The 72,089-nt window shown below is 36.4% G+C and overlaps 1 protein-coding gene across 4 annotated transcripts; it reads left to right on the forward strand.

The window, feature by feature from the left end:
• The first annotated feature begins 9,631 nt into the window (after positions 1-9,631).
• On the forward strand, positions 9,632-46,126 carry pxylp1 (2-phosphoxylose phosphatase 1). 4 transcript variants are annotated; one of them, XM_088913599.1, is made up of 6 exons: positions 9,632-9,735; positions 17,102-17,233; positions 31,800-31,961; positions 33,555-33,681; positions 41,380-41,519; positions 44,060-46,126. In XM_088913599.1, the coding sequence occupies exons 2-6, from the start codon at positions 17,143-17,145 to the stop codon at positions 44,989-44,991; spliced, it is 1,452 nt and encodes a 483-aa protein (XP_088769725.1). In that variant the 5' UTR covers positions 9,632-9,735; positions 17,102-17,142; the 3' UTR covers positions 44,992-46,126. The 4 variants fall into 4 exon arrangements, with proteins under 4 accessions (XP_088769725.1, XP_088769724.1, XP_088769727.1 ...); XM_088913598.1 differs by lacking the exon at positions 9,632-9,735 and adding an exon at positions 12,221-12,295 and having other exon boundaries at positions 44,060-45,949; XM_088913601.1 differs by lacking the exons at positions 9,632-9,735; positions 31,800-31,961 and adding an exon at positions 12,221-12,295 and having other exon boundaries at positions 44,060-45,949.
• The last annotated feature ends 25,963 nt before the right edge of the window (positions 46,127-72,089 follow it).

Genomic DNA, 72,089 nt, shown 5'->3' on the forward strand with positions numbered 1-72,089 from the left:
AAAAACTACTGCAACAATGATAGCTTTTTGACAGGATTTTAAATCTTCGGTGATATTGTTATCTGAATCAGGGAAGGTAATTACAAGGTTGAAACATAAAAGACATCTATATAACATTGACTAAAAAGAGACCAGAAAGACGGAGAGTGGTTTTGAAAGGGTCTCACAGTTTATTATGAGAAAATTTGGTTTACTAATTTGTGTGGCAGAATAAAATGCATATGCTACTTGGTTTTATAATTACAATTTAACAAGTGAAAGTCATGTGCAAAGTGTACTGATTTCATTAGTGCCCATTATGGAGGAATGGAAACGTTACTGCCAAGTGTAGTTCTTCAGTTTCTGACCCTAAGGATATTCTTGTTATGTTATGGTCTTTTTTATCTTGGTTTGAATCATACTTTTATCAGCTGAATGTGTGACAGAAAAGAAGCAATGGATCATTAAACATCATTATAATACAATTACTGTATATACCTATGTGTACAGAAACAATCTTTTTTCTGTGTAATTGAAGGAACTTGAAAGGTACTTGGCAAAAGCATTTCTCAAATAATTGGTATCAGTGAGGTTTATCATCTACACCCAAGTTGATTAAAGGCACTGTATGATTGACTCAGCTTTAAGAAACCTCGTAGGCACTCATCATTTTCCGCCACTCTTAATATCTGTGCCATGCCCTAACACGCTCTTCCTTACTGTCTGTTTCTCTTTATTTCTTTCCAGCTGAAGCAAAGAAAGAAATTTATTTGAATTAAACAGATGTTTTGCAGAATCTGCGTGCTGAAAAAAAGATGGTGGAAAAATGATATTTGAAACCTGAAGTAAATGCACAGAGCAAGGCCTCCTCTGTTATAATCTAACAGTAAATTCTCCACACATAGGTTATATATTTATATATTGCACATGGTTGCATTTGAATCTGCATCCTGCAGGTTTTGCATTTGATTTCACACAACAAAACTGTACTATAGATACATGAAAACATGAGACTGTTACGTTTGGATGCTAAGCTGGAGTTGCTTGCTAGCTGCACTGCTACACAGTCATATACTGTACTTGACACACTGAGATCAAAGGAGATGAGTGCCCATCTGTCAGATATGAGAATGTAGGCATATAGCACAGATTATGAATCAAGAGCTCAGCCTGTGCTGATTCAAGTACCTTCACCAGCTATAGAAAAAGCTTTGTCTGATTTCACCACAGTTTAATAAATACTGGTGCTACTACAGTACCTCCGCATTCACTCCCCAGGCATGTATGGGATGTTGTCCTATTTCAATATGCTTTGCTTAGAGCCTTTTACTTCTTGTATTCGTAATACCACAGGAGATGGTGGAAACATGGAGGGGGTATCATCGCAGGTAGGGGGAGTGTTGTATTGTATTGCTTTGTTCTTTTTTTGTTCTATTTTTGAAAATTGAAAACTAATGAAAACTATTAAAAAAACAGCTTATAAAAATAATAAAATTCACCTGATATACAGTACATTTCACATAATTTCATCTCAGGGCCCTGGTGACTCTAATGATTCCTGGTGCACAGTCTCGTCACGAGAAGCCCTAAATGGAATTGCATCCTTATTATCAACGGATGGGTGTGTATTATTGCTTATGTAATAATGAGAGCAGGAGCGTGTGACACAGGGGGATTTGTTCTGCATATCTGCATTTGATCAAAGTGAGTGAACAGCACTCCAGTTCTTTGAAGAAAGAAAGAACCTAACATTAGAAATACCCATAACTGGGCCTTAGTATAATCGTGCATCTGTCTACAGTTCTGTGCAAGTTGCAGGATCACCTTTACACCTACTTTGTCTGTGCAAGGAATGTATAATACCAGGTTAAAAGTTTCTGGCTTTTAACAATCTGTACTTCAGAAAGTACACTCTGTCAAAATAGCTTGTATATTAAAGAATATTTAACTCAGGTGTTCAACAAGACAGAACCTGGCAGTGTGCCTCAGGTTACTCCAAGACAAACTTGAGAATTAAACCATATTAGCATTGAAGAGGCAGAACTTTTACAGGTATTACAACACACGGCTCTAAGGCCAGATGGCATTTTACCAATTCAACAAGTAATAGGTTTATTCCATGCTGAAAAAAAGAAGAAAGAGAACACAACGTTTCGGCCGTGGAGCCTGACACCTGAAGAAGGCTCCATGGCCGAAACGTTGTGTTCTCTTTCTTCTTTTTTTCAGCATGGAATAAACCTATTACTTGTTCCTTTGCAGCCTACGCATGCTGACGCAGCTACCCACCTGAACATTTTACCAATTCTACTCAGAAAAAAAATAATACTATCTAAAATTAATCTAAGAGCTCCTCAAGACTGTGGTAACACCCATTGACTGGAACAATGCCTAGATACATCCATCAATAAAAAGGGCAACTAAATTAAGCCAAATTAATATAAGTACCTGTAGTACTTGTTGGGTGATTAAATCAATAATGAGAACAAAACTGAATGTGTAAAGCAATGAAGATACTTTATTTCTTTAAACAAGCAATATCTGTGAATTGGCTTCATTACTCTGCTCTCCTCCCCACTGATAGCTGATGTGTGGTGAGCGTTCTGGAGCACTATGGCTGCCGTCGCATCATCCAGGTGGGGCTGCACATTGGTGGTGGTGGAGGGGAGTCCCCATTACCTGTAAAGCGCTTTGAATGGATTGTCCAGAAAAGCACTATATAAATGTAAGCAATTATTATAATTAATTATATCAGTAATGGACAGAAACTGAGCATATGCTATAGTATAGCTTTTCAAAAAGATTTTCATAACATTCCTTATTAATTCTTAAATAAGTATATCTTCACATTACAAACTGGTTAAAAGAGTGATGCTATGGGGTGGAAGCTCTTTTGAGCTTTTCTGTCAGAGTGTAATTAATGCAATTAGTCAAGTACCACAAGGATCTGTATTAGGTCCTCGGTCAATGTTCCCTCTAAGCTGGGCGCGTGTGCGCGCGCACATAGGCTATGAAAACAGCACACTTAGGAAATTGAACTGCGCACAAAAAATGAAAAAAAAAATGATAATAAGAAAATAAACATGGTCGTCAATTGAAAAATGCTAAACTGACCATATGAGACGGGCTGCGAGAGGCCCAACTTGGCCGTATGCGTTATTATTGCTACTCGATCATCAACATCTATGCTCTTGTAGTCTCGTACCTCACTGCTCATGCTCGCTCGACACTCAGTCTCTATGACTGGGCTCGTTGAATCACTGTCCCAGTCCTTTGGATCTCTATGCTTCTGTGAGAATGACTAAATTAACAAAAAATAATTTCAGGTTTACAATTGTACATACACTCAATTTAGTGCGCACATGTTTTTGTCACTGGGGAAAAAATTTGCACAACTTGAAATTTTTGCGCAGACAGGCCATTAAAAATTAGAGGGAACATTGCTCCTCCCTTTCGTAACTTTTCTTTTGTTCTTAAATACGTGCAAAGTTGGCTCACCCGTCATTTACTCCATTAATAGGGTAGAACAGACTTTGCAAATTGGGCATTGTTAGTTAGAATTCAGCCTATTTATTCTTCTCACTGTGTTCAGGATCAGATAGCAGGAAGATCCTCATCTGATCCCTGGGTGGTGACCAGTAAATCATTTAAATGGAAGCACATGTGTAGGCTTTCTCTCGGAATCTTGTGATCTAGTTCTGGCATTCAGTATGAAATACAATAGATATAGCTAGTCTGATTAGACATGTTTGCAGGCACATTACATGCAGTAGTATCATACTGAGATACACATTATCGTATTAAATTATTCAGATTATCTGAAAAAAGTCAACGTATAAATAAACCTGATGAATTTCAGAAAGAAAAGAAAGACCTTAACTCACAGTAAGTTGTTTGATGTTATTTACCAGTTATTTAAATTTTCACGATTTGTCAAAATTGCTAACAACCAAAAGCAGTGTTCCTTTTTATTTTTTGTTTAAAATTCTTAGGATATACTAGTTTCCCAAAGACAGGTTTTTTAAGCACATTTACTGTGCATGAATACTTACACTCTTAAAAAACTTTTGAATAGACAAGAATTTGGCAAGATTCACTTAGTAGCTGGAATGGTATGTACAGTCATTCCGGTTTAAAGAATTATTTGACTGTATCATTCCCTTAATTTTTATAATTCAATTTCCCTGTCTTACAACTTCTCATGTGCCCATTATCATAACGTTGTTAAGATCCTGCTAGATTTAATAACATGACCATTTGTTCCTACAAAATATAATTATTTTGGTCATTATCTTTTTGAGGAAACTCAAAGCTGACCTTTCTATTACAAAAGTCTATAGAGCAAACTAAGACTTCAGAAAACAAGGCACAGCTTTCTTGTCCATGTACAACAAACCCACCCATGCACAACTTACACAATGAACGTGACTCTGTCTGAGCTGAATCTGAAACCTATTCTGAACCCTGAACTAAGACTGGTAGATGAACCTGAAAATGAGATTTGTCTTGACAGCTGGACAAACACAATTTGGTAAAGTAATTATCAAATACGTGCATAAATACTAGTGGTTCTTTGCAATTTATTTTAAAATAAATAAGAAACACCATCCTCCTAATTTTGAAATTGCCACACTTATGTCTACAGTTGCCTTAAAAAAAACTCAGTTTTTGTACCTCTGTGTTCAGTAAAGAATAAATATCACAAAGCTTTATGCACTACTGTATGTAAATTCACATTTATACAGTCTGTGTATAAAGTGCATCAGACTTTAATTTTCTTCAGCTGACCATCAATTTGGATTAAGTACAAATGAAATGTGGGCAAAGCAGATAAATAGCCTTCAGTGCATGTTTTCCACTGCTACCTATGATTTTTTATTCAGTGAAAAACAATTCAGAAAGGGAACATTTCTGCTTGACTGACTTAAGCATCGTTTGTCAACTCTTATGTAAACTCTCTTGATTAGACAAACATGTCAGTATTAAATGTTTCACTATTACATACTGTAGGGCATTAGATGAGCTGTTACAAAAGATTTTGTACCAGAAAGTTGAGAGATTACAGTCCTTTGATGTGTGAGGAGTGGGGTGTGCAGAATTCTCATCCTGCCTGTTCCTGGAAGACTATGAATTAGGTCGTAATTTGGCACGAGGTACAGAACCTGATAACTTTAAAAAATCAATTTGAGTAATGGTGTCATTATTCCAAAAATGCACAAGAGGGTAAGTAAATGATCAACTGATGCCTGCTTGTTTTCGATAAATTATTTGACCTTCATACCCACTGATATTTATAGCATTCTGGCCCCTCATGTTAAACATTGGCCACTGAGGTGTCTTTGCTAAAGGTATCCAAGCCTGCACCATCTGGGCCTGGTAGAAAAAACAAGCACTTGTCACACAACCATGACTGAAAGCAAAATGCCAAACAGCAAATAAACAAACATGTTCAACGTACAGTTCTTTTAATATCTGAATTTACACCAGCAAAGGAGCAGGCCATTATGTGAGTATGAACCAAAGCCCCATCCTACAATTCTCCGTTTTATAATTATGTTACATCGCTTGCAGACACTGACCTTGGTCAGGATTTATATTTGTGTTCTGAAACACATTATATTTAATACTTAGTGTGGAATTAACCTGCACTTTTGCATTCCACACACTGATGCAGCTCCCTATTCATCTTTCTTCATTTTCCACATTTCATTCAGAAATTAAATGGTTTATTTGCAGTTTGGTAAGTGTAACTGCTGGTTTAAATTACCAAGATACTAAAAAGAGGTTTAACTGAGAGACAGATGACTCTGCACTAATCAGTGTCCCATGATATTCACATATTCAAAGACTTTTTTCCTGTCCCTCATGACCACCGACTGAAAATTACCTTGACTGTAGGGGCACATTTTACAGCATGTTCATATGACTGACATGCCTTCAAATATTATTTCAAGAACGGATTATAAATCAGTGCAGATTCATTTACGAGATGTGGGAGCTCAGTAAAAGAAGTCCTGGTCTCTGTCTTCATTTCCTGAACTTCTATGTGGAGCTTTGGACTGTTTGTAAAAGTACTGTATACAGAAGCACAAAAGAACTGCAGCATTTACGCCTGGCGGATTTAATTAAATATTTTAAACCTAGTGGTGGCTAGACTGTTCTGCCACTCTTCTTGTGCAGATTCCCACAGATGGTATAGGATGATGGGAACAACACAACAACGTAACCGCTATTATAATGTCCGCACACTTTGTTTTCCTTCAGGTTTGTCGAGAGCAAAATGACATTCATGGGTGAAAAAAAACCCTGCCACTCTTTCTGTCACCATCTCAGATGTTTTCTGACCCACAGAATACGTTATGAATATGGTATGAACATGACATCTTTCAGCTGTCAAGCTTTCTGCTGCAGAATGACCTCTGGGAACAGAGATCATTTTTCTTTTCATGTATTGCATAAGTTATTTCTTCTGGGAGTTTTTTATGCTACTCCTAAAATTGGAAAAGGATTATGGAAATACCAACTGATCCGACAGAAGTGATAGCCTCTGTTTATTTTGGCTGATGCCTTTCAAGGCGTGGTCTGTCCCTCAAACAACTGGTTTGTCATTTTGGCAATTTTAACTCAATCCAAATACTAAACACTGAGTACCTGGCATTTTGTAAACTGAATTTTAGGCTCAGTATTTTGTTATCCCAATTAACAGTACACCACATACAATGGACAAGCTTCAGTGTTCATGTTAAAATTTAGTCAGGAAGTAAAATGTCTCATTTATTTTTTGTTTTTCTTGAATACTTTGCAAAATACTGTTAAAAACATATTGAAACTTTAAATGATCTGTTCTTTAAATATTTTGCCTCGGATGTTTAAGTGAAGGTGTTTATAGGAACAATCTGTCAGATCATAAGAAAGTCAAGTTTTGAATAAACATGACAAAATGTTCCTTTTAAGCGGCAGCTTTAATAATCAACATAGTTACAACGTGTATTCGTAACAACAGTAATTGAAAATAAATGTAGTTTTTATTTTGAACGCTAGATGACAGTATTTATCTTGAAAGCAACTCTATAGCGTTCCTCTGAAATGTGTTAAGACTCGTGAACAAAAATCAGTACAGTAATTAAAACGGTTATTGAAAAAAAACAAACATTTGAGCCAATTTATTCTTCAATTCAGAAAATGTATCTCATCATCTCATTATGGAAACTGCTGGATGGTCGCTACGGTGGATGAAGTCTTCGTCTTCTTTAATGACTTGAGCTGCCGTCTGTGTTGCGCTGTTAGTAGTTTTGTATCTTTTTATGTTTGAAATATTTTTTTTAATATATATATAGTCAGGTTTAAAGAACTCAATTCTGAGGAGAAGATCACGAGGGGACCTAATGCACGTATTCAAAATCTTCAATGGCACTTAACTCAAAAGGGTTGTGTGGAACAAAACCAACAACTGTGTTGTGGAAACTCGTACCCTGTCTTTATTCTTGAAAGGATGGAGGCAAAGATGAATTGAATGGCTTCATCTTGTTTGTTACCTTTTTATATCCTATTTTTTGTTTTTGCTTTGGAAGCATGGTGATGTGATGGTTTGTGCTACGGTACCTTTCTGACTTGATCAGCTGTTTAGTGGAACTGGCGTATAATGGCCACTATACCTCACTCATGACATATTTGACTAGTTGTATTTTCCAGAAGAGGAAGAAACAGGATCGAGATCAAAAGTGGCCACGTGATGGCGCTACAAATCTAGGAACAAGTTAAGGTTTATTCCATGCTTAAAAGAAAAGAGACACGTTGTATAATGTATAAAATGAATAAACCTTTACTTGTTCCTTTGCAGCCTACACATGCTGACGCAGCTACCTACTTGAACGTCTACAAATCTAGGTTCTGGTGTTCAACTACATGTACCATAAACTTGTGGATGACATGAGCCAGTAGGTAAATTAGTTGCCGACTGACTAGTAAGGCCTGTGTGTTAACTCTGTTTAAGGTTAAACCAATGGATTACTTCAGTAATGTGTGTGGGAACGTCTGTTGAATAGGCTAATGCGCCAATGGCAGGTTTTACAGCAATTCAAAACGTTAGATGTTTTCTCATCTCCTATATATATATACAGAGTATCTGAAGAAAGCTTAGCATTTCTAACATGTTCAGAACTGAACTTATTTCTGTAGTCTGATGATTTCTTTCAATTTGGGATGAACTGATTCCCAGTTTTCACTATGCTGACAAAAGATTAAGAAACTGGAAGCGCTCAATGGATTCACCAGCAACACATCGAGGATTCGAATTGATTAATCCACAAGATATTTGCATTCTAAAGCCTGAACTTAGAATTTGCAGGAACTTAGAATTTGATTTTCAAAGCGTTTTGCTCAAAGCTAAAATTTGCATGAGATGTTCTGAAGCAGCTAAATAAGCCTAATAGAAAAGCTAAAAACTCTCTGTAGCATACAGCAGGAACTTTGGAAGAGATTTGACATAGGCGACTTCAGAAAGGGACAGTCAAAGGTGCACTGAAACAACATCTTCTGATTCAAAGTAGAGAACATTTCCTTTTTTATACAAAACACTGAAAGTGTGAATACCCAGAATCAAACCCTGAAACTTGTGAAAGTAGAGTGTGCATGACACAAACTGGCATACAGGGAGTTTTCAAGTGATGGTTTGATGAGTTTATTACATCTATAAATAAGCCACAATGAGCCCACTGAGCACATTGTGTCAAATGGGCTCCGTTTTTGTTAGCTTTCTTGACTTATGTGTATTTTAGAACGATTATTTTTACTTATTTCATGCAAGTACACACAAGTCATCTACGAACACTGCATGAATAATATGAATTGAGACAGATACAGTGTATCTACTGTACAGTTTCTTGAGTAAAGTGACAAGTGAAAACTGTGGCAACGTTCTTCAAATGGATGTGAAAACCCTCAGCGTCCTATAACACTGTGTCTGTTCTTCGTCATAAAAAATACAACAAAATTGGAGATTTAATTATTTCACCGGTAAATCAGCAAATCCATATTACCATCAGCAAAGCGACGCTTCTATTGACTGTAAATCCTTAACTGTGAACAAGGAATGCACCTTTATATAATTATAGTCCATTACTCATTTGCAATTACAGTTGAAATTATGTCACATGAAAGTCCATCTTGAAAACATCTAGCAATTTGTCTGAGCAGAACAAGACATTTTTTTCATGTGCAGTTGCGGGCTGAATCTTCTACCTGCAGACGTCTTACAAATATCACTTACCATCTAGTTAATATACATGAAAATCATAGATCACCCCCCAACGCAGGATCGCTCTCTTATCGACTTGTTGCTATGGTACGGAACGTGGATACACACGTGACGTACTTTTTTTTATCTTCCAGCAACCTGGGTTTCTTACAGTTTGCTGAGTGCGCGACCCAAATGGAAATCTTACAGCTGGTGCATTGAATATCGCGGGTATTACATAAATTGGTCTAAACGAGCCTCACCTATCTGCCCGTTTTGCCCCGAAACAGAGCCACAGCACCTCCGCAAACAGCGTTGCCAAGCTTAATGAATACAGGACACAGGAGAGAAAATAGACGGAAGCGTTCGTAGGTTTAGCCTGAAGGCGGCGCGGCGAAGCCAGAAAAATTAGCCCTGACGCTTCACGTTGTGCCAGAACACAAAAAGCCGGGTGAAAAATAGAAGATAATTCACGTACGCCAGCAGCTATAAGTTCTTTTGCTATTTTGTTTGAAGCTGGCTAGGTAAGCGTTGGATTTCTTGTTCTTCTTTAGAGTTCTCCTGTTTTCCTCCTTATATGCAACGTTGCAAACGTGGGTTGGGCTTTTTTAGTCTACATGCATTACAATGTACTGCTCGGAAATGGCAGGGTCTTTTTGTCCTACTTGTATGTAGCCCACACAAAGGTATTGTGGCTGCGATTAAGAGACAAAAAAAGCAGGTGTGCTAATTTGAAATGGTATGCAAGTAGTTCTTTTTTTTTATTTATCTACGTTTCTGCCCTTGAGTTGCTTGGCACGGTGGAACAGTGTTTTAAACCCTGGGCTCGGAATAAATGCAATGCTGTGAAAACTTGAGTAGTTTAATCTCGTTACAGTGTTTCCACTAGAACAGGATGGGTCAGAAGGGACTGGAGGAAAGTTTCAGCGTGTGAGACTAACGCGTAGTTTGCACATTCCTTCTGTTAGTAATACAAATATAACTTGAGTGCGTAATTCTGCATTAAAGGGAGAAAACTCTTGTGGACAATAATGTACTATATTTCAGTGATGTGATCAAACAATTCCCGGAAGAACAAGAAAAAACTGAAGGCAATTTACAAGTCCGTTTTAGTTTCTTTCATTCTTATCTACGACCTCACACCTTCCTGGGTGAATCTGAGACGAACTAAAGTAATTTGATTTTAAGTAGGCTACAATCTATTTTGACGAGTGAATTTAGAGACCTTAGTACTCTCAATTAAAAGTACATATATCTGTTTGGCACACTTGAAGATCTCATTTAAATATTTTTCAAATAATTTTGGCATTGCAGTGTCATGAAAAAAGAGATTTTAACTAGTGGTCTGAATCTTTAGTAAACGTTTCTTCGTTGTTTTAAATGCCATGCATTTCGATGATTCTTGCAAAACAAAGGTGAATGACCAGCTGACAGTAAGCTTCGCAAAGATTTAATGAAATGGTAGGCGACAAACATCTGCAACTTCAAAATTCGTAATCAACTGTTACTCTTAATATAGGGTAGTAACACGTAGTACAGTACTTACTGTACTTGCAATTGAATAGCCGACTGAGAAAGAATGGTGTCATTAGTGTTTATTCTAAAATGACGAAGAATAATAGAACTAGCCATTGCATGAATGCAAAATATCATGCAAAAGCTTGTCTTTTTGCATGTGAGAGGAATTTTGAACTGTGTAGCACGCGGTTCCTCCACTCGTTGGAAAATATAATGGAGACACTTGATTTTGGACCGTGACTTACTGTGGCACACCGTGTTTCTGCGTCAAATCGAAAAATGCAAGCAAGAGAACCTCAAGACTGCAGGAATGGCTGCAGTCCTTGTTTGTGCTTGCGGTTGAAGAGCAAGCTGTGGCGAAAAACGGAATTTGTAAGATAGGTTGTAACATAAGGGTTTGCTTCCCTATGCGGGTAATTGATTTGAGTTAAAGCGGCATCACTACTAGTTTGAGATATTGTACTGTATGTGCAATAGCGTTTTCTTCACCCTTCACGGGTGCGATGTACCTTGTTTTAATTTAATTTTCTGGCGGGGGGTCGGAACTTTGAGAATATAAAACTACTATCCATCTGGCGTCGCCCCGTAGACAGCATTGGTGTTTCTGTGCCGGATACAGTGCTGACAGGATGGGGTGTAGAGGAACAAGAACGACCCATCTCGTCCGCGCCAATCAAAGGTCACTTAAGGACCAACCGCATTCACTGTTTTCGCATGGAAAAATCTTTCAAGACGCTCTTTGACGGCATCCAAATAAAAAAAAAAGAAAATGAAATCTGCAGAAGAGCCACTTTATAGTTCTTCCCCCTCTGATGACCACAAAATTATGTATTTAAAGAAAGAAGCAGGTTTTAGGTTTACAGTAAGGAGTCACTGTCACCATCTTTCCTGTTTACTTTGTTGTAATTTTAACTACATGCTGAATTCAGGAGACGTGTTTTGCTCTGAAGCAGTATGTAAGGGTCTTACCCTTTGACCCAATGCTTGGGTGTAATCCTTTAGTTTGCCATTGCTGTGGAGTACACAAAATGTTACATGTATAAAGTTTTTGTTCTTCTTATGAACCATGTAACCTTGGTTTGTGCATTGACATATATTTGTATACACTTGCATTATTGTATCATAGACTGTATAGTAAACATGCTATTTGCCCTGTTATGTGCATATGTGTATGCTTCCTGTGTCTTAGGAAATATGTGTGTTCATTAATTAATTGAAGAGAATTAAATGCTGTCAAAGGCAGATCTGCTGTGTTGGAACTATTTTTTGTTAATTGTAGAAGAAATCTGCTTAACAAGCTTGTCATGAGAAGCTAAAGGAAATGCTGAAAGCACACGATGACAAATAATTCAGATAACACATTGCACACTAAGTAAATATTAAATCTGAATTACTAGGTCACATTGTATGTAATGCTTGTTGAGTTTGATTAATGATTATCCCAGCTGGGGAAAAAACCAATGAACACTGGCCAGTTGTGTGAAAACACTGGGGAAATGTGGATCTGATCCCTTCTTTTTTTCCTGGGGTAGCAGTGATCAAAGTGGATGAGATAGCAAGTCATAAGTGAGTATGCTAACAAAGTAATGTAATTTCTGTTGAAATCCCAAGGGTACCAAGAATTTCTATCCAGCTTTGAAGTTTATTGAAAACTACCTCAAATGGGGAGGGTGTGTTAAGCAGTATTTTACCTCTGATCCTGACACAGTTTAAAATATTAAGGGAGTATTCAAGGAAAAAAAAACCTTGTGCAACAGAAAATAGGTAGTGACAACTGGAATGTAGCCTTGAGATCTGAATAGGCGTATAACATACTTTGAGACATTACACTAATACTGTATGTTTATTACAATCTGTGTAATTACAGAGAAGGTATAATTTTTTTGTTGAAAATGTAAGTAAATGTAGTTATTACTTAGGCTTGCAGTACTTAAGAAGGTATGTGTTATTCAAAGAAATGCAAACTGTACAATGGAGGTGTAAATTTGTATTCTAGAACTCTAGTGTTGTAAGCTGTACTGCTTGACACGTTTTACAAGTGTTGTGTAAGTGTGCTCTTTTCACAGGACAATCCTGACTTTCAGATGAAGGGTGATGCTGATACTGTCTGACCACAGCTCATGTAATTGTACAGAGCTGTAACAGTGCAAAACGTGGCATTGCAGTTCTAGGGCTTAGCTGGCAGAGGTTCAAGAGAAAATTGTACACATGCATACCAGCACAGTGTTTCATGTGAAAAGTGGTGTGTCTGAGTCTAAATTAACCAGTCTTGTCAATTTTGTTTTCCACCATGGGTATTCATGTGAAATACTGTACTACAGTATCATAATACTGTTATCTGAAAGTGCGAAAGAGTTGTAACAATTTTGTCAATATTATATTGAGATATAAGATATTCAGAATTTTCTTCTGCCAAAGGATCCATAGGTCTGTGATTTAATAAGTGGTATCAGGATCACAATAACCTTTTGCCAAGTACTGTACATTTCATGTACAAAGACTTTACTCCAGTTTACTTAGTGCTGCAAAACATTCTACATATAGCACACACAACAAGACAATAGACATCATTAAGACGGTGCACATAAATGAATCTTTTAAAATACCGGGTGGGTCTGGTTTTAATAGACTGGTAGTGTCTTCCTGAGAGACGTTTATGAAACTGGTGGTAACCTGGGTGGGAGGGGTATTCAGCAATCTTTCCTGCCTGCTTCTTTGTGCTGGAATTGTAGAAACCAGCGGAGGACAGCTGATGAGCACTGCAGTTTGCCTTGGGAGCAGGCAGACGCGTTGCCACACCCAGCAGTTATAGAGGCCGTCCGAATGCTCTCAGTAAGGGCTCTGTAAAACTGTATCAGAATTGGTTGAGATTCACCAAAGTTTTTCAGTTGGTTCAAAAAGTACATTCCCTGCCGTGCTTTCTTCTGACACTGGTGATATTCACGTCCCATTTAAGGGTATTAGAGAACATAATTTCCAAAAACCTTAAAGGATTCCACCACACACACAGCCACATCATTGATTACCAGTGAGAGAGGTTTTGGAGAATGTTTCTGAAAAGTCCATCCACCATTTCAACAGTTTTAAGGATATTCAGCTCCAGAGTGTTGTTAGCATACCATGATATCTTCAGTTATTGTTTTGTATAAGCTTGGCTGATATGCTTAAATGTAGTCTGTGTGGTTCCTAAAATGACTTGCGTGGCCCTGATTGAAATACACAGTCACTGTTTGGGCTTGACTGACAGGGCTAAAAGGCTTGAAGCTCCAGGTGTGGTGTGTGACTGAGTGGCCAGTCTCTTTGCACCACCTAGTTTATGCTATTGGCTGAGGATGTAGGGCATACTGTGTTGGCACTGGATTTCTAAATGGACAAAAATCAGGCCTAGCTTGTCTTTTTTTGGCATAAAGAAATGCGCCAAACCTCTGAATGTGCATTTCTGCTATTATGTGTTATTCCAGTTCTTTCTCTCTGTTGGCCATGTGCAATACTTTTTGTAGAAGAATGGTTACAAATAAAGGTGTCAAAATGAAATTAAATTCAAATTTTAGATGATGCAGAAATTCTGTTTAAAAGATAGTCACACATTGTTTTAGGTTCTGAAATTCTTTATTTAACCAGTTAGGCTAAGTCAGTTGAGAATACACTCTCATTTGCAATGTCAAATGGCCCAGAGGCTTCCCTTATTATATTATTATTTTTAATTGCACAAAGAGCTGCAGTCATTTCAGGCAGATGCTTTTTTTCAGTTAACTGTAAACTGACTTAAATCAGTGAAAAAAATAATAAAGTACAGGGGTTTCCATTCGTATGCTGTGGTGGACCAGATTGGATTTAAAGGTACTTCATGCAGGCCATATGTATCACACAGTAAGTTATCTAAATGCTAGGCACAGCCATTACATAGTTTCATAGTTCATTTTCATAGTTTCATTTGTACTGTTTAATGTTATATGTATTTATTCTATGGTGAAATACCTCACTTTAACATGGAATTAGCAGTCTTTGCATCTTGATTAGTAGCCATCAACGTCACCTGTAAATTCTGCTTGAGGAAGTGGTATGATTAACACAGAGCTTGTGATGATAAGTGAGAAGCAGCTCACCTTGTTTTTTAATTGGTAGTTATATTGGGTTTTTTAATTGGGAAAGAAAACTGGCAAAAGGCAAAGATATACAGTAGGGATGTCGTCCGACAATATACTGTACGAACAGAACAAAATTCACTTCTACAACCCTTGTTATAGCTCTATGGCAATGGTTAGCTGCTATACAAATCAAATATGTCTTTCCAGCTTTCCATTAACTTGTACAAACAAATATGCATTTCTCCACTTCCCTTGAACCACACAGCTCTATTTTTCTTTAACTTAGTAGCATAATTATGAGCCCTTTAATAACATGTTCAGGAATCATTTAAACAATCTCTAGGTACTCCTCCAGTGAGACAGTAGTGGTTCAGTTACTGACATTGTTGCAAAATTCAGAGGAGGATTTTTGGAAAAGTGTGTATACAGGTCTCATAGTGTCAATTTTTCCCACGCTGTTCTTTTGCAAAGAGAAGCCTGTGTGAGACAAGTTCTGTAACATCATTAAAAAGGGGTATTGTGATTGGATAGAGCTAGAGAACCACTGGGACTGCTGTGTGTCTGATACTAATACAATAATGTCACCAGACATGCCTGCTTCGTCTGTGGGCTTATTGAATCCTGGCTGATGGCTCAGCCTGGAACACCAGTGCTTGCTAAACACGTGGGCTTGGTGGGTTAAATGTGTGACAGCCCTGGTCTAGTATGTAGGAGAGCCAGTTGATCAAAGGCTACATCCAGATCTAAACGCATTAAAATCTACTTTTGCACAGGTAGACACATTTTGTCTAAATTTGTGGCAATGTCTTCTTTTTCAGAACATTTTAACACCACGTCATCATACTATGTTGCTGTCTTTTCTCCTATGATTAGCCTGTAGTATGGCTGGGAAACACTGATTTGAGCAGGAGCCTGTTACTAAGCTGAAATTAAACTTCAGACCATTCTGCATCCCAGTACGTGCTGCTGTGCTTACATTGCACAACTCTTAGGTCCTGAGATAGAGCACCTTGTTCATGGATTTATCATGTTACCTTGGATTTTCTCACACCTCCCATAAACATACTGGGTGACTTCTAAAAAAGTCTGTTCTGTTCCATAAGTACCAAGGAAGGGCTCTCTCTCTCAGCCCTTTATGAAATAACACTGTTACAGGGCTAACACCCATATATTTGGTATGAAGTTTAGATGTCAAAGAAAAGATAAACTCTGCGTGTTCCTTTGCACCCTGCATTCTTACTCTGAGCTTGGTAGATTGTACTGTTGCAATGATAATGATGCATCACTTCTGTCTCTACAGGAGTCCCTATTTATAGTATGATGCTCCAGCATGAACTAAGTAGTTCTCTACTGCTATACTATATTGGAGCATAATGCTAGAGGCCTCATAAGCACATTTTTTACATTTGCATGCTGAATTCATTGGTGAGGGAAGAATTAAAACTGAAGTTCTCTAAGAATGCATAACCAGAAAACAAAATTGTTTTACCCAATTTGTTTAGAACTGTATCACTCTGAAGAAAAATGCAAAGATGATTTTTTAAATCTTTGATCTTGAAACTGTGACAGTTGTTTTTTTTCCTTAATATTTTTAAAAAACGTTTCTTAAATTTTGCATTTCTGCTTTATGCCAGCAAAGCCCTCCAGTTGAAGGAAATGGAAAGGAGATGCATGCACACTTCAGTTATTCACTTTTCACAGGAGACTTAATATCTCACCTACAGTACACTAGCTAGATCTCAAGAGCTTTGAAACAGCAGAAAATTCCCACGTAGCATATTAAGATGCCCTAATGGCCCTTTTCCTGGAAATTCTAGAAATATCCTCTCCAGAATAACTGGACAGGATTTTGTGTGTAAGATGTGTGACCGCTGATTAAAATATGTATGATTTAAAATCCCTTTGTCACTGTTGTTTATATGTTTTGTTCTACAGCTGGCCTAAGGGATATAGGGATTTAGATTTTTTTAATGTACAATATGAGGCAGAAGATTTTAAAGTACTCAAACCGTACATAAAAGTGGGTCATCCTTTTAGGAAGTTCCTGGCGTCACAAGCAAATTACATGTTTGAGATACGTTGGCATGGGAACCATGTAATTTTCTAAGACTCAGATGTTTGTGCGCTTTTCCCAGTGCGTCCATTAGGCAACCTGTTATTTGCATTCTGCCCAGGTCATCATAAACTGAAGGCTTGCCTTTTTGCTCTCCATAAAATAAAGACCAGATGTGAATGAGTTGTGTGATATAAGAACATTTTACTCATCTGCATTTTGTATTTACAGGTGGAGGCAAGAGCAGGTGGAAGTATGATAGGCTAACACAGATGTGCAGAAGAATGGTTGCTCGGAATCGGTTTATTTTACTGCTGGTTGTGGCAGCCCTCTTGGCTATCCTCAGCCTCAGTCTTCAGTTCTGTAAGTTAGTCTCCTGTTGTTTCATGTTTCATACTGAGAAAGCTGTGTTATTATGATAGTCTGTGTATACTGTATGTGCAAATGTATGGACACATGAGTGTGTTATGGAAATAATCTAGGATTTCACTGTCCCAGTAATGTTATTTTCACAACGTATTGCTGAAGCATGCCTTGTTCAGGCTTTATACAGAAGCCTCCAACTGCAGATTCTTTCTATTTTGTTTTACCTTGGTGTGAAATTATGATTTCAATTTTTTTAAAGTTGCTGTGAAAAAGACTGATACAATAAAACTTTTTTTTTTCATTTTATACCAGTCAGTCATCCACACTTCCATCACAGGGAGCAAATGGAGCAGGCAATGTTTTTGCTGTGCAAAAATAGACTTGGAACTTGTCAGTTAAAATAATGCTGGAACTATGTTATCTTAAAATCATCACTCATCTGTTATTTGGTTTTGAAGCAGGGTGCATGAAAACAATTAAACCAAATAAGTAGGGCAATAGTTATTTTCCTTGTCTAGACCACTCTGTGCACTGTACTGTGCTGCGGAGGCTCTAGTGGTGGTATTGATTTTTGTTTTCCTGTGGATAAGAGATAATGTAGACTTTATTGCTTACATTGCATCAATAAAAGTACTGCTTTTATTTTGCTGCTGGGGATGTTCTACATTAGGTATCAAACCTCAGCATCCTTGAAGGGAATAAGGGCACAAATTGACAGGCAACTTTTGAACTTTCCTGTCTATTTTTAAAGGGTGTTGTGTTTTCCTACAAGTACATTGCACCTATGCATTGTGTAGATAAAATCTTCCTTAAATACAGACCCCTTTCTGTGATGTGCTGTCAATCACAGTTACTATGTTATTTACATCATTAGACAAAACAAAAGTCTAATATTGTGGTTCCAAATACCGTTAAAAATGGGCTGCTAGTCATTAGTATGTGGATTCTTTGTGACATGATTTAAAAAGACATAACATTATTTTTTTCTTTTCAATTTACTGTAATGGTGGTGCCTTCTTATTTTTGCCTTAAAAGTACTTCAGTACTTAAATTAAACTGAAATTCTGCTATATGGTTTCATATTATTTGAAGGACATATAACCCAGCAATGATACAAAAATCTAACTAAATACTGTAATTTTAATCATGGTATGCATTATGAATAGCTAGATGCCCCCCCCCCCCCCCCCCCACACACACACAGTCTCCTCCACATGTACTGTATTCAGAAAGTAGTATTCTAAGGATCTTTCTTTTATGCTGTGACTAACTTTATTTGCTCCTGGTTGTTGTTTTCTTCCTCCCACAGTACCCTACACAGCGTGACCCCTGTATACATTGCCACACACTTTTGCTGGCCTTGAAATAATGCCGGATTTCAAGAAACTCTCAGCAGTGGATGATATAATGTATGCAGCGCTGAAGGCACAATGCAATAAACAGAATAATTAGATTATTATTTATTTCATAGCTTTTGTCCACCATCCCTTTCATATTCCATCATCTTTTTTTAACCTTCACTTGAAAATCTTTATTTAAGCTGTCTCCAGCTCACAGATGCACGTGGCACATACAGCACAGTGTGTTGAACACCATTTTTTAAACAATCTTAACATTCAGGAAAGTAAAAGAAGCTGGGGTTTCAGCATGAAAAACAAGGCTAGGTAGCTTGCCTTAGAGTTCTACAATCCTTTGTGTAAAAATGTACCTCCAGTATCCTCTGGATTTCAGGTTTGATTCTGAAGCAGTCCATTGCATGCTTGAAGGTAGCATCACAGTCTTCTATGTTCAACAGTCAAAGATTCAAATATTTTAGCCTGTCGGAACAGAACATTGCTTTAAATCCAGGAATGTATCTGGTTTCTCTCCTTTGTGCTGATTCCAAAGAATCAATATTTTGTTTTGTAATATGGTGGCCAAAATTGTACACAATGTTCTCACTGAGGTCTTACTAGTTCATTGTACAGTTTTGATGTAACACCCCTTTCTTTAAATTTTACACTTTGTAAATATTTGCTGGATTTTCTACTTTGCACCAAACATACTACGTAATGTGGATGTTTGTCTGCCATCCTTCAAAAACACACCTTTCAGTGTCTTAGACTAATCCTTAAAAAATGATGGGTAAGTTGAATTGAAGGGCCTCCTGTTGTTACTTTACAGGTTCTAAAACAACATTAAAAATAAAATATTTGCAAAGCTACAAGCATAAACGGAATTTCAAAGAAGTAGTAATTTAAATATTCATGTATCAACATCATTCTCTGCTTTAGCATTTTTGCCCATGACTGTCATTCAGCAGAATTAGACTTCCTGTGATAGTAAACATAATTTGTTAAAAGGAGTAAGACTTTCTTTTGGATATTTTGATTAGTGTTTCTGTGATGTAAACCAAATAGTGGAAAGGTGTTAAGTTTTTTAATCACACAAAAAATAAAAATACTGTACATCAGGCTAAAAACCACAAATAAAAAATGTGCTTTATCGATGAAACTCTAGTTTTACAGATAGTTCTTGAATAATGCGGCATTTATGTTCCTTAAAATGACATGTAATCAAAAATGTGTAAAAATAATCCTCCTTAAGGACGCATGTCAACAGGGAGGTCCACTCCTAAACAATAACACATTTATGTGAGATGTTTTTATATTCATACTAAAAGTTCTTTTTAATCTAAATTATTGTTAATGCTTATCGGTTTCATGTAAAACATGAAGATAAGAGTTAGTGGTGGGTAATGAATGATGTGGAAAATGCAGGTGTCATGTGCCTAGAAATTAATTTGGACACTGGAATGGTCTTTGCTCTGTTTACTCTCAATGAGCCTTTTAATTGCCATTTATTTTAAAGTCTTGTAGATAACATTACACATGTTTTGCTGTTACAAATGTTTTTAGGGTTCTAGACAATTAATTGTGGATGTTTTAATTAATTGTATGTTAAGGTTGACCAGTTTGGTGTTATTTTATTTTAAGTAACTATAATAATGTTTAACTGACAAATTCTTTGTGTTGATTTTGTTTTTTTTTTCACATAGCAGTTTACTTTGTTTCAGGGTTTTATTGCTTTTGAGATTGTATATAATATAACCATAATGTACAGACTAAGAAGATAGACATTTTCTACACGTATTTAGAAAGTGTGAGACTTATTCATCCCAGCAGATGGCTGGGTATGCCCACCATATATCATCTCAAACACTGTCAAGTTGTCTGTCGCTGGCTGTGCTCAAGCATGTTAAAGAAAGAACTAATTTGTCTTAAATTCAGAAGCCTATACTCAGGACCATTAAACCAAATACAACCACATTAAAGAGTGCATGAAATCAGAAACAACCTGTACTCAAATACAAGATAATTATGCAGATTTTATCCATAGAAGTATTTTTGGAAAAAAAATCTAAAATGCTTACCAGACATGAAGAGTATCTGTATCTGCGAGATGGGGACTACTGTACAACCTTCCAGTAAAGCCAAGAAGACAAAACAGCTACAGAACTGTATCATTAGTGGTGTTTGGAAGGATCTGGGAGAGTCAAAACAGTCCTTCCTTTCAGCTGTTTTTACACAGTTTACCTTACTTTTCTGCACCATATAATTTTACACAGACATACTGCTTGGCATAGATTATCATCTGCCTCTAAATGTAAGTGTGAGGTGACTCTAGAGTAGAGGCCTCCACTCTCCCAGGATATTTTATAGGTTATTTTATATCATTAATGCTTAAAGATTATCGGTAATTTAATTGATTGTGTCTTAATGCAGTCAGTTAGACTACTTGTAATTTATTGATCGGTTAGGCAAGCAATTTGTTCAATTAGATTTCTGTTCCAAATGATATAGAAATTATTGCATTTGGTAAATCACCCTCCGATAAATCATTTTTTTCATCATTTTGAAATTGGTGATATACAGGTGACCTATAAAACATGCTGGATTGGAGCTCTCCAGGAGCAGGGTAGCGGTGGATGACTGTAGAGACATGGTCCTATTTATACTCACAACTATTTGTGGTGAGATGGCTGACTGGGTTGCATGGTGGGTAAGCATGACTGCCCCATAGCCTCTAAACAGTCCTTGTTTAGAGGGATGTTCCAGGGAAATGAATACTTTGGTGTGTACATTTCTGCTACAAACAGTAGTGGCTATGGGCCTGTAGAGAAATGGAACTTGGTGAGCCTGATCAATCCAATGGCACCTCTCATTTGTCACCTTTTTGGTTTTTTGTTCTGCTGATGTTGAAGAGAATCTATTGTCACTTTCCCAAGACATTGTAAATAGCAAATAGTGCATCTTGCATCCCTATTTGTCCCTCTCAGTGTCACATTTATGCCCTTGTAACATGGGATTCCAAGCATACAATATCTTATATTGATACAAATACAGACGAAATAGTTACTTGTTCTGCTTCACTGAAAATCCAAACTTTTTATTTCATGCACTCGCCTTTCATTTGTCTTCTGAAATGTAGCTTGTCAGTGCTTTGAGGCTGAAATTGAACAGTCTGTGTTGTAGATGATCCCTCCCAGAGATACTGTCTGTCAACATTTAATCATTGGTATTCATCATGCAGGCATTTATTGGTTCTAAACGTCATAGCCTTGGCCTTTTTTTCTGGGGCTTTTGCTTTGAGGTGAAGCATCTATATGAGGCACATAACAGAAAATCCATTCTCTGTTTTAATTCTCTTTTTAATATCTCTTTGCCCTCCAGTAATTCTGTAGTGCAAGGCAAGTTAGTATGACCTTTTATTTTATTGGCTTCTCAAATTAGGGAAAAACATGAATAATTAATATAACAATATATAATAATTATAATTAATTACTGTTTATGTTTTAGTAGTGCAATTTAGCTCAGTCTACGGCTATTCAGTCTCTCCTTGGTTGACACACAGCAGCCATTACGCACCAGCATCCCCACTACACAGTAGAAGTTGTAGTTACGCACTGATGAGTTTGTGTTGAACTATGGGGAAAACCAGCAGTAACCTGGTTTTGCTTAGATCTGATTCCTGTAATGACCAGGCCCAGCCTTGCTGAGCTTCTGAGATCTGAGATCAAGCCACAAGGTTGCAATGCTGCTGTTGCAGTTGTTGTACAGTAAAGTAAAAAAACAACAACAACATTGACCCCTTGTACCTCTAAAAGATGATGGATTCATTTCGCCTTTGCCCTTTCAGTTTTAAGAGAGTATGCATCCTCTAGAATTAAATAATGGAAAATGTTTACCAATTTGTACTGTAGTAATCACTTTCAGGAAACTGATCGTTTCTTGCTTAATTAAATTTCTTTCTCAGTTGAATATCTTGTCATTTATCTTTCAAAGCTGGTGGTGCATTTGATGACTGTATTTGTATCATTTATTCATTTAATAACTTCTGTCCTCAAAAATAGCCTGTCTACAATTCATCTCTACACTGGATTTCTTACGGATTTCAGGTCTCGCTGTTGTAACTTCAGTTTCTCTTTACAGTTCAGTTTCTGGGGCTGTAACCAATGAAATCGTATGTAATGGGTATTAACTGTACTGTAACGTGTGAAATGTATTAGCAAGTGGAATACTGATAATTCAGACCATTGTTTTCTTACAGTTGTTATAAGATTACTAATGGAGACCTTTTTCAGATACAGTAAATCAGCTGTGTCCAGTTGTGGTCCCAGAGGGACTGTTTTTGAAGGATTTCTATGTGTCTTTAAAGCTCTGGTACCCCAATATCTGGTAGAAGTTGAGCTTGATTTTTTTCTGTTAAGCCAATAATCAGCTGATGTACTGTAGGTCATAAAGGGCCAAGGTGAAAAAGAAAACCTGCAGGAAAATTGGCCCTGCATGGATCAAGATTGGACATCCCTGATGTAGACTTTTGAAACACTTTAATTTTAGCATTGCATTATAGTCAAGTGTAATTTGATTTATACACCTGGATGCATGTACATTCTTGAAGTGCTATATTGAATAATAAGGTGTGTATCTGGAGTAATAGCAAATAACACAGTATTTGCAGTGTATATTTTCTCTTTGCAGATAATTGAAAGGTATCTCTTCTCCCAACTGTCCCCAGTAAGTAAATGGATACTGTAACTGGCCCTTTTTAGTTTTACTCTTTGTTGAGCTACTGTACTACTGTTCTCATTAGTGTACGTTTTAAACTTAAGTACTTAAAAAGCCTAAAGACGTAGAAACACTTAGCTAGTAGTGAGTGTAAATCTAGCTTGGGTAATTAAAGTTCCAGTGCAATTATTGGAATTAGAATGCCTGTTCTTAAAGTAGCATCATGTGATTTCTCATGCCATTCCAATTTAAGGTCGAGTCTACAATTTCTTGATGGTATAGATGAAAGGCTTGTGAGATATTAGCTTTCTGAGTCTACAGGGGGCTTTGCTGAACAAAGCTTTATCAGTAGGTGATCTCTCAGAACATGTAACATGCTTTTTATCTGATATTGAGATTTTTCCTTCAGACATTGTTCTATTTTCATTCCAGTGAACAGATTATAGTATGTGGCATAACTTTTGCTGTTAACCATCTGGGAGATATGCGAAGCAGATGGGATGCCTCTAAATAACAGAACTCAATGTCACTTTTAGGAAGTGTGAGTTGGCTGTAGAGGCTTCACTTTAGTGAACAGATGTAGGAGCTGGGCTTCCCATGTCGTTTGCCAGACCATCTCATCCTCGCCTTTGCTGCAGGAATAAGAACAGCTGTGGTACATTTTCAGGTTGTGGCTGGTACATGGAACTGGGGAAGGAGGGAAGGCTGCTTGTAAACTAGGTTAACAGGCAGGCACTGAAATATTACCAGCTGTGGCGCTATGGCAGCCTGCTGGATAAATTAGGTCCAGCACTTTGACTAGTTCTAATCTGACAACAGAGTTGGGATTTCTGCTTGGGATTTTCCTGATCTGCATGAGGGTATGAAACATTGTTTTTGCATTATGTGCTAAAATCTCACTATATTGTAGAAAATTATCATTTCTGTTCCCCCTTAAATATGTTATGTGTTGAAGGGTATCATTGTTTAAGCGTGCTATGTATGTAGATCGTTGTCTTTGACTTCATTATACATTGTTCCTATATCGGATCCTAAGTATATTGCCTAAATACATTTGTTAAAAAGTGTTAGAAAAGCCATTTAAAAATAAAGAAGTCAAGAGGAGTCCTAACTGAGTATTACTTGAGTATTACCTGGGCTGGGCTTCATATCCTTTCTCAGTTTCTGAATATTTTTCCCCGTTTTGAGTGACTTTAGGTTGAAAAGCAAAAACGAAAAAATATTTTAAAAGAAAGATCTGTGTGTTCAAGGAATGTTGTTGATGCATGTCTGATATAAAACATCCTGTGAGGTTCTCATGAAACTCAATAGCTATGTTATTTGGAAAGTACAGTGCTTAGGGCTTGTCATAACATTTCTTTATGCCCTAGACTCACAGGCAACCCGACAAAGGGACTTAAAAAGATTTATTGACATTTCCAGCAATGATAATCAAGAGAGACGGCTCCCCATTGATCCGTAATTTACACCATGATATGAAGATGGATTACATAATACAGAAGAGTTTCTAATACAAAAGGTCTACTTCTTTATAATGCTGGAAAACCTAGTTAACAAGTTTCTGAAAATTCAATAAAGATGAGTTTTAAAATAATTGGCAGACTTGCTGCAGTAATTACTGGCACTGTGGAATCTGAAGCAGAGAAGAGGATGAAGGAAACTCCTGAGTGTAATCATCTCTTTCTTACACAGATGCAACGATGGAACAGGTATTCTGCATCTCTGTTGGCCATATCCATCTGTTCATCTGTCTTGGCCAAATACACAGTCACAACCAGATATTTCTGCACTCTAGCAAATATTGGGCAATTCACATTGAATTAAATGGTATCAATGAAGCAACTAAATATTCATTTTGCATGTTAACACTGCCTCAGTCACCAAATGAAGTTTGGAGGGGCATGTTTGCTCAACTCGTGTCCTACAAGAGATTTCCAGACTCTTGCCAAATATTGTCCATATAGAAAAAAATCAGGCAGTAAGCAACATAGGGAATGAGTGAAACACTCACAAGGCCAGATTGTACTGTTCAGTTTGTGGTAATGACATGTAGACATCATCATCATGTAGGGTCTTGCTGTGTTCAGTACACTGATAGCTGAGTTTACTCAGTCTCCAGGCACATGTACTGTACAGTACGTGCGTTTGAGGTATTGCTTAACAGTGGCATTTGTTGATACAGTTTAATTGCTGCAAGCAAGGGTGTTCACTGCTGCAAGTGGATTATGTTGCATTACCAATTGAAATATAAGATTGAACAGATTCTGTGCTGTCTTGTATTAATATTGTTTCTATAATCTGAGTCAAAAATATACACTCACTGAGGAGATAGATTGTCCAAATTGTAATATTTTACCACCACCTCATCTGGGAGGTAAGGTAATGGCTTACCTCTGGAACTCATTCACTCCTTTATACTGATGATGTTACTAACAGTGGCAGCAGCAGAATAAATTATGAAGTTTACAGAAACATTTTGTCTATGTTGGGCCCCAGCTGGCGGTGGCTCGCAGCTTGCAGTTGCTACGGGAGACCACAGCATTCCCACGAGAGCTCGCATATCCCTGTGTCCATAAGGATTCAGTCGGGCCACCTGTCAGTGCTTCCTTCCACCTTTCAATCAGGCACTCAGCCGTCTGATTAATCGCCCTATTCAAGACCTGGAAAAACCTCTGGAATGGTGCTCTGACATTGAGCTACCAAGGGTGGTGTTGCGACCATCCCTGTTCTCAGAAAGCTGCCTTTCCGTCAACCCAAAAGGCCATGAATCCGGAAATAAAAACCCTCCATGTCATCCTGACCGTCTTCCGATGTTGGCACCAGTCCAGTGGTGTGTTCCTGTCAACCTCTCCCCGACTGCCTGCTCCCCAGGCAGCTCTGTAGCTGCCAGCCCATCACCTGCCTGTGTAACAGTGTAGGTCTTTGACATTACACACTAGACATTCTCACATGACCATCGGGGAGAGAGAAAACATTTACAGGGCTGCCTTAGTGGTGTTAGGGGCCCTCTAGTGGTGAACAGGGGGGGATTCCTTCTGCTATGTCACACCTGCCAACCGCACGCCAGCGAATATCCCAGCAGTCTTTTCCAATCTGCCACGCTTCCTGCAAACCTGGGCCATTTCTGGAATCCAAGGGAGAAACCTGAGTCCTGCACTTTGATCTGAGTCTGTTATTTTGATTACGGCAGTGCACTGCAGTCAGACGTGGCTTAACGGTCTTCTCGTGTTGATGGAAAATACTTCCATACTTCATAGGCAGTGCTTTGCTATGCAGCATGACCTGTCCAGCTCAACCAGTTAGAAGTTAGACTTGCCATGTCAAGCTCCAGATTTAAATCCAATTCATCATTAATTTTACATTCTGACAAAAACATTGAAGAACTGAAGTAAGAACATTAAAACAGACTAAAACAGTGTGTGGGTTCTGTGATATCCAGGAAATTATACTGCACTACACTGAGCTTGTATTGGCAAAGGTCTTCAGGACAGTGTAGTCTGTGGCCTGGAATGCAGCTTTCTGGTGTATTATTGTCAGATCTGTGCAGTGGCTTGGGTAGCAATGGGGAGCAGTGGTTAGAGCTCTGTGTTCCTGCCCATCTGGTTGTGGGTTCAGATCCCAGATTCCTTACCCACCCAAAATGGCTCTAGCAAGCCAAGCTGTATCAATTGGTGCTGAAACTTATATGGGAAAGAAAGGATATCTAATGTCTAAGTCATGACTGTCACTGTGATGTAACTTTATGTAGTTTCCCAAATAATTTATTTTCATAAAGTTGTATTAAAGGTAATTATTAGAGCTTGGATTTAAAGCAGTTTTTTTTGATAGAAGACTTTTAATGAAAGGAAGCATATTCCACTGAAAGTAATTAGCCTGCCTTTAAAATCATGTATTACAGCAGTGGTACTGTAATGACTCAGAATCTAAGTGTGGGCGGTATGAGTCACACTCTGGATTGCATTGAATAGTTCTCAGCTAAAATGGATTTTTACAGAACTCTGAAATGATACGTTATAATCAGTATCATTTTTATTAATATTCTGAACATATTGAACATTTGAATATAAATTTACACTTTTTATTCAAGCTCTGGAAGTGAACTGTTGTCATTTGTAAGATGCATTAAGTGTTTCCCTTTAAGGACTTCCTATTTGTATGTTAACAGCAGAAGGAGAATCAATGTGAAACGATTTGAATTACAGTAAGCAACTTCACTTTGTTTTACTATTGTGATTTTTTGCAGTAGCTTTTATTATGTGTTTGTATATGTTGAAAATAAAGATGGTTTACTTGGTGTTAACTTCAGTTGTGGAGGAAGATTAAACAATTTACTTTTATATACCATACTGTATATCAGTAGCACAGACCCTAACTCTGACAACTGTTGATGGATTTCCTCTGTGCCTCATTGGGTTGATATTCATTTGCTTGTGCTTTTTGACATCAAAGTGAGTAGGAGGCCCTAGTTCAATATGGATGTTGCATTAATCATCTGGAATTGGAACGGCACTGTTGATGTGTTTATAAGAAAATCACTCCGATTGAAATTGATTTTACCCTGATGGTAAATCATGCAACATTTATTTTTCATTATGCTATAATCTTTCTGTGTGCATCATGTAAGACTGTGTCCGGGCAGATGGTTTTATTCAATATGCTTAGTTCTTGCTGAGCAACTTGTATGCCTGCATTTACTGCACCACTTTGTGGTGCAGGAAGGCAGATCGAGTTATATTACTATATTAATTAGGAAGCTATGAATAATTTGAAATGACCTTCTAAGTAAATGCCTATATTTTGTTCATTTACATGCATTTCATACAAAACATTAAAGCTTGTAAATAAGAGGAGAACATTCAGCCCATCAATCTTGTCAGGTGATTTAGTGTTTAACAAAATCTTCCAGTTCTTGAAGGAGCCCAGTTCGGTCCCCCAGCTCCCTGGCTGGGAAACCTAATCCAAACACCCGCATGTACAGTACAGTATTAGGGTAAAGAAACATTTTCTACTCTAAGTCCTACATGAATTCTCTTTTCGATTCAAATCATGACTCTGTCCCTTAGATTTTGCATTTGCCTGCAACCACGGGGTATATGTTTAATAGCTTCTTTTTTATATTGAAGTAAAGAATATTGTCACCTTTATAAGTAGAAATAATATTTTTTTAAATGCTAGACCTGAGCATAGCACATACAGTGATACTGATGGTCATAGGCAGGTACAGTATATACGAAAAATACTTCATAATTTACTTGTTTTACTACTGGTGATCCTTTTATACAGCTCAAAAAATTCAAGAAACGTGTTGAACGAACAGATATATAAATGAAACATATAATAAAAATAAAAAGTAATTAAAATAAAAAAAGAATGGGTTTTCAGAAATGTATTTACTGACCTGCTTCAGTGTTTCTAATACTGTACTGGGTGTCTCTGAGTGTCCATCCATGTTGGCCATGACATTTCCATATTGGGAAAACAAGGATTTTCCAATAAAAAGTATTTTCAGTCAGGCTTTATAATTACAAGAAATTAACATAATCATCATCACAAGTAATTAATTTACATTACTTTGATTACTCTGCATTTCTGTAATGAAATAGAAGAACTTGGTAGCATGTGTCAGACCACATTGTAAGAAACCAGACTTTTTGTGCTGGATTTATTTTAATAGTGTGTTTGCGTTTGCCACCAACCTGTTAGTTCAGAATATAAAGACCTCTTAGTCTGAGCTCTCCAGTGACCATTTTGATTGGTTGTGAATTATGGGCTGGGTATTCGGAAATTTTTACTGCAGATCTTAGAACTGAATAGTCTACAGTGTTGGGGCACTTTGCAGGCAGTCCCAGTGCTGTAAACTGTCAGAGGCATGCAGACCAAATCTTTGCTGTCTGTTCTGGTGGTTATCGGTAAGATTGTGCATTAATATCTATATATTAAACTAACAATGTTTTTGTTTTATGATAAATAATAGAGCGTGCTGTTTTAGAATTTCATAAATTTAAGATTTCAAGACCAATCCGCTTTAATGTGTACTGTGTAATTGTTTTAATATTGATAATGCTTGTGATTTAATATTTTAGGAACGTGTTCTTAAAATATATTTCATTTTTGTAATGAAAACTTCGTGATACTTGATCATTAGCAATTTGTATTTTTTTCGTTTTGCTAAGCCAGCATGGTTTTAGTTGCTCATGGCCCTTGCCGAATTCAAACAAAAGCCTTATACATTAATATGTATGGTTCCATAGCACAAAGAGGTAAAAGGTCAGTTGCTGTTGGGACACAGGAGCACATTCTTGTGCTTTACTTAATGCAGCCTTTGAATTCAGATGCCAGCATGACAGTAATTCACTAAACAGTACATCAAGAATGAACTTGTATTACTGAGGACGGCCGAGATTTTGCCAGGTCCCATACTTACTGTGTACTGTTTGACATGGCTGCAGTGTATGATCCAAACTTCACATTGTGGATTACGGCGGATTTTTAGTTTGTCCATATTTATTGAAAATTTCGACAGTCTATTCCTGTAACTCTCCTTTGGCATTCTTCTGCTGAGCGGTTTGACGGGGGAAGACCCCTGACCTTCTTGATCGTTTTCCCCAATTGACTGGAAGTCCTTGTTTGCCCAGGCTGAATTTAAACATGCTTTGTCCGTGCAGGAACACTGTTAGCATTGTCTGTGAAATAGCTGTTGGAATAGGCAGCTGCCAGGGGTTTTTGGATGTTTTTCTGAGGTTTCTCTGTCTGTGAGGGGACACCCTGTCCCTCAAGCGCAAACAGCTGAAATATTTACCTATCCTAACCCTGCCAGGGACTGAGCCAGATCTTTATCATGACAATGAGCCATGGTGCTCTGTTGGCTGTCAGCAGAGCACTGGGGTTGATTGCTTTCCCATGAAGCACTCATAATACTGTGAGGGTTAAGTGGTTCCCAGACGCTTCTGGTGTTCAACAAGCTCTTCTTTAACACTTTCCAGACCCGGTGCACCTACTTGTTCTTATAATTAATATGCTATAACTGGTTCTTTTGTCTTAGGCAACTAACATTGAAAACAATGCACTAAAAATGAACAGCAAAAAAGCAATATGGAATCGAGTGGCACAACAATCTTTCCATTCTGTTCCATGATTTATCTTTCATTAAAAAAGCTTTTAACTTTGAATGCCAAATACAAATGTTGAGATAAAATATCTGAAGTCGCCTAGACTAAGGGAAATAGGAAGTTGTTGTCAGAAATCTCTGTAATTTTTCCAAATGGCATATTGTTTTAAACTGTGAAGATTCAGCTTAATTGAGGGAAAATGAAATAAAGACAAAGTAATGAATTGAAGGGGTTGCAATTAAGCGTTTTGTGTTATGCTGCACATGACAGCTGGGTGTTCTGTTACCATTATAAATTTATGAATGTAACTTTCTCTTGTGGCATGCTCATAGTGGTTGAATGGCTTTTGCACGAATGAAGATAAAGTATATTACATTTGAAGCTTGAGTAAGTCTAATTTATATCCAGATTCATTTTTTTCCCCATCCATGTCCTCACATTCTTTGTTGCACTCTACCGGAATTCTAATTTGATCATTTTAGAATTATTGAAATTAAAAATTTATAATAAACTTCAAAATAAATATATAAAGCAATAAATCCAAAAAAATAAGTATAATGAAATATTTGTTTATTATTTATAGGTTGTACTGTGCATTAAAATTCGACGAAAGTTTCTCCCTTTCTTAAGCTCTAAACTTCGATTCGAACCTGGGTCATGTCTCCTGCCAGTAGCGGTCAGGATTCTGCTAGCAGTGATGACACAGGGGATGAGTTGGTCAGGGCTCCCTCAGGCTCGGAGGCCCCACAGTTCCTTGCAAGTGTGTTTCCCTGCAAGTGTGGGACAGTAGCTGCACGTCCCATGTGGGGCTGTATGGGTGAAAACAAGAGGTGTGGCTCAGTGGAGTCTGTCCGGTCTTCTTCACTCTTCGCAGTGTGTGACTGGAAGGGCTTGAATTTGTAATCCGACACTTGAAAAACACAATTGGTAATTCTGAATTTGCCAGAATTTACCTGACGTCTGTTGTTGTTGCAGTATGTTTTTGAACATATTTCTTCAGGTCTCTTATGAGGCTAAAGACCAAAAATCAATAAGAATGAACAGACCAGATAGAGTAAGGTTACATGTATATTCGTTAATGATTTCTTCAAGATGGTTTGAATTCACAGTTGCATAGTGGATGAATAAAGGGTATTAGAGCAAAGTGTCACAAAGTTAAACACTATGATTCACGAGTAGTGTAACCTTAATACTGTTCGGATTCCTATGGCACCACTTTGCATTTTGCAAAATGGCAGAATGAGCCCACCCCATAGTACACCTGTCTGCACTCTTCATGTCACTTTTGCTACACAAATTCTGCTTTCGTAACGGGAGATAATTGTGAGTGTTTATGTGCATTGAATAGTGGAGATGGGATTGGTGGAGCTGAGGGTTTTGAACTTGTCCTGTGAATTAATTTCATAGTGAATTTGATCCCAACTACGCCGTTGAGAGAAGAGCGACAGCATGCAAAAAGCAGGAAGAGGATCCTTCCCATCCCCTACACAGAGCCTCCTGTCTCTGATCCCATTTATGAAGCCTATGCCTACTGCAATATCCCCAACAGAACCGAGAATGGGTGGGAAGGTGAGCTGGTTTTCTACCAACCATTTTCAATTGTCTTCAGACAGTTATCAACTGCGGTCTGAAAGAACAGTGTTTCGAAGAACTGGAGAAAATCACATTGGTTATTTTAATTGGCGGGGTTTATTTTTAGTCTGCGTGGGAAGCATTTTTATGTTGTAATTGTGCTACAGCAGTAGAGAGGATGTCATTTCATGGCACATTCTTTAAATAATTAAACAAGCTAAATGCATAAATCACATTTAATTGGTGCTCATGCAATAGAATAGATAGACAGACAACTCAAGTTTTACAGTAAGTCTCGAAAGCTTTAAGTTTCTATTTCATAATCCTGCATGTCTAGTTGATAGCAAGAGAGTTTTTAAGTGCACACTTGTAACTTTTAACATTAAGATCATCTATGATTTATCATTGGAAATCACTCATGAAAGGAGCACATATTTTTCATTACGGATGAAAACTTTAAATTCAGTTTATATTTTTTTATATTCGTTTTGTAATTTCTTTAGTTTATGAAAAGCTTTTGTATTATTGACAGCTGTTTGCTTATGATGCTGAGAGAAAACAATGACAGCCTGAAATAAATGTCAATGCTGTAAAAATATTTTAGGGGAAATAAAGTTATATTTTAGTGAAGTGCAGTCAATGGCCTAGTGAAATAAAGTGTCCCAGTAGATTGTGACAAAACACAGTACAGACACAAAAACTGTAAATAGAAATTGCAAGGCCACATACAGTAAGAACTCTTAATTATTATTTCAGGGCATCAGAAATGGTAATCTAAAAGCTGATATTTAAAGGGGGCAATTTGTATTTATTTCCAGACCATGTGTGCTAGATTTTTAGTCCATGTCATGTTTTTTCTCCTTTAGAAGGATGTTCTCCAACAGACTATGCAAATATTTTTCCTCTTCCCGATTTTCTTAGGCTTGATCATGTTGTTTACCATATTATGTAATAAAGCACACATTATTGCATTTCAGCCTTGGTGTAGAAAATTAAACTTTGTGTTTTAGGAACATAATGTACATTGTAACTTCAGTTTATAACCAGTTAGTTTAATACTGTGCTCTGTTATAGCCTCTGCTATATAAATGCTAAATTGTTCAATGTATCCCCAGCATTTAAGAACTTTAAATTCTTGTAAGAATATTTTCATTGCTTGTGGATCTGCATTTTAACAGATACAGATATCCTGAATGTAAAACCTAGCCAGAAAGTTATTTATTACCCATTCTGATTATTAGAATTTGATAATTCAGCAGGTAAATTCTGTAATTCCATTCATGTAAAATTTACAGTTTGCTTGATTCTCTATGCTATGTTCCTCATCTGTCTCATCCCATATTAACATATAAATCTCTTATTGATTAAACGAAAGCCAGTTTTTTACAACAAGACATATCCCTCAATAATATTTTGGTAATAAACATTTGCTAATGAGATCAAATAAAACACTTGGAAAGACACATTTCCACTACAGCTTGTATATCATTCACTATATATTTACCTACAGTATTTTTCTCTGCAAGATCTTAGTGACTTTGTTTTATTTTGCATAATTTAATAGTAATATGTTGCAATCATTGCTTTTAGGTCACAGCCCCCCAGACTACAAACTGCTGTCAGTGCAAGTCCTGATCCGCCATGGGGACCGATACCCACTGTATGCCATTCCTAAAACCAAGAGGCCAGCTATTGACTGTATGTTGATACCAAGCAGGTAAGGCCTTCAGCAGTACATCTTCAAGAGTCTGCTTAGAAATGTGTCATCTGAAAATACCGTGGACCCTACGTCTTTTCCAAGGTAGTGGAATATATTAATACAAGGAATTCTGAAGTGGGACTGAAACAAGCATTTTATCAGAAAATAGATAAAAAAACAGATGTTATTTAACGGTTGTTCCCTAGATTTGGTAAAATCCATCAAAACATGTGCAGACTTGATTCCAGAGTGGGTGGCTACAGTTTGTTTTTTGAGTCACGGCTTTTTCAAATATTTGTGCTCACTGTAAAAGTCAAATGTGTTAGTTACCCTCATGTTTAATTATGATCTCCTGCAATGGAATGCCCCATCAGCCTCATATTGTAGATGTTTGCTTTAACACTGAGTTACATTTACCTTTGTGACCCAGAATTACATTACAGCTTTTTCTTCTGGCTTTTTATCCTGTTTTCCTGTGTGTCTTGTGTACTTACTGCAGATATCAGGCTTAGGTAATGAACTATGTTACAAGTCTGGGTCTCAAGCAGTGTAAATAAAAGTAGAGAACTGAAAAATAATGGCTAATGAAATTTAAACTGACAGTCCTTGCATCTTTGGTGTAAGGCTGCCTATTTTAAAGAATCCTTTCAGGCCCCGAGGAAACTGTACATGCTCTCTATTGTGCCAAGATAGTCATCTTTCTTATTCATCTTTCTGACTATTTTTAAAGCATGGGGCATTTTCTGTCATTGAGCAACATAACAGTAGGTTGTCATAGAAGTGTTTTTGTAGTTTAATAAGAATATTTTTCAAATCTTAAAAAACATAAACATTCAATATGTACTTAAATACTGTTTCATATGTAACATTATATGTAAATTAAACAGTTTCTTAATGGGCTTGTGCAAAGCCTTCTTTATCTGTACTATATATTTACATTACATTTTGTAATATTCTAAAGGGTAATATTTTAAGCTTAAGAATTCTGCATATAAACTATTTTTATCAATAAAACATGCACTTTACAATATGAAGCAAGACATCAAACAAGAAACGGGCTTGTTTAATGAAGCCTATAGAGAGCCTTAACTACTAGTTGACCTTTTGTCAATGTTTTCAAGTCATATTTTCTCATTATTCGACTGTGCGTAGATAAAGAAGGACAGATTTAATGAGATTGAGCTTTCTGGATGTTAATACTTTTTCAATATTTAAAAACGGGTCAATTTCTATGTGGTTTTCAGATTCAGCATTTATTGCTAAATGTTTAGTTGTTGTCTCTAACCTCATCATTAACCTCAGGGCTTCACCCCCTTTGAAAATGGCTCATTTTGTATCAATCAAAGGATGTATATACAGACATCTTCCAGTATTTAGACTGACTCACGCTAAAAACTTGTAACATTGATTTTTTTGGCTGGACATTTGGCTATTTTAAGATGGAAGTTGGGAGAGAATTTCTTTTCTGTCCTCCTCTTCTTTGTATATTTGGATGACATGCTAGATGTGTTGACGAGCATAACGTTTCATACACAGTTCTATTTGCTGACAAGTACAGCAAACTAACTGTCACTGTGCATTGGAGCATGAGTGTGTATAGGTAGGAATGTGTCTGCCTTTTTTTCCCCATTTAGAAGTATGCAGTACACTGTAGGAAAATGGTGAAAGAAACCCATTGAACTGACTTCATAGTGTTAAAAAAATGCAGTCCTCTCTCCCCCCCCCAACTGAAGAACTTCCTCCACTTTAGCCACTGTTGAATTATTTTATGGGCTAGTTTAAACATGTAATAAATGTAATAAACTGCTGTGCAAAAAAATATCTCCCAGATGAATTGATTACTGGCAACTTAAAGAAAATTAATCCATCACTAAGCTCTGCCAAGGTTAAATTGCTTAATGAATCATGTCCTGCACGGACTGTTTAAAGGAGTTTCAGTGGGTCAGATTAGATCTAATTGTGTGAAGAATGTATCGGATGACTCTTCTAATGTTTTTACACTTTTTAATTTAATACTTTATGTTGCTAAACTTAAAGTAATTTAATTATTAAAGACAAATTAACTTTTAGGACTCTCTTCTGAGAAGTACAGACACTAACAACCAAAGGCTTGTTCTAACGCACAACTACAAGACAACAAAGAACACACCCTTTAGAGCAGGTGAAAGGAGTGGGACAGAACACTTTTATTAAGCGTAATTGCAGGAGTGACATTGTCTTTGCTTTGTATGCGTAAGAATTCAGGATTTACTTTTCATTTTAGTTTTCTTTCTGTCAACAGGAAAGGAGCTGTAGGATTGAAATTGAAAGGGAGATTGAAAGACATTCTAGTGTGTTTAATGCCACTTTAAAGACACATGATTGCCTTTCTAGACTTGAAGGAGTGAGTCTTGTGTGTACAGTGAGCAATGTGATCTCTTTCCACTGAAAGCTGCAGTCTTTATTTTTAGATTAAATATTTTTTTGTCCCATGCTGTATTTATACAAAATTGTGAGAATGTTGGATTCACATTTCACTTTTCCTTTTGTCTTTAATATTTGGTGCATTTGCAGGTTTGCAGGAATACAGTTTTCTTTTACTCCATTTAGCATCATATGTTCCCCCCAGCCTTCCTGGTACGTTATTCCACATCTCAGTTATGCTGCCTGTGACACACCCCAGTTATGTTGCTTAATTTGCACTAAACCTGTAATATTCACATTGTCGATTTCTGGCTTTTAAAAAGTAACCCCCATGATACCACAGTGGTAATTACACTCTGAAAATAGACAGCAACACAGTGTGAAATCATAAACTATAACAAAAGGCTTCATATTAATCTGTGGTAACAAAAGGAATAATCTAACATAGACATACTGCCAGTGTTATGATTTCTCAAGATAGCAGCATGCAGTTACTTAATTTCTAAGAGAATATACTGTGTATTCTTCCTAATATGTAATCATTTTCTGTAAATATAGGGAAAGCTACCTGATATTACTGTATTGCACAATCTTTGTGTTCTATAAGACAAATATTTTTATCTAGATGTTTGTGATCAAATGAAAAAAAGAAACATAAAACCACATTATCCAGCTAGTAGAAATAAAAACAGTTAAGGGCAATATTTTAGTGAAGGAGATACTAAGGGTAAAGTCATCTAATTAAAATCTAATTTAAAAGATTTTAAAATTCAAAACTCTTTAAAATATGCTTATGCAGTTGCTAGTGCTTCCAAGTTCTTCTGCTGGGTACACTCCTCCTGTGGGGTTTAAAGCAGTTCTGTATCCCTAAATCCCAAGAGTTAGAATTATAATTTCAAAACTGCTGAAGGTCAGAGATAGAGCTAACTTTTATATACAAGCCTAACCTTGGTGAAGGCTGAGTAGGTGTTTTACAAGCCTCCCTGATTATCCACAGAACAGCGAGATTCTGCATGATCAAAGTGTGTCCTTGTGCCAAGAAAGTGTTAGATTCTCAGTCAGACTCATTTGGCAGCCACTAGGATGTCTGGGAGTAGAACATACCCAAAGGGAAAATCTCTCCCTGTATTTATAGATGTAGATCGCTATACACGCATCTATTTCATTACTTTTTATGAAGAAAATTCTCAGTTGAGTACAGACCACACAGAAAATTCAGCTTTTTTGTTTTAAGCCTTGTTTTTTGATGAGGACTGTACTCTGTATTGCTTGTGCTTGTGTCATGTTGTGCTTGTGTGCCATCTGGTGGGATACAGGTAGCATTACACATGCTGTGTTCAGGGGTCTAACTGCTTTAGTACTACTTTTCAACAGCACTTCATAACAGCAGTTTTGTTTGTGCATTGTAATGCATGACAGTGAAAGGACAAATATTTAAACCTACCATCATATTTTTCTACTAATGACAACCCCACACCAATCCTATTGCCACATGGCTTTACTGTAGTATTTTGTGATAATGAAACTTGCTTGAAAGCAATTACATCTGCTGGTTTTTCAACGTTTTTGAATGAGACAATTTTTTTTACATGTCCTCTAAACCAAAGAGGAAATGACCAGAAAAAAGCACATTCCAAGATCAGGTTAGATAATTAGATTTGTAATGTATTAAGATTAATTTGCTATTTTTATATTCCATCATAGTAAAGTGTTTTGGTAAGTGTAAACTGTGCTGATTTTAATTGAGATTTGTATTGATTTTAAGGCTATAAAAATTATAGACATGTAGTTGGATTAAAAGCTTGTGTGACAAATTAAGTATTTTTTAAGGTTCTTTTAGTTTTTGTATGAATGTGTATTATATACCATATGTTTAACGTTCTTATTATTGATGGAGTGGTTGGGATTTTGCTTCTTTTTTTTCCTTTTTAGAAGTGGGTTATTGTTGTAGGGAGGGATAGAAGGAAGGGTTAGGATGAGTTGACCTCTTCTCATTTTCTGTTGCTGTTTTCTTTTATAAAATAATATTTTTTAAAAAAGAAAAATAACTGAACTTCTGTCTTACTGAAAGTAGAGCCACAAGTTACTGCTTAAATAAACATTCCTGATTTTTTTTTGTCTTTTTTTTTGTACTGAGATCATTAAAGCACTGGAGTTGAACCTAAATGAGTCAAGGGTCTCAGAATCTATAATGGTTTATAAATATAAAAAACATTCAAAAGGCTTTACATGTATAATATACATTTTATACCACTAAATTCACATATCAATTATAATAAAATCTTTTATGTGTAAATGGAGAAGTGTTCATCATGGGAGATCTTAATTTTCCTCACATTCTTTGGGAAAAACGAACAGAGATTTTAGCATCTGAAACAAAAGAAATGACAGTACACTACAAGAAGCACTTGGGTTAAATCGCCAGAACCAAGGTCACTTGGTAAAAAATATTGTATTAATAAAGTCTTAAACCGTTAACAGAACTCTTCCAAACATTCCGTTGAAACAGGGAAAATTGTTGATAAATTACTATCCATTAAAATTGTGATGAACTGAGCCAAGAGATTATTGACCAATAAGTCTTATTTCTATTTCATGTAATATTATGTAAAGAAAAATATTAGTAGTGGATACATATGAACATATGATATGAAACTGGTATATTGGTCATCTGGTATATTGAGATTCTAATTTCATTGTTTCGTAATGAACTTCAGAAAAGGTTAATTCTCAAATTGTAGGTATGTTCATGTTAATATGTTTGGATTGGATTGTTTAGATTGAGCAAAGATAAGTGGTAAGTGCTCAAAATGTGGTTTTCTAACTTGTAGAGAACCATTGGGATCTACAGTATATATTGGGACCACTGCTCTTTTGAAACAATTAGCATTAAATGTAAGCATTTATGTTGATACAGTTTATGTTGATAAAGTTGGTAAACTGTATTTTCTGAATTTCTGCATAAAATCTGACCTAAAATGTGATAAGATCTTTATCTAAGTCATAAAAATAGATAATAGATAAATAATAACACACAAAAGGATATAATTTTTCATTCATTTATTGATCAAAATGATCCAACATTAAATGTCCTTGTTGGAAAAAGTTTGTGAACTCCAGGATTATCAATTAAGTTAAGAGGATAATTAAAGTCAGTAGTGTCAATCAATGGGATGACAATCAGGTGTGAGTTTGGGTGGCCCTGCCCTATTTAAAAAACATAAACCTGAGTCTTCATTCTTGAAGTCTGGTCTTCACTACACAGGCTTGTGAATGCGTGCCATGCCTCGATCAAAGGAGATTTCTGAGGACCTCATAAAAAGAGTTGTTGGTGCTTATCAGGCTGGAAAAGGTTACAAAAAGATTTCTAAAGACTCTGGGCTTCACCAATCCACTGTCAGGCAGAGAGTGTACAAATAGACTAGTACAAATAGGCTCACTCCAAGAGCAAGGCGTATAATATTCCAGGAGATCACAAAGAACCCCAGGGTAACATCTAAGGATATGCAGGACTCTCTTGCACTGGCTAATGTCACTGTTCATGAGTCCACAATCAGGCAAACACTGAACAAAAATAGTGTGCATGGGAGGATAGCAAGGAGGAAGCCACTACTCTCCAAGAAGAACATTTCTACCCATTTAAAGTTTGCTAAAGACCACCTGGATGAGCCAGAAAACTACTGGAAGAATGTTCTGCTTCAGATTTGGTGAAGAGAAGATGGACATTCCCAGGTGTAAAGGACTGTCCTACGTTGACAGGTTAAAGGCTAAAATTCATTTTAGTCTTGAAAAGAGGAGGCTATGAGGGAACCTTTTATATGAAGTATTCAGAGCTCTCAGTTGCAAAATTAATCCATTGGATATCAGAATCCAAGTGCTTTTAAAACTGCCTGGATCAAGCTTCTCAATCATGGTGTTGAGGCACCTTTTAAGAAACATGGAGAAGACCCTCATGTCAGTTTGCTACTGGCTAACAGACAAGCTAAATAGGCTGAATGGCTTCCTCTTTGTAAAATATATGTTCTTACGTGGTAACTCCAGTTCAGAGAATCTGTATACACCCTGTGATGTAGAGTGACCTAATGTGCACATTGTATGTATTTGTTTTGTGCTGCTTTACTACAACATCTACTATTTCATACAGATGTTTATTTTTCTGACAAATACAGTATGTACAGTAAGCTGTCTTTAAAAAAAAAAATCCTTGTAAATGCACTGATAACTTCTTGCTGGAAATGGGTTCAGATTTTCAGTCTGTCATATCTTACATGTATAGACGGTGTTTACTGACCTATTCAAACATACAAAATGGAGCAGGGAAAGAACTTTACCACTGCATAATAGTATATGGTGGCAAGTACTAATGTCACTTTTGTACACTTTTGTGTGGGTATTTAGTATATTTGTAGAAAGTAAAATATAGTTCTTCTCTCATTGCCCTTGAGAGTGTGTGTAGCATGTGTTTGCATGTGTGCCAAATTACATCACTCCAAAGGGAGCAGTTTTCCTGATGTTCTGAGTAGGCCAAATACTTTGTATACTGTACATATTGTTTATACCATTTATATGGTTTTGTACCATTATCATTGTTAGTGCTAATTAACCATTCCGGAAAACAAATCTTTCAGAAAATGTTTTGAAGCCTTGTTTTTAAAATTCAAATTGGAAAACACTGCCAATTCCTTAGGCATCATGATGCAACATACATACTGCATAATGTACCTCCCACATTATTTCTTCATGTTTGGCTGTGGGAAGTGTTTTCACAGGTGGAATGTACAGGAATAGATGGTTACCATGACAAATAATAGGACAAAAAAAAGCAACAAACAGCTTTCACACAGAACATGTAATAGGATTTATACAAAAAAATAAAATGTGGATGAACTTGACATTTTGAATAGATTGCTTTTTCAGACCATTTCAAATTTCTTTGAATTATAAGTGTTTAACAGAACATGCTTCGTTGTAATTTTGTTTATCAACTGTTTATTAAAAGTTAAAACGGCCATGAAAAAACAGAAATAAACATCCCATATTAGGGTTCAGATACATGTTGGTCTTGAGGCAGAGAAAAACAACTCTTATCACTTTGTGGCAACATATCTGGCATTTACTTGCAAGCAGATATCAAATCAGAATACTCAAATCGCAAGGATGTAAATACTAATTAATCAGTATTCTGTATTTCCCAATGGGAATAGCATTATAGAGCTAGCCTAAAGCAAGAAAAGACTATTTTGGTATTTTGAGTCTTCTTACATGGCTACAGTGACATTTCCTTCTCTTAATAGTGATTTTTCCCCCCCCCAGGAAACCTTCCCACCCTCAGCTGCCTGCCTTTGTCAGTCACATGTCCAGAGCAGTGAAGAGCCGCTGGGACAGTGTGATGAGTGCTCTCCCCAGGCTGCCCAGCCATGCTGTCTGTGAGATGGGAGAACTCACACAAACAGGTATAGCTGAAAATGGGCAGCAGACATTCGTCTCTCTGTCTGAAAATCCTCACCTTTCACCTAAGCACTTATTGGTCATGATCTCAAAACAACTGTGCATCATAGTGCAGTAATTGCACCGCCTTTCTATTAAGTTCCCTTTTAAAGTTAAGGCTGTTATTTAAGCTTTCACTTGTTTGTGCATTGCACTGTCCTTTTTGACTACCCAGGGTTGAGAATAGTTAATTTATTAGGGGGAAAATATAGGTGTGAACAAATTTGCAGATGGTTCAGAAGTAACGTGGGTTGAGGGGTGTGCTATCTGCCAAATGAATCTAGTCTGTTCAATAAATAAATTTATTTTTATTTTACAGTGAAGACTGAGTAAAATTATTACATTATGTAAACCAGTTACCCCACTGTACTGTTAAAACTTAAGCACATTGGTGTGTTCAATCATTTGCAGATTAATGATATCATGCCTTCCTTTTTCTTTTAGATGAAAAATTAATCCCATACAAAGGCTTTTTGATGTGGATTGGTCTTTGATGAAGTCAATAAAATTAGTTTTGTCTCTTAGTCAATTGGATTGATCTTGCATTATGAAGACTATGCCAGCTCATATCAAAACAACACAGGATTCAATGGCTGTTTTTGCTTATTTGCTAATGGCAGTTTCTGAAATATAGAAAAGGGTTTGTTTTTTACAGAGATCAGCTTGATGAAAAGCTATTTTTATTTTTTATCTTGTCTGATAAAGCAGGGAACAAAATTGTTGTTTGTAGATATCAAGATATTTTCTTAAAAAGACTAATAAATACCACTGTGTGTACTACTGTTAAAATAAGCAGTGATTTGTGGATATCTGTGTGGCATTTGTCTTAGTATACAGCCATTAATGCAAATACATGAAGATTATCAAAAAATGAAATAGCCTTTTTATCTAAGAATGCATGTTAGTATTGGATCTTATGACTGTCTTGTTTCTTGAAAGAATGTTGAACATTGTTCTCCTTTAATCTTTCTTTTGAACCATTTCCAAAGAATTTCCAAATTTTATTTACACTATAAATTAAAATATTTCTTGGGGGAATTAAATGTTTAATTATTGTTCCGTTGGGTATCTGACAGTTTCATTTAACTGAACATTTTCATATCTAATTTAATATTCTCGTTTACCATCCATGCATATTCTCATTCCATTTACGTAAGACATGCGCAATAGACAATCATTCCCAGTGAAACTGAGCTTCTGTGATCAGATGTCTTATGATCTATTTGGGCCCTGAAATAATATACAGTATTTCCTCACTTGTTCTAGACACTTGTAGTTGCAGTGCATTTAATTTTTGCTGTTCACAACAATTAAGCAGATTGCTTTAGAATCTTATTTAATAAATATTAAATACATGCAAACCTTTGTATAAATAAATGTGTATGAAACAGTCACCTATAGTTTTTTAAATATATAGCATTTTGACATCTTGCCAAATCGGTTCTGTGTTCTGTGGGATTGCTTATTGTTTTATGAGTTGGTATTCGGAATGTATGTCCTCCTGTACATAAAATATAATATATAATATATAATATATCCATAGAATATAATAAAATATTTTGAATTTTAAGACAGTTTTTTTTCAAATATAGAGTGTGCTGTGTGCATGTAGAGGAATCAGATTGTAGTCTTCTGTGCTGAAAAATATTAGAAATGATCAATTTTTTAAACAATCGCAAATATTTTTATAAGTATAAATAAGTAACAGTTTTGTCTGCAGTATTTTAAGCCTTTCCTGATACTTTCTGGGGAAAAGGTATTTTCAGGAATAGACATGAACACTTCATACTCAAACAGCACCTGTCTTTTCTGGCACACTTGTATACTCGCACATTGAAGTCTTTTTCGAGAAAGAATTATGCAATACAACACCTGAAAGGTTTGACATTTTGAGAAACACTCAATTATTCGTGCAGCATGCCAATCAACACTATCTCAGACTTGGTTCATAAACTTGAGGGGTTCAAGCTCTTTGCTATGTCAGGATTTTTATTAAGACAATATCTGTGTAGGATTTATGGATTATTACTCATACAGTGCAGATAACTGAAATATATGGTCAGCAGCTTCAGGTCTAAATATGTCAGTTAGCTACAGGGGCATTACAGAAGAAATGTTAAAGTCATCATGCTATGGGTTTGTATTTCAGTCTTCAGATAGTTTCTGATTATACTTATAAACTACTTTAAAACCCATTTAACCAGGAGAAAATGTAGTGTGCTGCAGCCCTCAGGAGTAAGGTGTATTGATCAAGGCAAAAGAGTTATCAAACTGCAAAGGGAATCAATATGGTTGCCTGAAAGTTATATCTTTCTTAATCTTTCCCTCCTACAATTGTTATTGGGCCTGTTGACTGAAGTGCTTTCCTTCTTCAGCACTCTCTGTTCCACCTTGTCTAAAATGTAAGAGACGTGAGAATAATTTCAAGAAAATGTAGGACAGAGTACTGAAATGGTACAGTTACAGCTTGTTATTTCTAAATATATATTTATATTTCTTGTTGCAGGAGTTGTACAACATCTCCACAATGGTCAGTTCCTGCGTAGCACCTATATAAAAAAAAACAAACTGTTGCCCAGCAACTGGGCCAGCAAGCACCTGTACATAGAATCCACCGGCAAGAGCCGTACCCTTCAGAGCGGCCTGGCCCTTCTGTATGGCCTGCTTCCTGATTTTGATTGGCAGAGGGTCAACATCAGGCACCAGTGGAGCACCATCTTCTGCTCCAGTAGCTGTGACTGTCCAATGAGGAACCACTACCTCGACGAAGAACAGAGGAGGCAGTTCAGTCTGAGGGTGAAGAACAACCTCTTGGAGCAGACGTACGTGGAAATGGCCAAGATAGTGGGTGTCCCCACAAGGCAGCTGAGAGCAGCCAACCCCATTGACTCTCTCTTGTGCCACTTCTGTCACAACATCACCTTTCCTTGCACTCACAATGGCTGCATCAGCCTGGAACACTTCATGGTCATTAAGGGTCATCAGCTGGATGACGAGAAGGATAGGCATGAGAAGAAACTGTATTACAAATACTCCATTCTGGCCGTCCACCCTTTCCTGAACCAGACAGTCTCGCGCATGCAGAGAATCGCTGAGGGACACAAAGAGGAACTCTTCGCTCTTTTCTCTGCCCACGATGTCACAGTGGCACCTTTGCTCAGTGCATTAGGGCTGTCTGAAGCCAGGTTCCCCAGGTTTGCTGCCCGCATGGTTTTTGAGCTGTGGAGAAGCCCCAAGGGCAGAAAAAATCTGTATGTTCGTATTCTGTACAATGGACAGGATGTGACCTTTCTGACTTCCTTTTGCCAGAAACATAACACGTTTTCCAATGAGCCACTCTGCCCTTTCCAAAACTTTCTTAATTTTGTGAAGAGGGACATGTTTGCCATTTTCAACAGCACTAATTACTATGATGCTTGCCACAGGCGAGTATTTTAAAAGGGATACGTTGTGCGACACCAGGCTATGTGGTACAATCAACTGTATATTGCTGTAAATTGTATTTATTAACACAAAATGTATTTGTGGTTTCTTTTTAATTGACCTATTTGCTAGTTTGTCACTTTACCAGCATATGCAGAATTGAACTGATACCTTTACAGAAAAGCCATAATACAGCATTACTAGAGTACCTTCATGTATTTGGAATATTAAGCAATAGGGAGTTATGATAGGTCTTCAAATGCCATTACAATGTTTATTTTATACTTCTGTTTTCATCAGAAAATATAATGATGGTGCTTAAGAACAATTATGTTATAAAATAATTTCTGTTGTTCTGTAAAACCAAATCTGTTCTGTTGGTGGATTATAAAATCTTTCAGCAGTGCTGAATGTTTTCATTCTGCACAGTAGATGGAGCTAAACCTCTTCTTCCTACCTGAAGAAAACTTGAAAACCATTTATAGCTGGAGTGGTTGCTCATCATTGCCATCCCTTAGCACACAGTTCAAAAACACCATGGTGTAGATACTGTGGGCATATACTGTACAAAAGAAGAATGGAAGACTGAGTTAACAATATTCAGTATATCTATATGCTGCTCATTGCCACCATAGCAAGTTGATGACTTTTTTCATAAATGGATGTGCTGTTGAAGATTTGCAATGAGATACCAAGCAGAATCTGACACATTGTCACAGTGCTTCACTTCATGTGATGTCTGTTTTAAGCTGTAGTTATGTATACATTTGGGTATTTTAGGAAAAATGTCTAGCTGTAAAACATTGTATTTTATTTAATTTGATTCATCACAAACCAGAAACTGACATTTTGTTTTATCCATTTTTAAGGTGGGTGTCAACAATTTTGTAAATGACTTTGACGTATAAAAATCTGTATTTTTTGAAAATACATTTTAAGGGACATTTCTGAATAAATAGCAATTAATAAATAATTTAGTGCATTGTCTTTCAGGACTTACAGTAAGTTCTATTTTTAATTTATTTTTATCATTGTTTTAAGCCATTCTTTTTTGTGGTAAGTTAATATCTTGTTTTTATTATAATTACCTGTATTATTCTGGAATATTAATTGCATTCCTATTTCATTAAACTAATTTGATGCATATCACAAATTAAGAATACAAGTATTGTAGTTTTAATTTAGGTATATAGTATTTGGAGATGCTGGGTATTTTATACATTTAAAATGCAAACAAAATTAGCCAAATTTACCATCAAATAGCAAATGTGTTATATACTGTACATACAGTAAAATATTTATAGATTTTTTTTCTGATTTTTGTGGGTCTCAGTAATGTATTTGTACTTGTTTGTGTATAGCAGAACACAGAATTAAATGTGTGCTGGGGACACAATGGATTTGTGAAATGAAGTCTAAAAATCCAAGCAGCAAGTAAGCCATCAGATAAAGATGGCTTTTTTTATCAAGTCTTTATATTTAGACATGTTTTCCCCTAGTTTTGGTGATTTAAGTTCATATTTATTTCAGTGCTATGTGCATTGTGGTGCGTTTATATTCATCTGTTCATTCCCCACTGATTCTAAACCATCTGAAGTGACTGGAGAGAAGCAGAGTGTGGCTTTCACTGAATGATTTTGTTGATTTATACTAGAAGTGTGCTTTTACCACATTTTCAGCTTTAACAGCAGCCGCAAGAATAGTAATGTAACGCTTATGGCCGACAGGTACTGTGTAAGAGCCGGCGTACCAGAGCAGGTGACGTCACCGCCCTTCCCAGTGATAGCAGGACCACAGCCCCTGGGCGGTAGTGAGATCTCTCTTTAGTTCACCGGGCTGGGTCCCTGCTGAGTGACGCGGGAGTCCCGGGTTCGAGCCCCCGACGGTGGGGGGCCGACCTAATGCGGCAAGGGCGCCCGCCTGAGCCCCCGTTGCGTTACAGTAATATGCCAATATCCTCTGAGGTGGAAATTCCTCACTTGAGGATTGATAGTCTTATCAATTTGTAATTTAAATTTAATTGTAGTGTCTTAAAGCAACATGGAAAAGGGAAATTTGCACAATAAAATAATACATTTTTATTACTGCACCTGTAGCAATAAAGTCAATGGAACACACAATACACATCTGAAGCAAGAAGAAAGTGAAATAAAAAAGTATACCGAACTGAATTAGTGAAACCAAGGGTCAGAATAAATTACACATAAATCTTAAACACTGGTGTTTATCTAGCTTTGAAAAGTGTGGTGGTCCTTCATTTAGGCTGTTTAGGTTCCTGTTGGTAATATTGGTTAATGTAAGGCTCATGTAAGTTAGAGCTTCCCCAGCAGTCGAATTTAGAGTACAAGAGGGAAAGGAGCTGTCAAGGGTAGGCTGTGGATGGAATAAGCCACTCTGTGCTAATAAAGAGGCTTGTAAGTACAGCAGGGAGGAAATGGGTGTCTAGGCTTCAGTCTGGAAGCAGGGAGTGCGAGAGCTCCAGAATGGAGTTCTCATTAGTATCGATGGGGCAGGTTCAAGGGTCTGTGGGTCTCGACCAGGAAGGAATGCTGGAGAAAATGTAGCTGAAGCTGTACTGAGGGGCATCACAGGAGCTGGACAAGGACAATGTATGGAGCCTGGTGTTCCCAAGACTTTGTTTCGGGAGGCTGAGGAGCAAGTCTGGCAAGCATTATTTAGTATAACAACTCCTGTTATGTGTTGTGTTGAAGCATTATGCAACATGAAAGGGAAGGTGTTTTGTTTTTCCTGGGTTTAGTCCCCTTATTCAGTTGTAGATGGCTAGTAAAACACACCCGAAACCCTATATTTTTTTCCCCAAGGGTAAATTGGCAGTGTAGAGGTGCTGTCGATCACAAAAGCTCATGTCTCTCAATTAACTGAGCATTATCACTTAACTGGAACTGGAAAGCTTGAGAGTACTGTATGCTATTCATTGTGTGTACTAGACCCATAGGATTTTAATCTTTCCTGCATAAATGTAACTAAATGTAAACTAAAACTGTACATTTAGTAGTTGGCTTGAATTCCATTTTGTGAATATTTGCCTCTTTCTCTTTGAAAAGCTGTACAACACAGCTGTGGTAATTGCCACATGCCCTTTCCACCCCATTTCTGTGGTGTTTTGCACAAAATGATGTGTTTATGATGAAATGTTATGATGGCAGTATATGTTTCAAACATTTCTGCTCCTGTGTATCATTCAGGGTGAAAATTTAATTCATTGGAGCCTTTCATTGATGAATATTTCTTGTTTTTTCTACTTGACCACTTTCTTCCGACTCATGCTGGCAGAAAATCTTTCTTTACTTTAGAATTTGTTCTAATTGTTAAATCCCATTTGTAGCCTTCCCATTACTGTGTGTTATCTACGGTGACAGCTACAGCTTAACAAGTTTATGTATCCTATCAGACTAAGGTTAGACACTTACTGTTTCAGACAGATCTGGCATGTTTCCCCTATCAAGGGTGAACTCAGATCTAGAACTCGGCAGACAATGACAAAAAGGTCTTATAGATGGAGCTGCCAGATTCAAAATCTGTCATAAATGGACCATGCTGTACATTAGATACTGGATTGGACAAGCCAAATCAATTTTTGGAATGTCTTTGGAGTTGTGCATGAAAAAGGCTGTCAAACCCATTCAGTCCTTCTTAACTTTGACGTCTTACATTTTTAATAGGTCTGAAGTTGTCTTGTGGACAGTATCTGTTCAGAAGAGTTTGTTTCATAGATTAACTTCAATATTCATTATGCTCTTAATGTAGGAATTCTCTTAGTACATTATTGTTATGTTTCCAGATTAAAATAATTAATCTTCCTAAGCAATATTAAGTAATAGTGAAAAAGGTCACATTCAACATCTTTTTGTCTGGTGTGCACGGGGTTGGCCATGTGGTCTTCTGGATGGTGGATGAAGATAGACCTGTAAGCCAGGAGCTTTGTCCAAGAACTCAACTTCTCCTTCACTACTATAGAGTGGCACAGCACTGGGGATACCACACCATTCTCCCATCCACTAATAATACCCTCTTACTTGCTATTACTTGTGACCAAAATGTGAACTCGAGGGCTGGGGGTGTTTTCTCCAGCTATCACTTGGCAGCCAGGCTACCCATGTGACCCAACTGGGCTCAATCTGAAAGGGTTTCTGTGTTAATTTTAAGAACCCACCCCAATGGGCATCCAACTCTCATGGTGAAGATAGAGGGTTGAGTGCAATGCCAATATGGCACCAAGAGGAGTTGATCACAATGAACTTCACCATGGCCATTTTTCTTTATTTCTAGTTTACACTTTCTTAAAACATTTTTATTTTGACTGTAAACATCTTCAAATTTGCATTTCCAAATTAAGGCTCAAATATATAGTGGTACATTTACGATAATGTCTTATGACTTCTCTTCTTTGGCGTAAAGTATAGGCTATGCATACAAATACTTATGGGAACTGTTAATTGTTTCTTCATTCCCGTTCAATTCAGGAGTTATTTAAAAGAAAATGTTATTGTTAATCATGATAAGGGACCTAATTGCTTGGAGCTATTGGGAAAATAAAGGAGGCTGTTACATTTTTCATACCAGACTACTTAAGAGCTATAATTCATTAGCATAGTTCTGTGATCCACTTGGCTAACAGGTTCTTTAAAAGTTGCTGAATCTGCATCCATGCCTTATTATATCAATGGGTGGAATTGATCATGCAATTTCAAATATGTATCCCTGTAATTACTAGCCATAATGAACACTATGCAAATTCTTGACTCTCTGCAGTCAGTGTATTATTGTACTGTATAGGTTTAATTTAGAGTACAGGGCTTAGAACAGGGGCTTTCAAGCACTTAGAGAAGGCTTTAGGGAGAGACACAAAATCAATGAAGTCAATGAGTACCAAAAATTTAATATTTCTTTTTAATATAAAGTGACAGCTTGAAGGGCATTGCCACACAAAAAATACAAATGTTAAACTGGAAGCTACCCTCGCAATGCCAAATGTTTGCACTCCTCTTTATTAGTTTTTATATGTATGTTTAATTTTATTGGTGTATTTCTATCTGATTTGATAAAGATTGGACAAGAGGCATTACAGTTACTAAAGGTTGTCTTGAATAGTTAAAGCCAAGGACAATCCATTATGATTATTAGTGTTTCAAGACCTTTTATTACCATCAAATCATGCTTGCCAAAACCCAACAGAGACCAACATTATACTAATGAGATATGTACAGTTTCTTGGCTTCATTATGCAAATGTATGCAGCTATACTGTGTAGGTGGGTGTCTTTACATATCTGGTCACTTTTAATGCTAATAAATGAGCCTCAATTTGTGAAGTTTACAAGAGTTATTTCCATTAGCAAGGGTGTAGACTGGTGTTGATTTATTGGTATTTGATGGATTTGTTTTGAGATGTCTAATATATGAGATAAAAATGAAAATCCTTTGTGTCATTGAAAGGATAGCTTGATTTATTTGTTTATACATCTTATGAATGCTGCGAAGATTTAACATTTAACAGTGAATGTCTCCGCAGTGTAGCTTGTAAAAATATGCTGCATTTAGTTAGCTAATGGAACAAACAATTTAGATAAATTACAAAGTTAGTCTTAAAGAGGTTTTATTGGTTAAGACATTAGCGTGTTTCAAAACTGGAACAACAGTCTCGTCAGCTGTAGATACTGGAGAGGTAATGATAAACCCTGATGTGCATTGTTTTAAGATTTTTAACTCCTAGGCACTCAGGAGAGTATTTCACCATTAGCATACAAATGTTGACAGCATAACCTGCAACTGCCTCAATGCTCACCGTCATTTTGTAAGTTTTAATAGCATGGTTCAACCATGGAGTAGCATGGAGTAAACCGAAGCTCCCTACTTGAACATCTTAAATATATGCAGAGCTTTTTGGGAGTTCTCAAAGAGATTTCATTCAGCAACTGCAGCAGGTACGAGCCCTTTGGCATTAGATTCCCCTGTTTGGATTTTGGATGTTCAGATTTTAATTGAGAATTACAATAATTATGGCTAATCAAGACCAAACATGGAATACTTGCTGTACATGCTAATAAACTCCACTTAATTTTCAAGATCCCAGCTGGCAGCTGCTCATTAGAGGTCATTTTTCAAGGTTTTGGGGATTCGAAATATTTTTTTGCCCTTGATATAATAAGCTGAAAACGTATGTTGCTCTTGCCATTATCTCAGAACTGGATTAAATTTATGTGCGAAGCACAGCTCAGTTTTGTCAAAGTGTCGACCTTATTGTGGTCCACAAATCTTATAAATGCTGAATTGGATAGGTATGATTCAGTGCAATAAAAGACTTGTTGAAATATGTGCTAAACAGACAGCAGCAAACCAGTTTTGCTACAGAGAAATAGGTCTCGGAGCATGTAAGGTTATAATGTATAATCCTGTTTAGTTTCCTGTGAGGATGTCCTGTGTTGACCCAGTGGAATTGTATTGGCCATCTCTCTCATTTTCCCAAGATTCTCAGTAGGGGATAACAACTGACATAACGTCATAGAGTAGTGAGTTGACATTCTCTTAATCTTGAATTACTCATGTGGAGATGCTGGTACAGAATGCTGACAGATGCCATCACAATGACAGCACTGTTGATAGATATCAAAGCTGACACTTGAGACCACCATTCATTTAAAAAAAAACATAACTGAGAACAACCAATGAAAAAATATATTTTTTTTTAAATGAAGCAATGATAAAAACCCCATTAAGTTTGAAATATGTAGATCCATATAGCCATTTTTCTGCAAAAGAACATCCTTTCCACAACTGTTGGCTCCGTCTTGGAACTTTTACCTCAACCCAGCTTCATTTTGGCTCAAGTGCAAACCTTGCTTTTTTAAATAAATAGTAAGGTAGTTTAACCTTCACAGGTTCACAGGCATCTTTTTTTTTAAATGAATAATTAAACTCAACGATGGTCAACCATCGCCTCATTGTGCCTGAAGGCAACTCTGGCCAAGGTTTTCCTTTCTGTTATTAACACGGTTTCAGAGATGAACTCAAGGACAGCCGGTAACAGATGAATTATGATAGATAACACAATTATAACCTGACAATGTGTGGGAGAAGGGAGAGGATAATGTGGAGCTGTGGCATATGCTGATAGATGCATCTGGGCAGCATCTGTTAAAGCATCGAGTGGGGCCGCTGAAGCCAACAAGAGATACGTGTGTGTTTTGTCAAAGACCTTAATGAATATAAATGAAATGCTGGTACAATATGGATCCGATTATAAATAATAAAAAATTACAATCTTTATTATTCAGTGAATGATTTATAACGAAGAACAGATGTGATCTAATAAAACATTTATTAGGTTCGCAACAGTTAAGGTCACCTTATGTGAGAGAGTTTCCCCGAGTTAAGCCAAGCGACAGGAGAAAATGCCTGATCATGTAAGGTGTGTTCCAGGCAGGTAGGTTTTTTTTATTGATATCTGATTTTTCACAGTACCAAGCAAACACTGATGAGGTTAAATCTGAGCAGGGGTTGACTGCTCACTAACATTTCAGAAAGGTGCCCCTAACAGGACAAAGATAAAAGCTTTGGCAGCGAAAATGTATATTCCATAAAATGGGTAGAAATGGAAATGACATTATGTTGCTCTTCTAAGGAAACCATATCGGTTCCTGATGCCTAGATGTTTTCTGCAGCCCATCGCCAGATGGGCATTTGGTTTGGTTTTAAAAAAAATTAAATCAGTGTGCTGATGTGCATGAGCAAGTGTCTGACCAACACCTAGGTTATTACATAGAGGTATTTGTAAAACACAAAACTCTGTCCCAGGTCATGCATCTTTCATCAAGATCATTTTAGCACAGACTCTGACTCTTTTTAACCAGTGTTACGGCTCCAGCTCTCTGACTATCCTGCCACAATATAACTACTGCAGTCTGCTGTCCAATGAATACCTTGGTTTAAAAGGCGCTTTTACTAAAATGCTAATGCAATTAATTTCTGACATCTGAAATTGTCTACTGCTCTGGAAGTACTGTAACTGTTTTTTTTTTTTTCATCCTGGAATACTTCTTCGTTATAAGTTGTCTATTACAGTATTATGAGTAACATCATATACAGTACACTCATAATAAATATATCATGTAATGGCTAAAAACAAACACGTCAACTACTTTTTTCTGTAGATTCTTTACTGGTGCTTATATTTGTAACTGGTAAAAATTTAGGCGTTTGCACTTGTCTGTATTGTGCTGTAGAGTATACAGTAGCTTCAACAGTGACATGCACTTGGCTTCGATGAAACATTGTAACTAATCTTAAAAGAATCAGTGTCTATACACGATCATAGGGAATCGATAGCAGTTCAGCTTTCTAAATCAAGCAGCAAATGCATTAGTCAAAGATTCTCTAGATTTAAGCTATACATTTGTCACTTGTGTATGACAGGAATTGGAAATCAATGCCTGTTGTCAGTGAAATTATTCATTTGTCATGACATTTGTTTTTATATCTTCAAAGTAATTAAAATATTATTTGCTCATATATTTGAGATTATCACACCATTTAAACAATGATAACATAATTGCCTTATAATTAGTTAAGGGTTTGTACTGGGGAGTGATCTAAATTTATGGTTCACTGTGTCACGAAATACCAGTCTATAGGGTAAGACTGCAGTTCCATCAAAATGTCTTTCAAAACCAGCTTTATGATTCCAAGCCTGCCTTTGAGGGTTTCAGATTGGTGTTTTTTATCGTTGGTGTTTGTGGGGAAAAAGTTCAAACCTCCTTTCTTAATTAACATGGAAACTGAGATGGATTTGAACCCATGTCTCCAGAGGTGAACCACTTTAAATGTTTGTAAATTATCCTTCTGCTATTGCCCATAGGTCCTCCAGTGGTGCTCTGTAATAGATTATATCCACAGCACCAGTTTGGAGTTAACATCTAGACTTTCCCCTAGTAAAGGTCATCTGTCACTTTTCCTTTGCCTTGCTCCTGTTTTGTAATTCGGCCTTCTGTAGTGGCATGGATATCACTGGAATCTCTCCGAATGTCTGTCTGACCTTTCATTTACATCTTTCTGACCCCCTTAAATATTCCAAGGTAAAAAAAGTGACTGACTGCAGTTTTGATGTATTTATTATGACACCCTTCAGAGACATCTATTTCATCTCACATTACGTAGCTTAATCTGAAAACTACACAAGCTTCCCTTTTAAAAGCCAAAATGTTTGAAGCACGAGTATATAATTAAAGATGGAACAGTCAAGGAAAGAGAATAAAACATGCTAGCAGAAAAGTTGTGATGAAGTGTATTGAGACCATACCCCTTTTTGCATTGGTTTACAGACCACAGAGGCAGCTGGACAAACTGGGACACACTGGCACTGAAGACAATATCAGGAGGTGATAAAAGCAACAAAGAGAAAAAGATTCACTTCCACTGTTAGTGCTAATGGATAGAAGATTTCAAACAACTCCCATGGCTTTAAGAAAAAAGAAATCAATAGTATAACCCATAAAAAAAGGTTAATGCATTTTCACAAGACTCCCATTTCTGGTATCCTTACAGATTTGTTCAGTTCAGGTTTACTATCAGTTCTGTGTAGCACTTCAGTGTATCACAATGGTTAATCAATAAACTCCCTAAGCAGAGGTCTCAGCATAGTAAGTCATCTAAGTTTCAACAAACATTGCTGTATAACATTTTCCTTGAGTCTTTAATTATAGTACTGCATCCAAATAGCATGAAGATGATACATATTTAGAAAATAATCCCGTGAATCGGTATAAAATGGCAGTGCATCTTAAAATTAGTAATATACAATACATAATGAAACAGACCTCTATGAAGTGTACAGGAGAATGGATTGGTGAGGTTTAGGATTAATGTTTTTTTATGTTACCGGTATTGTCTTTTTTATTTTAAATCTAAATGACCTTATATGCAGTACTTTGAATGTAGGAGAAAGGCAATGGAAAGAAACGCAAGTGTTTTGAAGTGGATTTTCAATACCTATAAATACTATAAACAAACTGAGAAAGAATGCAAGAGAATTATCATATATTCTGCCTCATGTTTCCACTGAAGATATTCTCATTGAAATGCATAGCAATGGATGAAAACCAGCCCAGTGCTATGTGCCAGTCTAACCGTCTAAGAGAGCCAGGAAAGGTTTTGTGACAGCTGTACTGTATAATGAAGTCTTATCAAGAACTGGCAGACGACATCTCTCTCTTTTTGAGTGTATGTATTCATCAAACTCAAAACAGTAAGATGCATCCATACTTGATATTTTTAGATGTGTAAATAAAATTGAATGCTATGAATAAAAGTTTAAACAGTCTGTCCTTTTTATATTTCTCTTCATTAGCATTAGCAAGGATAGAGGGGCAACTACTGTACATGTCTGAGCCTTTCTAGCATGTGAAGCTGGAAGTTCTGTAAATAAGTAATCTCCATGCTAATCTAATACATCGATAAGGGTAGAATACAAGACTGAATGAGTGTGAAAAATGAAAACCATTCACCCGGTGAGTTTCTTTAACACAATTTCTTCATTCTGATAGTGGATGCTTTCTTCTGCTACAGTGCTAGAAGCATTTTCTCCAGATTTTTCATTTTTGCATTCTGTGGAAAGGAGAGGTACTGTAGGTTGTTGGTTAATCAAAAATGACACAAATCAAAGCCAGTTGCTCTATGTAATGCTTGTTGGCTGAAACACACTTAAACACTCTGTACTAACAAACAGGCAGAAACAAACCCAATGTCTCCATTCCCATGAACCTCCCAAAGCAAGACCTTGAAATGAGGAGGCAATAATAGAAAACAAAGGCTCATTCTAAATGATTTTGTTAGAGATTTAGGAGTGTACACAACAACATTTAATTGGTAATTGAATTCAGTAAAAGAAAATGCTTTACTTTTCTGTGAAGTTGGTGAAGATGGTGAACACCATTGAGAAGACTGTAAAGGCATAACATGGAAATGAATTTAAAATGGAGACCTGCAGCCCCTTTTTTACACAAAATGTTGGAGGAGTATGGAATAATCTAGACAGTCATGTTGTTGAAGCATATACCCTGGCTTCCTCATGCAATGGCAGGATGGGATTCTTGGATCAATTAGCTACTGAAAAAAACTAACAAGCTAGATGTGCCAAATGGCCTCTGCATGTTTGTTCTTAAGATCTTAAGAAAAAAAAAAGAAACAAACATGGTCAGAGTAAATCCCACTTCTTCCTCAGTCACATACAGGCTGTAAATGACAGAGCCTGCATGTGCAGTTTTTCCCACTAGATGGCAAGATATGATTGCCCTCAACACCTCTTTGAATGCCTCCATAGAGTGTATTAAACACACATAGTGGCAAATTATAATTTCTAATATTTATGGTCAAAGACAATTGCCTTTGTGCATGAACAAGGAAACTAATTAAATAAATTTTACATCTTAATTGTTATATTGTTGTATGTCATCAATCTAATGATTAAAATCTCGACCTTCATCATACTGCCTATTCCTTATTTTGTTTAATTTATACAACCAATAATTTTTTTTCTGCCTTGGGCTCTAGAAGTATAAGCAGAAGTCCAAGAAGACACTTATAAAAGACCACACCCTTACTATACACCTACATTACATTTTACCTGTGCTGGGCTCTACTTTTTACTCTATGCATTTACCTTTGAAAAGTGTATATTTATTGGGTTGTGCACATTCCTTCTTGATACAAATACTGCTGCTTTCTCATTAGAAACCGGATATTGAATTTAAAGAAACAAGAGTATGGCTATAACTATTGCTATATTGTATACAGTACATACATTTTTATATTTTATATTGTTAACATTGTATATATGTATTTTTTAGGATGCCAGAAATGTTTATGAGTGATCAGCACACAGCATGTTTGTATTATCTGCCCTTTTCCTGTTTTGGAATGTCTCACTTGTTTCTCAGCATGTTGGGTGCACCCTGTGAAGCTGATTATTTGCCATTCTGGGAAATCATGGCGTTCCGGCTCCTGTTTTAATGAATGAAAAGGTGACAAAATACACAACCGTCAGTGGTCAAGGCATGCCAAGGATCTTCAAACCACTGAGTATCTCAACTGGGCTTCCAGAAGAATCTATTTCAAAGCTGTTTTGCTGGAAAAAAGAGTCATGATGACACAGTAGGATAAACAGGACCAACAACAGAACAAGGGTGACATATAAGAATTAAGTAAAAGAGCAAGATATATAAATATACAGGTAAGTAATGTGAACTGCTCTTGTAAGATTCTGCAGTGTGCCAAAGGAGAACATTCATTTGCCTTCACATCTTCATCTCTTCTCATATTTTTACCTAGGGCTTCTGTTCACTTACTCTTATACCTACTTGTCTGCCATGCCTTAGAAAGGGTTTCTCACGGTCTTGATCAAAGTGAAAAATGCATGTGGAACACAGGTTGAGCCTTGAAATCACAGGCAGCACGGAGGCAGCACTCAGTGCTATCCGGGAGAACATGGTCACATAAAAAATCAATGAGCTAGAAAGGTGCTGTGCCACTGAGAAATGTTTTCTATTTTTCAGATTTCGCAACTGTGGGTGAATTAGCAGAAAACTCAGTTGTACAGTATTTTAACCATCTATCTGCCTGTCTGTTGAAGATTAATCTGCAGCATTTTGAGGCTTGTTTCTTGAACATGTGCCAGTCACCCTTAAAAAAAAAGTAAGTGCACTAAGTTCTCTGTCACCGAATGACAACCGGTGGTTCTTACTCCTTGCTGACAATTGTGCTAAGTGGGCTAGAAAATTATATTAAACATTAAAAATATCTCAGCAAGGAAAGCAGGCCAATATGATTTCAATGTAATAGATTCACAAAGAGGCGCTGTATTATAATTGATGCTGTGGGATCACTTTTAAAGGGATAACCCCCATTATTGGTCAATTGTAGGATTTCACTTTAATCCTACTATTACTGCTACAATTGTCATAGGAATCAATGGTGACAGGTCAAATAATATCAGCAAAATGGACTAGAATCCTAAAGCTTCATAAGGACTACTTTTCTCCTTGGCAGAATTCGCAGGATACTTTGATTTTCTCTGTAGTACAATAGCTTGCAGTAATGGACAATCATTCATTGTTATTACAGCATGAGTTCTGTACCATCCTGACAGAAGCTCCCTCCATTTTCTGTTGGGTTTATACAGAATAGTCAATGGAGCAGGAGCTGGCTGATCTTGTCCTCAGCATGCATGTAATACACGTCTTTTTTAATGGGATTAAAAAAACAACTGAAATCTTAATTTTCTGTAGTTTGTTTTAGCAGGTTCTTTAAGTTAAACAGAGGGCACATTTCAACAGAACTGCAAGTACTGCAGATGGAATTAATAGTGTATATAAAACTGAGGTCATAACCACCTTTTTACCAGGGCGGAAGAAATCAATGCCACTGACAGATTCTTTAGCAATTTTAAACATCTTCTAAATCCCTTATTTCTTCATTTTGTATTTATGAAAAATGATGCTAGAAAGGGGAAGAACAATTGTCCGGCTTTACAATAATGCAAAAACAATTTGTAAAAAGACTGGTTCCATGAAAAGAGAAGACATGGCATTAAAATAAATGTTTGATTCTGAAATGAGAAGTAAGTAATCTAAGCAGTGTAATGCCTTGGGCTCAGGACTGTCTCACTAATCCCAGCAGGCCTGCTGTTTGACCAGACACCCGTCTCTCCTGGCTGGGTTTCCAGCCTGTCAGAGGGGTTGCTCTGAGGAGAGGAGAGATGGAGATTGATTATGTAACTGGGGAGGGCGGCAGAGATAAGGAGGAGCCACCCTAAAGGGCAAGGTTCTTACATATTAACAATATATCTTTATAATTCATTTGCTGATCAAGAAAAAAGAAGGATTCCAGGACTGGACTACTTTTCTGTGGACTATAAGACTTTCTGTCTACTGATTGTTTTGTAGCTCAGAGCCATAAATCTTGAGAAAGTCTTTTTCAATGAGTAGGTATTTTGACTATGTGTTGACATATATATGTCTTTTAGATTTTAAGTTTTTTTGTTGAGGAATGTTTTCCATATTGTTGTGGGCCTTTCTGTGGTGCATTAATTAAGATGATTGTTAGTATTGTCATGAATTTATTTAGCAATCATTATTTATCCAGGATGACTTTCTGTATAAAAAACAGTCAGAAATCATATTGTTTCATATTTAACTGTGATAAGTCACCTAATGCAAAAGAAAAGTGATGTAAGGAAATCATTTTAAAATATTCATTTATTATGTATAACTGCAATGCAGCTTATAAATGGTTAATTGCAGCAACAGGGGCTGCAAGTATAGGGCAAGAAGCATAACTACAACCGGGACAGGTCATTAATCCATTACAGTTGTAACACAATCTGTTTAAATAGGAAGTGTAATTGTAGAACAATACAGAGTACACTTTAATAACACAACAAATGAACACCTAACCAAAATACTCAAGTGACATGAAACAGCAGTCCTCATAATGGCTTTCAAAGTCAGAGTAGTTGCACAATCCTTCTCTGCATCGTATCAGGCAGTGCAGTGATAATTATGAATCGTCGGTATTGGGGTAGACACTGTAGGATGTAGGAATCAAAAGTCTGCAGTTTAGAGAAATGTCTTTTGTTGGTTTTTGAAATGCCTTTTTTTAGTTATTGTGATGCCCCTCGGTCTGGACATTACCAGTTCATAGTATTAAATACATGGAAAATTCATCTGGGTCTTAGACAACAAGATGAGGTTAATTTGTCTCTCTCAGTCTACTTAACCCTCTATTTAGTCAATTACATGTTTTAAATGAATGTTAGATGAGATTTAAATGATGGTGGCAGCCCTGTAATGTGACCTGCAGCTGCCCACGGACAGGGGTGGGACAAGCTGACGGCATCTGACATTTCTTGATGACAGAGGAGTGCTTCTGTCCAGGAGGCAATATTGTAACAAGGTCAGAGGGTCAAGACAAGAAGCCCACTGGAGGAGCTACAGCTTTTCAATTCTTCTTGTTTCGTCTTGTTGCTGGGCAGCATGTTAATAATTTTGATTAAGGTAGTTTGAGCGTGGTTAATTATATAATTATATGAATTTTGTGATTCGTTATAAAATTTAATTATAGTGAATTATATTTCCCCACTTCTTTAAATGTCATAAGGTTTTTCAAATCATAAGGTTCTTCATTTGCTTAACTATTTCCATTCCTCTGTCTTGTATCAAGTTCCTCATCTTCAAAGTACAGTAATGGTATTCTTTTTGATAACTGGCAGCCAGTCAAGATAACCCAATCAATGTTCCTGCACATATAGAGAATTGCAGAGCTCAATCAATTATCAAAGGATACAGATATTCAAAGAATCTCAACACTACAGGCAAACCACATTAAGAAAAGTTTTCCATACTGTACATACTGAATTTAATTCTGATTGTTTTACAAATACTATATAAATTAATCAGAAATGACACAACCCTCTTTTTAGACTCTAATTATCTGTAGTGTATCTGAAATTATATGTAACTCCGTAGAGAATATGTATACTGTATATACAATATGAGGTGATATTGCATGTTATAAGGGCTGGAGGCTTTCTGCTTTCCTTTTGTTTTTTACTCATTTCGTTGTTTGGTCACCGATAAACAATAAAATACAATCATAACAAACTTGCACACCTTGAGAAAGTGAAGGGTCCAAGTTTGCATTAAGACCTGAATTTTTTTCCAAAACATTTGATGTGCTTTAAGAAAAATGTCTTGGAATTTTGGAATTTTCAGACAGTACATATGAACAAAAAGTCATATGCATTAGTGTTTTACTATATACATGGTATCAAGCTAAGAGCTACATTTAAGATACATTTAAAAAAACTTTATAATGGTTAAATCGTTCTTTGTGGCAAAATTAGCTACAGCAGCTTAAGCATTAATGATGTTAAAACCACTCTAATTTTCTGTAATTAATTCACTTGTCATTCATAAATCATTTTCATTCATAAATCATGAATTAAGAGATGATTAATCCCCACTCTGTATTTTTCTGCTTTTTCAACATTTTTATGTTTCCCAACAGGGCTTGTTCCATTTATATGTGCAGTGTAAAATTTTCTTTTAAAACTCCGTTTTGATGCACAGTCTATTACTTTAGTCAAAATAAGGTTTATGACTGAGTCTGCAGCTATAAATTAACTTCCTTCTAATGATGTATGCATATGACAGGTGCGGCTTAATGAAGGTAATCACTCATCTTAAATGGATTAAAAATTATAAAACATTTACAAATACATGAAGTCCATTCTTCCGACATGAAGCAAGCATTCCAGGGGTAGAATACGATTACTCCACACAGTATCTATAAAAATAGCCGGTGTGAAATTGTTTTATGGTACTATACAGTGGAAAGTTAAAGTAAAAGACTGCCAGTCGGCAACATCCTTTTTAACTATCTTTTCTATTCTTCAAAATCCCCTTTCAAATCTTTACAACAACACATTTGAACAAATTCTAAGTGCCAATTCTGTACTCAACTGGCATCCTTTCCAAGATGTCTTCCTGTCTAAATCCTATGTTTGCAGCATGGTCTCCAGATTGATTCTGCCCATACAAGGAATGTGAAGATTTCTATTAATTAATCTTTTTTTTCCCTTTTTGTAGCAATACAGTACATGTTTGTAGCTACTGTTAAACAGAACCAGCAGACTCAATGTGATGCTACCTTTTTATAAAGAGTTCTTATCAAACTTTTTCCATGACCAAGTTTGAAGGTCATGTATTATAAGACATAGTACAGATTTGTATAAATCAAAATAGAATTTCTCATAGAGGTCAACTGCAAATAAACCTCAATATTTCAGAGCTGACATGCATGAAAGGAAATTTAAGTCTCACTGTACCAGGGTGATTGTCAGCTACAACATAAGATTTTAACAGACACAGCAACCATCAGATAATAGAAAGCAAGAGCCTAAACTCAGTTTTTTTATTAATACCATATATCATACACCTTCGTTTATGTGGTATGAGTAACAGCTGCCGCTTCCTACTTCACAAAGTAAAATACAAGATGGAACTGCTTTAAAAGGAACCATCTAAAAAAATATCCTGCATTACGTCAGATCTAGATATTTACTCTGAGGTCATAACATTTAGGGATACCTATAATTTACGAACCTTATTTCTTGTACTACAAATTTTTATTTTTACTTTTAAAGTACTTTGCAATGTAATATATTTTAAAAATAGAGACACGCTCTTTTCCATAGGCCTGTCCAAAGTGTCCAACCAGCTTATTAGTGAAGATTCCAACATATAACCTACAGTTCATACAAAATATCTCTTTAAGAGCTGTGTAGCTGAATTCTAATAAGGTCATTTCCACCACTTCCTTAACCATGCTTTATTGCATTACATAATTAATAACACTCCAAAGGGCTTGGGGAGCAGTAAAACGATGGTCTCGGACTCGAATCGCACCATTCTTTCTGCTGGCCTTTTACACTCATTAAAAAAGCTCTCTCAAAGTAGTCATCTCCATTTCCACATTTAGGCTTTATTATACGATGCCTATTATCCGCCCAGAGTATTTTGTTAATGCATGGGGATGCTGAAAGGCTAGAGAAGAATAAATAAAACTGAGGGCCAATTAGGTTCCTGTTCTTTTGAAAATGAGTCAGTCTCAAGCAAAATGTCAGTGGGCTCTGTAGACTGGCAAAGAATCTATTATTTCTGAATACATTCTCTTATTATGACATGGATGTGGTATCGGTGCTAAAACATTAGCACTCGTTAAGGGCACATCCTTTTTTTAAAGACACTGGAATGGCAGGACTCATGGTCACTCATTACGATGAACCACTGAGAAGCCAGTGAAAGGGAAGGTCTCTTTTACAGACCTCTGATCAATACATCTTAGTCACCATGGTGAGTGGCAAGTCACTCTTTAGGTGTATCATTTACCTGCCAGTTTTAAAGAGGAATTATATCCTTGAACAGGGGAGGGGAAGAGAGCATATGTTTAAGTATTTATATGAAAAAGGTCTTTTGCAAGTTTCTGTGTAATATAACCATTAGATAAACACTAAAAATTAAACACATACAGTATACTACCTCATCATTTTTTTGGACTTACAATGTTTATAAGACAATTCCTTGGGGGTTGCCTTTGTCAGCTTTTTTGTTAGCATTTGTAGCTAGCTTTTTGATGCTAAACCAGAAAAACATCTGCAGTACTGCAGCAGTAACTAATATCTAATACTATCTACATAGCAGTAGCTATGGTACTGTATATACAGTACTACAGTATATAGATGTCTAATACAGTATCTAATACTGCAGAAAAATATCTGCAGTATTACAATATAATAATATTTAGGACATATTTGTTAAATACCTTGAAGAGTACTGAGTTAGCCATGTGTTAGAATAAACAGATACAGAAAAAAACAACAGCTCTGCAAGGAAAGAAACGGGCATACATCTCATTAACCAAAAGGCCAAAAGCCCTGTTGTTTTCCCAGATGTTGAACTAATAGCTTCTTACTTAAGTAAATAGTGAAATTCTTAAGACTTGGGAGCTACTGAATTAATTTTGATTTACGACATCTCATATTAGTGGTCATTAAGAAAATAATCTTGATTTATAAATCCTTTCTCTCAAAAGGCCACCAATAATCAGCAAATTGAGTTTAGCCATTACTGTATCATTATTCCATCAACTTCTATGAAAGGGTAATTCTTCTGTGCTTCCCCCCACCTCTTCATCCAACACCACCCCCCCATCCTATCTATCAGAATTCAGGTTTCCAAGCCAGTCTGGCAAATATTTATCGTGTGTGCCCCCGCATTTCATTTCAACCTGTCGCTAAGTTGAGAAGCTGTCCCAGGGCTCCGAGCTCCTTTTTTTTCAAACGTGCCGGTCCTTGGGGAATCGTGTTACCGTTTGTTTTCATCTGCTGGGTGACTCATTCGAATGTGCCGGGATGCTGAACAGGTTGATCTTCAAAAGGGGGGCAAGTGTGTGATTTTTACAGGGAGGGAGGGAAGGAAGAAATTTCGCAAGCCCTTTTCTGCAGCAACCGTGTTTTGATTCCTTTGGAAAGTGGGTCAGGCACGCCGAAGCGCTCGGTCCCGGGAGTATCCACATATTCTGGTCTGCCAGTGCTGCACATAAGCAAGGAAAAGGCCTCCACCCTCCCCTTTTCTTCCAGGCCGCACAGCAGGAACTAGAAACTCTTTTGTTGACATCTACACAGTTCCCATTCAAATATCTCCCTGCAGGAAACATTTAGGTGAATGACTGTTTCCCCGGGGGTGTGTGCCAGAGCCTCTTGTTTCTTCCTCTGTGATCAAAAGGTACAGAAACCACAGACTTTGTACACTGTGTTCTCCCAAGAAACTTTGTATGTATCTACTGTACTGTATGTATCTTTAAATACATTCAGCAGGGCATAGTGATGAAGGAGGATGCCCAATTCTAAATTCTTTACTGCACACTTTATTTAATAAATGCACTAAATGACAGTTAAAGTAGGTTACATCGGAAGATTAATTGCAATTGTGTTTTTAAAGTACTGAACCACGAAGCAACTCCCACGTGAAATTTGTAGGTAAAATGTTCTTAAACTCTTCCAGAAAATCTGAACTTATTTGAACATTAAAATGGCATCTATTTGTGCCTATTTTCCACTGATGGTCATTTTTGTTATGGTAAAAAAACAGCTGATATTTTGCCCTTACTGCTGGAAAAGAACATAAAACATTTAATTTGTCTGAATCCTGATTTTGTACATTACAGTACAATGTATTGAATTTATATAATAAAAATCCCATGTGGCATTACTGAATTATTTGTACTCTACATATATTTTGTACACTTTCTGGTGGATGTTTGACCTGATACATATTTTATCAGTTATTGGTGATGTTGCATGCTGTATTAGTTTTAGGTACCACTATTAAAGATACAAAACACATCTTATATCTACCAATGTGGTGATAAGATAGGCCACATTTTTAAATGTATATCTTATATTGGACTTATTTGACTGCATGTTTTAAAAAACTGACCAAACTAAAACCTGTTCCTCTAAGCAAGGAAGCCAGTACATATCCTTAAGTGAATGCCAACTTCACAGACCAGGCAGACTCAAGAATGTGTTCTTCTGTGGTCAGTTTGCTCATTCTGCAGTGAATGAATGGACTGTCCATAAAGATTTGTATACAGTACAAATGTGGTGTTTATCCAACATTTCCAGACAGCCAATTCCTGAGAGTACACCTCTTTTTTATTAGTAGGTAATGACAGATTTAACCTCGAGATGTGTGAAATGTATTTTGGCAGACAGCAAACTTCCCTCTGTGGCCCAAGTCACTAAAATACACAAGAACAAAAACAGTTTGAGTGGTGGACTATGGGCTCCAGAAGTCCATTGGCTCATGACATGCCCAGACACACACACATCACTTCTTTTTTTATTATCCTTAAGATACACTGTATTAAACTCACCCTCTGAAATATTCCAAAATTCCATTAAAAAGAGTGAGAAACTGTTGAACTGAACGATGCAACTCTGGCACTCAGAAGCCACAGTCCAGAAGGTTCTGCAGGGAATACTTTAAAGAAACAAAGCTAAAAGCCCTCAAGAACAAGATATTTGTTCCACTCCAAGAGGGAATGTCACAGGGTATGTGTAAACCAGCCATCTGGTTCTGCTGAAAATACTAAAGGAGAATCAACAACTCCTAAAAACTATAATACTGGTTAGAGTTATTCAAGCATGGAGGGCATGTATAGGATGAATCTTTGTCATTTGATACCACAGACTGTATAATCTTCACATTGCACACTACATTTTGTAGCTCTCTGTTTTGAACAATTGAGGTGTCCGCACAGCTGTGATTGACCTTTCTCTTGTGGAGAAAAGGCACAAAAACCCATTTGCTGAACCTTGATTTTATTTAACTGCTGGGAGAGAAACAGTAGACAGCAGATCTGTTTCTTTGACATGAAAGGATCATAGCAGCTTTTGATGCTGGGTATCTGACTTTAAATTGGTGAAAACATCATCTGCAGATCAATACATCTCAATCTAGATGGCTTCTGGGCTTCAGATGAGAAATCGGTATTGTTTTTTTTTCTGATTTTACTGCCTGTTGAAAAACATCAAGTGAAATTAAGTAACAACTGAAGGAGAGTTGAACGGTTTTAACCTAGTAACATTTTATTACAGTATGTGTGTTCAAACATTGTACAAGCAATAGGAGATCTGATGTTTCGCCTGAAGCTGAAAAGGAAATCTGCCTACTTATTTTTAGCCATTTCCCCTTGTATAAAATTATTCTCAATGATGCAAGAGCACACTTAATGATAGTACTATTTTTCACATGATAATAAAGCCATCCTCACTTTTTCTGCACCTAAATCACCTACAGTATAAAGTATTAACCTTGTATTCTGTCAGTGAGTTTAAATATTAACTTGATATTGTAGCACAAAGAAACTTTCAACTCATGGAAGATTATATGTAGAATAACAGTTCAACTCTGTATCTGTCGTGGAATTTGTGTAGAATACTGATGTATCCTGCAAAGATGAATCTATTTCTTCTTATTTGTATTCTAATAATTGCCACTAAAGTTCACTTCTAGTATTCTAAGCAGCATGTTAATGTTTTGTTATATGTATAGCAATATTTAAAACATATTAACCTGTACATTACAGGATACAGAGTTATTAATTTGTGCAATATTTAAAATCATTACTGTATTATAAAAATCTTCACTGAGAGGCATTGCAACACAACCATTGTTTATTGTAAGCAATACAATTTGTTGTTTTGTATGTCTCTCATGATACTCTGTATTTATTGTATCATTGTTAGTGATAATTGTACAGGTTTGTTCTACCACTTGGCTCTGTCCAGACACATCACTTTATTTACAACTAAGCTACTGCCTGATACATATTTCAGTGTTTTTTTAAACTGACTTTTTATAAATTAATAATAATACTTTAGTTTTATAAATTGGAAAATTTGCATGTCACGTAGTATGTTTTAAAAAGGCAGAAAGTAGTGGAAAAAGCGTAGAGATAGTCACTTTACACTCACATTTTTAAGGTCTGTATTAAAGTAATTAAATTCCATTTATGATACCATGCAACTGGTTTCTGATGTTGCCTTTTATGTGCTACAGTAGCTAGTGAAATGTATGCATTGTTTTGCAGATGAGCTTGGATGTTTGCATTAATTGGTCTGAGACCTCAGTTAATAGTTTAATTGAGATGTAAAATAATTTAGTTTTATTTATATTCTTTCATTAAATGTGTTGATTGCTGCTCTTAATGGGTTTCCCTTTATATACTGTAAAAATGTGCATAGGTGCAATGTGTCTAAGTTGGAACTGGCCTGGCACTGTGTTCAGTTATAATGAGATATCTTAAGGTTTTAGTAGTACTGTATGTGCTGTGCATCATAGATAACTAAGCAGGAGAAGATAAACGTGATGTAAACAAAAGATTTTTTGTTTACACAATAAGGACTTATTTTCACAGCTCTTAGAAAGTTTGTGTATAACAGGATAATACTTCCATACGATATAAAAACATTTATATAATCATGTTTTCCTTTTGAAAATTTACCCTGATTTAAATGATTACCTTACTGTCACGTAGTACTGTATATCATCACATTTTATTTTTCTATCAATTTATTCTAATCCTTGTGGCAATGAGTTAAGATACAATTTCTAAGCGTCAGCTAAGGCTTCAGATAATGCAACCAGCAGATCCCCCTAAGGGTGTCTTGTACTTAGATCTCAAAAGCATGTCAAGCCAAAAACAAAGTCTAGATAAACAGTTTCAAACATTGGAGAACAATTTTCATATGTCATTTTTCAAGTTCTGCTTATTACAATCTGTTCGGCCATAAGGAAGCATTTGTAATCCATAAACCTTCTGTTAGGTTTAACTCAAAGCTTGTCTAAGAAAGTCAGTAGCATCACTGGAATAAAGTTCTTTTATATCAGTCATAGTTAAGTTTGTAAAAGATAATATGCAAGGTCGTATCGACTGTCATTTCTTGGTTTGTGATTCATAATTAGCCAACTAATATTTCTTTTCTTTGAGATTAGTAGTTGTAATTGAGTACATGAAATGACTTAAAAGAGAAAGATTGACTGATTGGCAGATTGATTTATTGATCTGGATCAAATTTTTAGCACTTGTGCGGTGTCAGTGTGTATCTTTTACTGTATATGAATGACACTACAGGTGATAACTCAAGCCTGACAAGTGATGATGGAATCTATAACAGACCTCAAATAGCTGCCACTTCAATTTTCTCAAGCAATAAAAACAAAATACGCTATTTTTTCAAGCTTAAATCTAACATGAAAGTGCTATATTAGCCGCTGACATGGTTCACAAGCTCGTCAGGCAATATATTCCTCTGTTTCACTGAAAAAGTGAATCACCATGGAAACAGAAACTCGGACAGATTTATCTAAAACACTAGAGAAGACTAGAAGAAAGATATGTTTGAATATACTTTCCATGAGAGCTTATGCTTCTATTTGAATCTATAGTAGGTTCTCTGAAGTGATTTGGTGCTATTCCTTCAAGATGTAATACATCAGATCGTAACAAGACTGTCACACAAAAGTCATTTAGGATGAAGCTTCTAAAACCTTTTTAATTTTTCTCATAAGGCAGCAATTCATAAATGGGCACTAATTGTTAGCAAAGAGAAGAAAAAAAACATCAGATCGTCTGGTTGTTGTTTAGAGAAGGATATTCCCTGCATTTCAGAAAACCAAGTGAAATTTCCAAAGAATGTTGTTTCTAAAACCAAATTGAAAACACATGCAGAACGTTTTCAGGCATCAAGAAGTTTTTTTAAGTGTTACCAAACGTACAGCTATATTTGTTAAGTACATTTGTTTCATTGAGGAAACATGAATATTAATGAATAATTCTGAGTGTATAATTTCTGTCATTTTCATAGAGGGACCTTAAATTATCTCTGAAGACCTCTCCAGCCTGTAAATATAATTACAAATGTTACTGCTAGAGAGACTTGTGACAAATAAATCTTCATTTTCAATGTAAACAATATGCAAAACACAGTTCCTGTTTCAGAAATGTTGACATTCCAATTATTATTTAAAGGATAATAGATAAGACCCTGACTATGCACAGCAATTAATTAAAAAGCACAATGAAAAGCTGATGTTCTCACAGGTATCTATTGAGAGGACGTCTGTGTAGAATGTAGGTGTGGACCTCTAAATGACCTGTTGTGTTATCGAAGCCTGAGTTTGAAAAAGTTAATTATCCAACTGAACAGATGAGTAACCGAACGGATAAGCCTAGCATGCAGGATTTTTCTAAGCCTGTTCGATCATTATTTTGCTGTCTGCAAAGACATATTGATTCCAAGCCATTTATCTTAACTTTAATTCTAGCAAGACAGAATCTGAGGTAGTATAACAGGTTAAATGTTGACGCAGCTTCAACTCCAATGGTTGATACCCACCAAAATTTGAACAATAATTGGTGCAAATATTTAAAAGAACACTAACCAGCAATGAAGTTAAAAACTGACATATTGTAATACTTTATTTTTAGACCAAAATGTTACAGTTTTTTCTTGCCTGACCTTAAAACCTTTTGCCACAGAAACCGGTAAAGGTTTATTCCATGCTGAAAGGAAAAGAAAAGACACACAACTTGTCAGCTGTGGAGCCTTCTTCACAGCCAAAACCTATTCCTTTGCAGGCTACGCATGCTGACGCAGCTACCTACTTGAAATGTTTGCCACATGTTTACAGTGCCACTTACATGCTTTGTTGCAAACTCAATGTGAGATTTGAGACGGGTGTGTCACTCTGACATGCTGGCCAGCTTTGTGAAGTGACTGGGATATTGTTAACTCGTGGACATATTCTCTCAGCCATTAAACTCTGTAGCTCCTAGAAAACTGCCTTTGGCCTCAAAGTAGCATCCATAACCAGTTTCCTCTTTGCGTGGCCGCTCTGTTTATAAGAACAAATATCAGTGTGGTACATGGTTCTTAATGGACTTCACTGTGGTCAAAGAGATCTTCTGTGTCTTTGAAATATTTTTATATCCTCCTCAGCTGTGCTTTTCTACAGCAACAATCACTGAGTTGTTTTGAAAGTTCCTTGGTCTTTAAAGCTGAATCTTTTTGGTTGACTACCTGACTGAGGGACCTTGCAGAGACACATGTATTTATTCTGAAATTATTATTATTATTATTATTATTATTGCACACAGAGGCCATTCATGAGTGATTTGTCAAAGTAATTTTGTGCACCTTAACTAATTAAGGTTTGCCAAAGAAAAGGGTCGAATACTTATGCAATCAACACGTTTTAGTTTTTGATTTCTCTTTGCAGCTTTTGCAGTCCAATGTCTTTTACCCACAAGTTTACAATTAAAAATATTTACATTAAAAGAATGTAATTTAAATTCATCATTACTGGAAGGGGTGAATACTTTTGTAAGGCACTGTGTACTCCTGAAGACCCCTGATAATGTGTAAAATTAAAATATAAATACAGATTTTCATGAATAAAATAGGAGGCCACTAATAATCACATAAGATTTGAAAAATATCCATATTAGTCATTCAGGAACACCTATTGTGATTTAGAAATGCACACAAACTATGTTTGGTGAAGCCTGCTACTGATGAGTTTTATTAGCACACAAGAAGAGATGCTTAAAAAGGAGTCATCAGTGTTTGTTATGCTTAACTTTAAATTGGAATTATATAAAAAGACAAGATTCTGTTTATGTTGAAGGTAAAGAATATATAATAGAGATAATTATTACATCTTCTGGGAGCTAAAATAGGCTTTGATTTACAGCTCTTGGTAGAATTGCTAAATAATTTACTGAAAAGTCATGAAGTTCAAATGCATGGGTGTGTGGTTCACTAAATGAGTCCCTGAAGGTACGAACTTTCTAATTATTTTTTTCGGTATCCTTGCTGCTGCTTTTAATGGGTTTATTTTCTTTAATATTATAATCTTTAATTATGCTTTCCCTTCTATTAGGGTCAAACACTGTAAAGTATTAAAGCATTGAATTATTAAGTTGCTGTTTGTTTTAACAGTCCCTGGGCTTGCCTATGTAAGAAGAAAAAAAACGTTCCATTTCTCTCTCATTCTGCGTGACGTTAAACAACAGCACATTACTGACATACGCATTTCTAAGATTTCTTGATAGAAGAGGTTATTCTGTATTAAAAAAGCCAGTGTAACGACTTCAAATAACATTACCTAGTAGCTGTGTTTCTCTTTCCTTCTATGCCTGTGAGGCCTCTCAGTTCTAATTTCATCTGAGCCCTAAATGACCTAATTGAATTTCTTATTTTTTCAGTTGGGTCAGTTTAACACTTCCCCAGTCATAAGCAGTTGATAATTAAAATAAACCAATAAGACCTGCTGGGAAGAACTAGATCTGTGCAGCACTGTACTAAGCTGAACAAACAATTCTATAAAAGGATACTCAATTAGTGTTGGTGGAACATGTCTTTCAGAATGCACATGCACATTATTTTTATCAATAAAGTTCAGTTATGCCAAAACCCCCTAGATTACTTAATATTTATTTTTTCAAAATTTACATTGGTGGAAATGGTGTCCGTTTTTCTAGTCCTTTTACGTGCTACTTATAAAAGTGCTAACACATTTGTATGGACCAACATATGCCAGACTGAAGTAAAACAGATGTGGTTGTCTGAATTTTCAGAAACTGAATACAAATAAAACCAATATTAGTATTGAGTGTCTGTAGTGGAATTCACATCTTTATTTGTCAATCAGCGCTGATAACCAAGGATCACACATGCTTCATTCACATGGATCTGGAGGCTAAGAGTAATCTAAAGCTGATAAAACGCAGTAACCCAGGCTTTTCTTTTTAAATTTGCTTGTTATCTTTTTCCGGTGAAATGGGACATGTTTAAACAAGAAATGTATCCGTGACTCTAACAACAGGTTTATTCCATCAGACCCAAGCCTGGATCAGTGACTTCCACCCATTTTGAATTAGAATCTCTAAATCGAACAGGCTAGATAACTTTGA

The sequence above is a fragment of the Atractosteus spatula genome, chromosome 4, assembly GCF_055471065.1.
Source record: "Atractosteus spatula isolate fAtrSpa1 chromosome 4, fAtrSpa1.hap1, whole genome shotgun sequence".
NCBI classification, from domain to species: domain Eukaryota; kingdom Metazoa; phylum Chordata; class Actinopteri; order Semionotiformes; family Lepisosteidae; genus Atractosteus; species Atractosteus spatula.

Bases quoted from the DNA above. Each gene is read 5' to 3' on its own strand.
- pxylp1 (XM_088913599.1), top strand. From the start codon at position 17,143: ATGTGCAGAAGAATGGTTGCTCGGAATCGGTTTATTTTACTGCTGGTT. The intron at 17,234-31,799 runs GTAAGTTAGTCT...TTAATTTCATAG, and splicing joins CAGCCTCAGTCTTCAGTTCT to TGAATTTGATCCCAACTACG. The intron at 31,962-33,554 runs GTGAGCTGGTTT...CATTGCTTTTAG, and splicing joins AACCGAGAATGGGTGGGAAG to GTCACAGCCCCCCAGACTAC.